This window comes from Salvelinus namaycush, chromosome 37, assembly GCF_016432855.1.
Source record: "Salvelinus namaycush isolate Seneca chromosome 37, SaNama_1.0, whole genome shotgun sequence".
NCBI lineage: Eukaryota > Metazoa > Chordata > Actinopteri > Salmoniformes > Salmonidae > Salvelinus > Salvelinus namaycush.
In genome coordinates this window covers 23990454-24062542 of record NC_052343.1, presented here as the reverse complement: position 1 = coordinate 24062542, position 72089 = coordinate 23990454, and the positions used below count along the sequence as shown (strand labels likewise).

The 72089-nt window shown below is 43.2% G+C and overlaps 1 protein-coding gene across 1 annotated transcript; it reads right to left on the bottom strand.

Moving 5' to 3' along the window:
• Positions 1-42642: 42642 nt before the first annotated feature.
• Positions 42643-52193, bottom strand: LOC120031699 (B-cell receptor CD22-like). The gene is made up of 9 exons (XM_038977498.1): positions 52118-52193; positions 50932-51294; positions 50449-50739; positions 44440-44691; positions 44040-44309; positions 43831-43927; positions 43640-43726; positions 43420-43495; positions 42643-43306 (listed from the first exon to the last, which is right to left on the bottom strand). Exons 1-9 carry the CDS (start codon positions 52170-52172, stop codon positions 43241-43243), a joined length of 1557 nt encoding a protein of 518 aa, XP_038833426.1. The 5' UTR covers positions 52173-52193; the 3' UTR covers positions 42643-43240.
• Between the last annotated feature and the right edge of the window lie 19896 nt (positions 52194-72089).

The following is a 72089-nucleotide window of genomic DNA, read 5'->3' as shown; positions in this document are numbered from 1 at the left end:
GCAAGGATGGAGTAACACAGTGTTAGAGACACACAGAGTCTGCAATAGTTACCTTTGATCGAACTATCAAAGAACCGTCAGACCTAGAGCTCTGAAACTTTAGAACCCTGTTCTAGAGCTCAAGTCGATAGTGCACGGTGAGTTATGTGGCTCTAGACCGTTCTCAGACTGAGAAACAGCCTCGTACAGTTGCAATAACTTCAATTCATTTTGACCATCACGAAAATGACGACATTTAGAAAAGTCCCAGAGTCACAAGACTAGGTGCATTGAAACCACCTTGGTCCATAGAGACGGACCCTAACGTTTCTGTCCGATAGCTCATTCAAGGACCCCGTAGCAAAGCCAAGAAAATGTGAATTATCAGCACCAATTATGGTCGCTGCTCGAGCTCCAAATGACCTATCGAGCCGAAACTTGGGTTTCGGGGTCGCATCAGCTAGGCCTACACATAATGTCAGAACTGAGCCCGCAGCTAGAACGTAACTATGTGTTTTATGTTTTAATTATGGTTTAACTTCTTAGCGCTAGGGTTTAAAAAAAAATAACGTGCCCAACGTAAACTGACATTTTCTCTGGCCCAGATCGTAGAATATGCATATAATTTACAGATTAGGATAGAAAACACTCCAAAGTTTCCAAAACGGTCAAAATATTGTCTGTGAGTATAACAATACTTATTCTGCAAGCGAAAACCTGAGAAAATGTAACCCGGAAGTGATATTAAAAAAATCTGTGTTCCCTGGCCCGTCTAACCTCCATTTAAAGTAGTATCAACCATTTTCCAGGCTTTAGACATAGTTTCAGGCTTTTATTTTGAAAAATTAGCGAGATTTTTCAAAAGTAGTCAGGTGTCCTCTGAATATTTTCTGCGCGCGACAGAGGGGCTCCCCATTTTCCGTTTCTCTCTTAAAGAATAGGTTATGGTCCGTTTGAAATATTATCGATTATGTTTGTTAAAAACAACCTGAGGATTGATTATAAAAAACATTTGACATGTTTCTACGACCATTACGGATACTTTTTGGAATTTGTCGAATGGAACACGGCTTTTGTTTTCGCAACATAATGCGCAACCCAAATGGCGTTTTCTTGTGATAAAAGTAATATTAATCGAACAAAAAAAGAATTGTTGTGTAACTGGGAGTCTCGTGAGTGGAAACATCCGAAGATTATCTTTGATTGCTTTTTTGACTTTCGTGACCAAGCTAACCAAGCTAATATAAGGCTAGCTGTTGTAGCATTGAAAGCTACACTCACAAAAGCTTGGATTTCTTTCGCTGTAAAATATATTTTCAAAATCTGACACGATAGGTGGATTAACAACAAGCTAAGCTGTGTTTTGGTATATTTCACTTGTGATTGCATGATTATAAATATTTTTTGTAATATTTTTTAATCTGATACGTTTGGAAATTTTCATCTTCCTTTCAGGACCGGAACGAGGCTGTAGTTTTCTCAACATAACGCGGACCCAAATGGCGCTTTTTTTGTGATAAAAGTAATGTTTACTGAACAAAAATAACATTTATTGTGTAACTGGGAGACTCGTGAGTGCAAACATCCGAAGATTATCTAAGGTAAGCGATTCATTTTATTACTTTTCTGACTTTCGTGACCGTGCTAATTTGGGGCTAGCTGTTGTAGCATTGAAAGCTACACTCACAAAAGCTTGGATTTCTTTCGCTGTAAAATATATTTTCAAAATCTGACACGATAGGTGGATTAACAACAAGCTAAGCTGTGTTTTGGTATATTTCACTTGGCATGATTATAAATATTTTTTGTAATATTTATGCATTTGGCGCCCTGCAATTCTAGCGGTTGTTTAGGAAAGTGTTCCCGTAAAAGGGATCCGTAGCGCAGAGAAGTTAAGAACAAATGTGTATTTACAATGGCGGGCTACCAAAAGGAAATAGGCTTCCTGCAGGGATGGGGTCTGGTATTTTTTATTTTTTATTATGAAATAAGAATAATGGACAAAACAAGCATCATGACAAGAGAGACAACACAACATTACATAAAGAGAGACCTAAGATGACAACATAGCATGGCAGCAACACTTGACAACACAGCATGGTAGCAACACAACATGACAACAACATGGTAGCAACACAACATGGCAGCAGCACAACATGGCAGCAGCACAACATGGTAGCACAAAACAGTGTAAAACCAGTGTTGGGCACAGACAACAGCACAAAGGGCAAGAAGGTAGAGACAACAATACATCACGCAAAGCAGGCACAACTGTCAGTAAGAATGTCCATGATTGAGTCTTTGAATGGAGAGATTGAGATAAAACTTTCCAGTTTGAGTGTTAGATGCAGCTCGTTCCAGTCGCTTGCTGCAGCGAACTGAAAAGACGAACAACCCAGGGATGTGTGTGCTTTGGGGACCTTTAACAGAATGTGACTGGCAGAATGGGTGTTGTATGTGGAGGATGAGGGCTACAGTAGATATCTCAGATAGGGGGGAGTGAGGCCTATGAGGGTTTTATAAATAAGCAACAACCAGTGGGTCTTGCGACAGGTATACAGAGATGACCAGTTTACAGAAGAGTATAGAGTGCAGTGTTCTATAAGGAGCATTGGTGGCAATCTGATGGCCGAATGGTAAAGCATATCTAGTTGCTCGAGAGCACCCTTACCTGCCGATCTATAAATGACGTCTCCATAATCTAGAATGGGTCGGATGGTCATCTGAATCAGGGTTAGTTTGGCAGCTGGGGTGAAAGAGAAGCGATTACGATAGAGGAAACCAAGTCTAGATTTAACTTGAGCCTGCAGCTTTGATATGTGCTGAGAGAAGGACAGTGTACTGTCTAGCCATACTCCCAAGTATTTGTATGAGGTGACTACCTCAAACTCTAAACCCTCAGAGGTAGTAATCACACCTGTGGGGGTGGAGGGGTTGAGTTAATCCTACACAATGTGACGCCCCAAGTGAGCGTCTAATGAAAGGGTGGGATGGAGTTTTTGTCCCACAGCATGACATCAGAATCTGATCTGGTTATGCTGACCAATTACCAGTCTTTTAATTGCAAATAACAAGAATAAAGAAACACATTTTATTATTTAAAAAAAAACTGGTTCAGTATGCTTAGTGTGACCGGTTGGACACACACATACACACACACTCTGTCTGTCTCGCCCGGGGTCTTAGTAATTGACTAGGAACAAGAAGCACCAGGTGGGAGAGAGAAAGGGCACGCTAATGTGTCCAACCGGTAACACTAAGCATACTGAACCTTATTTTTTTTGAAAATAAAATAATTTTGTTTGTTGCTGTTATTGCCTTTTATGTGTTATAAAAAAGTGCAGATTGCAACACTTGATTGGTAAAATAACTGTTGTAAGACAGAATTAAATATTTCACATTTATCATATAGTATCATAGTACAGAATCAACTCCATCACCAGTTGATTTCAAAGGGCATAGCAACACAACAAATGATAGTCTAATTATGGAAGCGTTATTTCCTTGAATGCAAAATATCTTGAAGAACAATAATGTTTGGAGGACGAATATGCAAATCGAAAGTTAGGACAAAAAGTAGGTTTCCAACCAAATAAAGGTTAGTTAGCAAGTATAATTTGGGAAATATTGTTGTAATGTTCCGATATTGCTTGAAGTCTTAATATAATATTCTTGAAAGTGTACCTTACAGTAATATGCATGACTGGTTTTCAAATGTTGTGTTTAAAGATTAACCCTGAGCTGTGTGTGTGTGTGTGTGTGTGTGTGTGTGTGTGTGTGTGTGTGTGTGTGTGTGTGTGTGTGTGTGTGTGTGTGTGTGTGTGTGTGTGGACGTGTTTAACTATTCTTGTGGGGACCAGAAGTCCCTACAAGAAGAGTAAACGAACAAAAAGTTGACCAGCTGGGGACATTTTGTTAGTCCCCACAAGGTCAAATGCTATTTCTAGCGGGTTTAGGGTTAAGGTTAGAATTAGTGTTAAATATTAAGGTTAGGAGCTAGGGTTAGTTGTAGGGTTAGGAGCTAGGGTTAGGTTTAGGGTTAGGATAAAGTTTAGGTTTTTTGGGTTAGGGTTAGGGTTAGGGTTAAGGTTAGGGTTAGGGGTTAGGGAAAATAGGATTTTGAATGGGACTCAATTGTATGTCCCCACAAGGTTAGCTGTACAAGACTGTGTGTGTGTGTGTGTGTGTGTGTGTGTGTGTGTGTGTGTGTGTGTGTGTGTGTGTGTGTGTGTGTGTGTGTGTGTGTGTGTGTGGACGTGTTTAACTATTCTTGTGGGGACCAGAAGTCCCTACAAGAAGAGTAAACAAACAAAAATTTGACCAGCTGGGGACATTTTGTTAGTCCCCACAAGGTCAAATGCTATTTCTAGCGGGTTTAGGGTTAAGGTTAGAATTAGTGTTAAATATTAAGGTTAGGAGCTAGGGTTAGTTGTAGGGTTAGGAGCTAGGGTTAGGTTTAGGGTTAGGATAAAGTTTAGGTTTTTTGGGTTAGGGTTAGGGTTAGGGTTAAGGTTAGGGTTAGGGGTTAGGGAAAATAGGATTTTGAATGGGACTCAATTGTATGTCCCCACAAGGTTAGCTGTACAAGACTGTGTGTGTGTGTGTGTGTGTGTGTGTGTGTGTGTGTGTGTGTGTGTGTGTGTGTGTGTGTGTGTGTGTGTGTGTGTGTGTGTGTGTGTGTGTGTGTGTGTGTGTGTGTGTGTGTGTCAGTTAAAAAAACCTGCCTCTGTCGATGGACAACAAAGACTATTGTATGTTTGGCCCAACATCAGTGAGAATGATGTTGAGTTAGTAAGACTTATTGTAGAAGCACTGGAGAATGAGAACTTGACCTCAGCTGCAGGCAAGATTCAAAAGTACTTAGAGAAGTTGAGTCATGTGCGGCTGAATATTGCAGTCACAGGGGAGTCTGGCTCCGGTAAATCCACCTTTATCAATGTGGTCAGAGGCCTGAGGGATGAAGAAGGGTCTGCTGACACTGGTGCAACTCAGACCACTCTGAAAGCAACACCTTACCCACAGTATCCAAAGGTCAAAATGTGAGATCTCCCTGGTGTAGGCACTCAAAATTTCAAATCCAGGGGATTACCTTTAACAAGTTGGATTTGAGCGCTATAATTTTTGTATCATAATTTCATCAGAGCATTTCAGAGTCAATGATGTTACACTGGCAAAGGAGATCCAGACAATGAAGAAGTTCTACTTTGTTCGCTCTAAGATCGATGACACCATAGATGCAGAAATTTCAACCAGGATGAGAGACTTGAAAAAGTCTTGAGTATGCACTGCAAATTTACATTACTCCCAAATAAACAACATTTCACCGCAACTATCTGGTGTATGTGACAATAAAACATACATTTTTTAAATGTACAAGAGAAATGGTCATTTCATATTGCAAAGCCACATTCTGGAGTCTGTATAGCCAATTCAAATGTTTTTTTGTTTTTTTAAACCAATGTCTGCCTATCTAAAAACCCTGAAACACATAGTTACGGTTTAAAAACATTTTTGGGTGGGGTAATTTTCCCAGGACCTTTTCTTCGTATCATTTGGACTACAGTAAGTAGAAAATTGCTGTTTTTACATACAGTACACTGAGTGTACAAAACATTAGGAACATCTTCCTCATATTGCGTTGCACCCCCTTTTGCCCTCAGAACAGCCTCACTTCGTCGGGCATGGACTACAAAGTGTTGAAAGCGTTCCACAGATATGCCCATGTTGACTCCAATGCTTCCCACAGTTGTGTCAAACCCAGCAGCATTGCAGGTCTTGACACACTCAAACTGCACCTGGCACCTACTACCATACCCCCTTCAAAGACATTTAAATATTTCGTCTTGCCCATTGAACCTCTGAATGCACACACACACACACACACACACACACACACACACACACACACACACACACACACACACACACACACACACACACACACACACACACACACACACACACACACACACACACACAATCCATGTCTCAGGGCTTAAGAATCTTTATCTAGCTCGTCTCCTCCCCTTCAGTAGAAGTTAAGATATAAACTTAACGTTTTAATAGCTTGTTTAGGTTAAATTGAAAGACTCATCCATTCTAAATAATAGCGGGGCGATTTTGATGGAATACGTTGTCTTGCCTAAATAGTCCGCTGGAATAACGTATTGTGAATGGAGTCGTATTTAAAATGCTGAATCTTGGAAGAGACAGTTACCTAAATCTAATGAATTCTAAATAATAACGGAGAGATACTTACAATAGAGTTGTGCCCACCGAAATGTTCTTCATTCTTATGGATTGACTGACATACGTTATAAATTTAGCCAAGTACATGGTACTTTTACATTTTGGAGTAGAGAAATTTGGAAAGTTTGGTTTTACTCTTACGATAGAATTAAAGCAGAACTCAGTTTGAGTAGGGGGTATATTTTTGCCTAGAGGCAGGAAGAAGAGAGTTGGTTGCAGTATTGCCAACTAATTTTCAGGGTAAGTTGCTGGAGGAAGATTGATTTGTTGCTAAATGACGTTGTGATATCATTGCGTGATAACGTGAAACTGCGTCATTACGTAGAATACACAATAGCGTTACTCAAATTGATTTGACAGTTGTTCAGGTACAGACTTCTGGCAGTACAATTTTGATTGAGAGATGTTGATTGATGTTGTAAGTTCTGTTCAAGATCAAACATTTGTGACCAACTGTATTCCTTGGGTTTGGCTTGTCACACCCGTACTACTGCTGCTGCAGTCAGTCAACAATGATTTGCAATTCGCTGAAATTGCTGCTGCCTGGACACGGGCTGAGCGCCTGCTGCTGACATCACTCACAATGCACTTTTGCAGCCAGGCAATGATGTTGTGACAGAGAAAATTGTTTGTGTCATTTAGAGGAAAAATGTGTGCATTATGGCTTTGAGTCACTTTCAAAAGTTGCTAAAAGTTCCAAATACATTTTTTTTAAAGTAGCTAAATTTGTCAGGGTAGTCTGAAAATAAGCTAAATCTAGCAACAAAATTGGTAGGTGGGCATCACTGGTTGGTGGCGCTCACTGGGCTATATTTGGCTGTAAGAGAAGGAGGTCTGAATAGTTGAATTGTAAAAGTTTTGTGATAGTTCCCGGTTGTTGATTTTTGGTTTGATTGTTTAGGTAACACCAGTGAATTTGAACAGGAAGTTAATGTATTCTAAACATTATAATCTGTTTCCATTACGTGGAACCATGTCCGGTCGGTAAAGGGGATTGCAGGTTGAGGTAACTTTATTTTGTGTCTAATGGCAGGATATTCCTATTAAGCATTTTGGGAGACTGTTTGCAGACAGACTGAATGGGATTTAATGTTACAACACAAGCTTGGAGCGCACGTTCAATTAAGCATCATGAACCATTGAGGAAATTTAAAACTAATGATTGGAGTGAGTACAACGGAATTAAAATGCTGACAAAGTGGTTTTTCTGGGAAAAGGAGGCTTCATTGTCTCTCTCTGGAAATGTTTTCTTTGGAAATGTTTTCTGGGGCTGTAATCTTGAAGGGAGCGATTGAGATAGAGGCATGTTTCTACCAAATTGAAAAAGCCGGGAAATGTAATGTTTTGTTTGTTTTTAGCCTTTGGGTTTGAGGAGATTTCTTGTTTCGTAGAGACAATATCTTAAAGGGGTACACACATATGAAATATTAGAAGGTTTATTTTCTGAGTTTTAATTAAACACGTGAATTCTTTTGATAAAGGGAATGTACTGGGAACCTGGGATACAACATGTAGAAAATGTTTGATGGTTTTTCTTTAATTTGTCTAATATAGTATGGAACATGACTATAAAAGGGTGGTATGACTTTTATCATGGCTTTCCTTTGTGGTCTGATCAGCCCCATTGGAGTGCCATTTGGATAATGAATTTAAGGTCATTTGTGATACTGAGTTTAAGGTAAATTGAATAATTGATAATTATGAACGAGTTTATAGTTCTTTGACATAGTTGTAATTTGAACCAATGAGAAGAAAGAAATTGCATAGCCTTGGATTAATGGTAGACTTATGTTAAGTATTTAGAACCTAATCCAGGCCAACAGGACAGGGATATATGACATCTGTGGTGATTCAGGATTATTGATAGGATCGAGATAACCTTAATCAACCTATGTAAGTACTTTAGAGATTGCCACCATAGACATGTTTTTTCTAAAATCCATGAGTTCAGATAATGCCAAACAGTGAGACACTTAGTCAACTGACTGTTATGAGAAAGAGCGAAAGACAGATAGGAGGAAGTGCAGACGGATGAGCCCTCCCCGCACTGCTGAGACCTTGAAGGTTTGGGAGCAGAGAGGAGAAGGTGGGGAAGGGGGGCCAGGAAATGAGCAAGATAGAGAGAGAGCAGAAGGAATTTGAGGCAAAACACAACAAGCCGAAATAGTAGCATTAACAGAGAATTGTTACAGGATAGCCATGAACAAACACCCCGGGGAGAATTGGACATGTGGAAAATGAAAGGGGCGATCCTACAAGATAATGCCAGACATAAGGATATGTCATTGTTTAGATATGCAGCAAGATTGATACATCGGCGGAGCCAGGTATCAACCGGAGGGATGATGGCCTAGTGGCCTATTGATGGCCTAGGCAGGTTAGGGAAGACGCCGTGGCCTAGTGGCCTATGTGATAATGAACTACTAATTTAAAAAAAAAATGTAATAGATAAGCTAAAATATTAGGTCAAGGTATTATCCCTAGAGTTGGTTTACTAGGATCTATTTTTTTAAATAATGGATGACATTCTAGCTAATCAGATAGAACAAATAGAATGACAGTGTTAGGGACCAGAACAAGTAGGCATAGAAGTTGAAGATATACTAGCAGAACAAATGAGAAGACTGTTTGTTAACTAAACCCGTATGTCCAAGATTTTATGCACTACAGGTGAATTACAGGAGAAGGGGATTCACTCAATCCAGTCCCTGAGGAGAATAGACGGGAAGCAGCCCCGTTGGGAGGGGCCATACCAAGTATTCCTGGTGACAGCCTTCGCGGTGAGAATAGCTGAAAGAGCTACCGGGGTTCATATCACACATTGCAAGAGTGTAAGACACACTGACACTGTCGAAAAATCACAGAGTTAGGAGAAGAACCAAATACCAATAGGGTTTGGGGGTTACCTCTCTAATGAAGATTCTCTGACCCCGCCCTATCCTCCCTGTGTGCGTTCATAGAAGTGAAAGTGTGGGCTGGCCTCTGGCTGAGGATATGTTCTCCGGGAAAGGGTGGGACTTTACAGGAGTGCTGATTGGTCTGAGCTGTCTTATTGTGGGAGCCATCGTCCTAATACATGACCCATCCGAGATGCAAGAAGGTGGAGTATAGTGAAGGTGAGGGTTTTGGACTGTAATCCGGAGCGAGAGAAATATTGCGTAAAGGTACGAATTACCATTTAAAACGTAAAGGAAGAAGATCTCGGGTTATGGTATGTTGGATTTGATCAGGTTTCAGTTGATACTATATTACCATTCCGGGTAGAAGAGGTTAGGACCAGTGATAGTTCTACAGCCAGTCAGAATACAAGCAGAGCCCCTGACAAAACAACTACTGGCCATGGAGTCATCCAGAGCCAAGGACCGGTGCGGATAGTTCAGACAAAAGATCTTGAAAATCCTTCTTTAACCTGTCTCCTCCACTTCATCTACACTGATTGAAGTGTATTTTACAAGTGACATCAATAAGGTATCATAGCTTTCACCATAGCTTTCATGGAAAGAGCAGGTGTTCCTAATGTTTGTTCACTCAGTGTATATAATATATGCCATTTAGCAGACACTTTTATCCAAAGCAACTAACAGTCATTCATGCATGCATACATAAATGTCAAATATTTATTTAATCAAGCCAAAGGTTCTATATAAATCCAATCCACTGTTGTTGTTATTAACTAACTGTTAGGGCATGTAAGGACTTTGTTGTTCCATGTTCTGATTGGGAGCTAATCCATGAGAAGATGCACCTGACAATCTTAATCCTCTCCCTCCACTTCTTCTAGCCTAAACTAAGTCCTGTTTCAGAAGTGCCAATGTGCAATGCCCATTTATTTATCTTTAAAATAAGAAAATCTGCACATGGCATATTCTGCTCCCAACTGTTTCAATTTGACCTGCACCTGGTTCAATGTGCTCCTCCCAAATGTTATTCATATAATTTATTGTTGGCAGCAGGGTGTGCCTATCACTCACACAGACTTCTTGTATTGGTACATGACGCAACAGTCCCTGCTGACTAACGTGTACTGGTCTTGTAAGTGCCCTTCATACTTTTCAATAAATGACACTAAAAATGTGGTCTCCATATTCCCAAGACATATAGCTAAAAGTCTTGAACTTGTCTCAAATATATCTGTTCTGACACAAACCTGTCTTCTTAAATGGGGGAAGGTTTCTGCAGTTTCACAATAAATTGAGTTTTCCCTTCTGTTCTCGATTCAACAGGGATCATTGAGGTTTAGAATATTCTAATAATATTTCTCCCAGAGATGGTATGAGGACTCAGGAAAAATCTGACCACCCATGTAATCAAATAACAATAATGTTATTTTTCTGGACAAAAAGTAAAGTGAATTTAAACACTTAACCCTAGTTGTTCCTGTAAGTCACTCTGTATAAGAATGTCAGCTAAATGACTGAAATGTAAATGTAATTTGCCCAATAGAACAGAATTGAACAGACTTATGATACAATGTTTTTCCTATGATTGCATTTCCAATGATTGCATTGGAATTTCATTGAAGTGTCTGTGCAGAGCATACGTCGAATATACACAGAATATGCACAGTATTGCATCCTAATGAGTGATGAGTGGACAAAGACACAGCACAGGAAACCAAGTAACACAAACACAAATAACACTTTGCCCTTGAACTGAAGGTAATATGTAAAAGATTTACAAATGATTTACATTTGATTTGGTTGGTGGTATTAGTTTGTCACGCTCCTATTTTTTACTTTAATTTCCTCTGCAAATGAGTCCTTAGGTTTCTATTCCTTTAGTTATATTTTCAGTCATAACCTCAAACTTCATGTGATAGGCCCTACTTTTGAATTGATAAACCAAGACCACTTTAATTTCCTCCATTAAGTGGTCTATAATCCACATATTTTTAAGATTCTGTTTCTCTCAGTTATGTTTTGTGTCATGAGCCTGTTTCACAACTTCTCACAATAAATAGCAGTCTTTGTCTGTGTTGCTCCTATTCGTTATTGTTTGAATCTGGGAAACGATCTGGACCCGAGTCAGAGGAACTCACCTCTGATGCCTGAGGGCGTTTAACAGTTTTTTTCCTCCTGTAAAAGGGAAATTGGCTGCTCTGTGGTTGGGTGAGAATGAAAGGCTTTTTCAAAGCCCATTGCCCTGGCAGTGCCAACGTCACCTTTTCAACCTTTCATAATCATTCCAAGTTCATTAACCTACATTGTATACTGCCCTGTCATTATTACAGCGTATGTAAATTGACCCAAAAAGCAGATAGACTAGGGATCTGGTTCTTGAATAGAAATTAATGATGAAAGTAAAAAATATTGACTGAACAATAAATAAAATTTTATTGGTCACATACATATGGTTAGCAGATGTTATTGCGAGTGTATTGAAATGCTTGTGCTTCTAGTTCCGACAGTGCAATAATATCTAACAAGTAATCTAACAATTCCACAACAACTACCTAATACACACAAATATAAGTAAAGGGATGGAATAAGAATATATACATACAAATATATGGATGTACAGTATATACATATGAGATTGTCACTTCTGCTCTCGCTCTTCCCTTCCCCTGGCGCTTGAGGGCGCCAGATTACCCTGCATCACACACTCCTGCCCTCCCTCGTCACTCGCATCAGCGTTATTGGACTCACCTGGACTAACTTATCACATGTTCTTTTCCTCCCCTATATTTGTCTGTTCCCCAGCTCTGTTCCCCGCTACTGCATTGTATTGTTTTTGTCTTTTGAGTTTGTTTCTGACGCTGTTTCTGTCTCGTCTCTGTCCGTTATAATTAAATGTTTTACCGCCCGTACCTGCTTCGTCTCAACAGCGTGTCAGAGATGAGTAATGCAAGATGTGTAAACATTATTAAAGTGGCATTATTAAAGTGACTAGTGATCTATTTATTAATGTGGCCAATGATTTGATTTCAAGTCTGTATGTAGGCAGCAGACTCTCTGTGTTAGTGATGGCTGTTTAACAGTCTGATGGCCTTGAGATAGATGAGATAGATGTTAACAATACTGTTATGAAGGTTAGAAATAACCTCTGAAATGATTGTGGTCTTATGTCCATAGCTGCAGGAAGTAGGGCACCCCCTGAAAAATTGAAGAAAAAATTATAATAATCTGAAAAGTAGTGCACTGGGCCTTTAGTAGTCCTGTATTAGCGGACCGATATAGCCGTCTGCAGCACGGGCAAAACTTTTATTCCAGGACTTCCAGAAAATTCAAATTAAAGGTACACCAAATTTAAATGAATGGCTTTAGATAAATGCATTAAAAACCCATTTGAATGTAAACTCCATGAGAAACTCTGATGGCCAGCAAGTGGGAGGGTTTTCAGCTGTTTAATTACATTTATTCAGTACACGCAAGGGAACCACACCTGCAAAGCTCGTTATGCATAAGTTAAGTCAACTACTGTCAACTACTGAGAAGTGCATAGGAAAGGTGTATTTTCCTAAATATTAACTGTTTTTAAACCCTTTTGGTAAATATATTTTGGTTGATATTGTTGTGAATGCAGATATACTTTACCCCTCTTATGTCCCACCTACCTTGTTGGTGATTGTGAATAGTGTTGGCGAATCACCAGTCAGCAACACATTCAAGTTCTGTGTAACTGTCATTTTGGGGCAGTTGACTTGATGTTTGGCCCCTGCATAGAACCCAGATTGTTCTGTGCTGGAGCTAGTCATTCCTTAAAAGTGTGTGTTGTTCACGGAAAGAATGTTGGTTGTGGTCCTTCCACCCACATTAGCTGTACAGTGAGTTACTAGTTAACTACTGTAGATTCATAGCACTAGCCTGGGTAAGGTTAGATGATTAGGTGATTGAACATTATTTAACATTAGCTCACACTCAGTGAAGATCTCAAAACACAACACCGGTGTCAGAAGTGTTTTTATGTTTTTTATTATATTTTCTGTGGACTTACAGATGTTTGTACGTTTTTGGGCATTCTCACTGATCTTGACATTGCTAGCTAGCTTGTTACCTAGATTCAGTTGTTAGCTAGCTACGGGTCTCCACTCACAGGCCCTCCCTGTGAGCTGTGCAAGCCCTGAACATGTTACTATGGCAACCAAAGGGCAGCTAGCACAATGAGAACAAGGCCTATTTTGGATTATTGTGACTTATTTTTTATTTTTTTGGTTGGACTTTTAGTACGTATAGCATTTCAGCACGTAGGGCGCACAGATTGGTGTCACCCCGTCAGTCATTATGTGTTACAACTGTGCTCGTTGCCATCTCGTTAGTAGGAAGCTGTTTCACCTGTGTTGGCCCAGGTGCTGTTTAGGAGTGGCTGGCCCAGTGCTTCAGTTGAGTTTAAGAGGGCTACACTTCACATCAGCTGAGGTGTGATTGCAAGCTCAACCTATGTAAGTTTGAAAGAAGCCTGACTTTTGGTTTCCCCCATTTTGTTTTGCTCCACATTCTTTCAGTGGGCACCCATGTGCCGCTCAGAACCCCTTTCTGTTTTGTTTGGTTGTCAGTGATTTTCTTTGTAAGTTCCATTTATTGTGAATGACATTTTGAGTTTGTCTTGTGGGAACGTAACAATATATATTTCACCTAATTTTAACATTCTGTCATAAAGAGCACATGTTCAACTTCATAAAAACACATTTTCCCATAAATAAGTTACATTTATCAAAATTATACTACAGTAAGTGCCATCTAAAGTAACAGGTTTGACTGTGAAACAGGGAGGACTGTTTGACTGTGAAACAGGGAGGGGCAGTTTTTGTTTTATTGCTAAAACCTTTCAAGTCTATCTATGGGTAACAAGGTTGACGTGTTATGCTCAACCCATTCAGTTTCCACCACAAAACACTAGAAAATGGCCAAAAAAAGAACCAGCTCACCTGCTTTTACACAATGATTTGACAATTAGATGTGTGTGCGACTCTCTTTGTTTTTCTAGCTTACAATGTTTATTTTCAGGCAAAAACATGAATTTCCTTTTTTTAATGATATTTCCACACTATGAGATTGAATTAACACTCAAATTGTGAAAATTATGATATTGCCCTTTTTGTGTAAGAATAAGATTTAGAACCTTTGTGCTCTGCCGTCGATTCTGCACGCACCAATTGTGCTCAGTATAAGACTCTGCGGCAAGCCCCTTCAGGCCTCCTTCAGCCATTACCTGTCCACCATCATCCCTGGTCCCATATTTCCCTGGACTTTGTCACTGGGCTCCCTCCGTCTGATGGCAACACCGTCATTCTGACGGTAGTGGATCAGTTTTCCAAGGCCGCCCATTTCATCCCTCTCCCATCCCTCTCCCCATCCCTCTCCCCATAAACCTGTTTTCACAAAGTGAAAACAGGTTTATAGTATTTTTGGGAAATGTATGAAAAATTCTAAAAAGGAATAACTTATTTACATAAGAATTCAGACCCTTTACGATGAGACTCAAAATTGAGCTCAGGTGCATCCTGTTTCTTCATCTTGATTGGAGTCCATCTGTGGTAAATTCAACTGATTGGACATGATTTGGAAAGACACACACCTATCTATATAAGGTCCCATAGTTGACAGTGCATGTCAGAGCAAAAACCAATCCATGAGGTCGAAAGAATTGTCTATAGAGCTCCGAGACAGGATTGTGTCGAGGCACAGATCTGGGGATGGGTACCAAAAAATGTCTGCAGCTTTGAAGTTCCCCAAGAACACAGTGGCCTCCATCATTCTTAAATGGAAGAAGTTTGGAACCACCAAGGCTCTTCCTTGAGCTGGCCGCCCTGCCAAACTGAACATTTGGGGGAAAAGGGCCTTGGTCAGGGAGGTGACCAAGAACCCGATGGTCACTCTGACAGAGCTCCAGAGTTCCTCTGTGGAGACGGGAGAACCTTCCAGAAGTACAACCATCTCTACAGCACTCCATCAATTAGGCATTTATAGTAGAGTGTCCAGACTGAAGCCACTCCTCAGTAAAAGGCACTGAAAAGACTCTCAGACCATGGGAGAAACTCCCCAAATACAGGTGTGCCAAGCTTGTAGCGTCATACACAAGAAGACTCGAGGCTGTAATCACTGTCAAAGGTGCTTCAACAAAGTACTGAGTAAAGGGTCTAAATACTTATGTAAATATGATATTTAATTAAAAATATTGTCACGTTCCTGACCTTATTTTCCTTTGTTTAACTTTGTTTAGTTGGTCAGGATGTGAGCTGGGTGGGTAGTCTATGTTATGTGTTTCTATGTGGGGTTAAATGTGTTGCCTGATATGGTTCTCAATTAGAGGCAGGTGTTTGACGTTTCCTCTGATTGAGAACCATATTAAGGTAGGCTGTTCTCACTGTTTGTTTGTGGGTGATTGTTCCTGTGTCTGTGTCTGTTGCACCACACGGGACTGTTTCGTGTTTTTGTTCGTTTGGCTAGTCTTACCTGTTCGTGCGTTCTTCGTGTCTATGTAAGTTCTTATGTTCAGGTCGGTCTACGTCGTTTGTTGTTTTGTAATTTTCCAAGTGTTTTTCGTGTTCGTCTTGTCTTTAATAAATCTTCATTATGTCATCATACAACGCTGCGTATTGGTCATCCGAGGAGGAGGCCTTAGACAGCCGTTACAAATATATATATACACAGTGGGGAGAACAAGTATTTGATACACTGCCGATTTTGCAGGTTTTCCTACTTACAAAGCATGTAGAGGTCTGTAATTTGTATCATAGGTACACTTCAACTGTGAGAGAAAATCAAAGAAAATTACATTGTATGATTTTTAAGTAATTAATTAGCATTTTATTGCATGACATAAGTATTTGATACATCAGAAAAGCAGAACTTAATATTTGGTACTGAAACCTTTGTTTGTAATTACAGAGATCATACGTTTCCTGTAGTTCTTAACCAGGTTTGCACACACTGCAGCAGGGATTTCGGCCCACTCCTCCATACAGACCTTCTCCAGATCCCTCAGGTTTCGGGGCTGTCACTGGGCAATACGGACTTTCAGCTCCCTCCAAAGATTTTCTAATGGCTTGCTGGAGGTCATTTTGCAGGGCTCTGGCAGTGCACCTCCTTGTACAAAGGCGGAGATAGCGGTCCTGCTGCTGGGTTGTTGCCCTCCTACGGCCTCCTCCACGTCTCCTGATGTACTAACCCTGTCTCCTGGTAGCGCTTCCATGCTCTGGACACTACGCTGACAGACACAGCAAACCTTTTTGCCACAGCTCGCATTGATGTGCCATCCTGGATGAGCTGCTCTACCTGAGCCACTTGTGTGGGTTGTAGACTCCGTCTCATGCTACCACTAGAGTGAGAGCACCGCCAGCATTCAAAAGTGACCAAAACGTCAGCCAGGAAGCATAGGAACTGAGAAGTGGTCTGTGGTCACCACCTGCAGAATCACTCCTTTTTTGGGGGTGTCTTGCTAATTGCCTATAATTTCCACCTTTTGTCTATTCCATTTGCACAACAGCATGTGAAATTTATTGTCAATCAGTGTTGTTTCCAAAGTGGACAGTTTGATTTCACAGAAGTGTGATTGACTTGGAGTTACATTGTGTTGTTTCAGTGTTCCCTTTATTTTTTTGAGCAGTGTAGTTTTTGGTATCTTTTAGTTTGTTTTTAGTGTATTAAACGATTGCCTTTATAATTTGTTGATGTTTAAATATTTTCATTGAAATGGTGCTGGAATAGCGGAGCCAGTGCTCCTTTTCTTTGTGCTCACTTGCAGGAACTCTGTGGTTCTAAGTCAGTAGTTATTGAAAACGTTAACTTCCTTGACCATGCTCTATGGTTTTGTGATGAAACAGACATGTGTAGTTGAATTTATTCTCGCACTGTGTGACTGTTGTCATTTTGTTGTCACGCCGTTATTGTATATCACGGTGGCGTATGAACGAATGGGTTATAGTGCAAACAACGCAATTATCACAACAGGTTGTAATATGTCTTTTTTACTGGCTTGGCTTCCCCACTGATTTTACCCATGCATCGTTACTGACCTGTGCATCACTAGTGTCTGCTAATCCAAAAATCTCACTCCACCCATGTGCATTCATGCAGGTAGATCAATGAAGTGGAGCCTGTCGTAACATTTAGGGGTTAACAGATTACAAGCAAAGAACATGCTGAACACATGCTGTAACAGTTTTATTGTATTCCTGAGTGTAGCCTGCCCCTTAGATGCTATCACTATCAAAACCCCTATGGGTGTCCTATTTCTGTGTCTTCATTATTCTATGTATTCTTAGGGAGTTGGTTTTCACACCACCCCTTGCTCCCTTTCATGGTCTGTCTATGTAACATATCTGATATATTCATATTCTGGGTAGTGTAGTCATATAGTCAACAGGAACGATTGACTTCCATGTGCAAAGTGGAGATGTTCAGGATATTCCAACTCCAACGAATGAGGTGAAAAAATTGCCAGTGTGTACATATTAACCAAAATATAATTTTAATTTTGCAAATTTCCTTTTTCCTTCAATTCTGCAAATGTAACATGATTAAATAGAGTAAACACAAGTCTATAGTAAGTCTTGACCTAAAGACATTTGCTGTCTCGACTTTCAATGTCCAACAGACTCAGAAATGATTTAGTTAGATTCCTCCAGAGACGCATATTCACATATTATTGGAGTCAGATTGATGAATGTAGTTTATTATTATATTCAACATCATTTCTACATAATGGATGATTTCTACACCTAACATTTGTGCATTAGGATTGTTCACATTTTAGTCCTCTACTCCTCTTGCTCATCATACTATTTCACATAAACATATGATGTAATACCTTCTACAAACCAACAGGAGGAGATGATGATTTACAGAGGCCACCACAGATTGGGAAAAACACAGCCAAAACGTGAAAATAGTCTACCATAAAAAATGTATGAGAATAAATAATTGACTTTTTGGTCTTCATTTAAGGTTAGGGTTAGGCACAAGGTTATGGTTAAGGATAGGTTTAAAATCTGAAGAAGAGAAATTGTAGAAATAGGAGGGGTTTATGACTTTGTTGCTATGTTAACTAGTGACGACAACTGAGAAGAGGTAGACAAGTGGAGACAGTAGCTCATTGGTGACTAATTGTTACTGCTACTTGGCCTTTACATTCTTTGAGTACTTGAAGTTGATTTATGAAGACATTAGATGTTTGTTTTTCCTCACACAGCAAATCAATGAGAAGCAGAGTGTCCCAGTAAGAACATAAACTGTGGTAGTAAAAGGATGAAAAATAACTCAGTAGTAGATTGGGAGATTCAGGAACAAACGTTACAGACTATATTAAAATGCAAGGAAACACGTGTTATATTAATGATCCAAGATGGCGTAGCAGTGTAGGCGTGTTTTGTCCGTCCTCCCGTGTACTTTTGTATTTTTCGTATTTTTTGTATATATATATATATATATATTTTTTTTTTTTCTATCTCTTTTCGATTTTTAATTCGATTATACCTTCCGGTAATCTGCCTCACCCAACGTGATACGGAATCGCTATTATTTTTAACTTTGGAACACATTCAAGAACCTCCAGTAGCTAACCAGCTAATCAGCTACAAGCTATTTAGTCACTTTTACCTTCTGCACAGACACCAGCCCTGTTCTTAGCCTGGATATTACTCGCCAATCTACCAGCATCGGACTGTCTCTCCACAACAACGCCGGATTCCTGCCGTAATCCCTGAGCCACTACTTCTGATCCTCACAGCTAGCTTGCAGCTAGCTAGCACCCTCCGTTGCACCCAGTACCGAAGCTATCCCCTAACGCCACTGCCACGAAGCTGTCACCAGTTAGCAAACAAAATTCTACAATACCTCTTTCGCCATCTGGCTTGGATTCTCTGTCGACACGGCGCCCCGCCGCACCACCACGTCTGGTCTGCCGACGAATACTCCATCCGCTGTGCCCTCAACCGGCCTCCGTCTGAGCAGATCACCCCCGGGCTACTAACTTTAAACGCTGTGTGCTAGCGTGGTGACGGCTTCCCTGCTCCATCCACTGCTCCTCCCTGGACACTATGATCACTTGGCTACATAGCTGATGCCTGCTGGACTGTCCATTAATCACGGTACCCCATTCTGTTTATTTGTGTTTATCTGTCGGCCCCAGCCGCGAACTCAGGCTCTGTGTGTAGTTAATCCAAACCCTCTCTGCCTAGTCATCGGCATTTTTACCTGCTGTTGTTGTGTTAGATGACTAGCTGCTGTTGTCTCACCTGTTGTTTTAGCTAGCTCTCCCAATCAAGACCTGCGATTACTTTATGCCTTACTGTATGTCTCTCTCAAATATCAATATGCCTTGTATACTGTTGTTCAGGCTAGTTATCATTGTTTCAGTTCACAATGGAGCCCGTAGTTCCACTCCTAATACCTCTGATACCTCCTTTGTCCCACCTCCCACACATGCGGTGACCTCACCCATTATAACCAGCATGTCCAGAGATACAACCTCTCTTATCATCACCCAGTGCCTGGGCTTACCTCCGCTGTACCCGCACCCCACCATACCCCTGTCTGCACATTATGCCCTGAATATATTCTACCACGCCCATAAATCTGCTCCTTTTATTCCTTGTCCCCAACGCTCTAGGCGACCAGTTTTGATAGCCTTTAGCCGCACCCTCATCCTACTACTCCTCTGTTCCTCGGGTGATGTGGAGGTAAACCCAGGCCCTGCATGTCCCCAGGCACCCTCATTTGTTGACTTCTGTGATCGAAAAAGCCTTGGTTTCATGCATGTCAACATCAGAAGCCTCCTCCCTAAGATTGTTTTACTCACTGCTTTAGCACACTCTGCCAACCCTGATGTCCTTGCCGTGTCTGAATCCTGGCTTAGGAAGGCCACCAAAAATTCTGAGATTTCCATACCCAACTATAACACTTTCCGTCAAGATAGAACTGCCAAAGGGGGAGGAGTTGCAATCTACTGCAGAGATAGCCTGCAAAGTTCTGTCATACTTTCCAGGTCTATGCCCAAACAGTTAGAACTTCTAATTTTAGAAATTAATCTCTCCAGAAATAAGTCTCTCACTGTTGCCGCCTGCTACCGACCCCCCTCAGCTCCCAGCTGTGCCCTGGACACCATCTGTGAATTGATCGCCCCCCATCTAGCTTCAGAGTTTGTTCTGTTAGGTGACCTAAACTGGGATATGCTTAACACCCCGGCAGTCCTACAATCTAAGCTAGATGCCCTCAATCTCACACAAATCATCAAGGAACCCACCAGGTACAACCCTAAATCCGTAAACATGGGCACCCTAATAGACATTATCCTGACCAACTTGCCCTCCAAATACACCTCTGCTGTCTTCAATCAGAATCTCAGCGATCACTGCCTCATTGCCTGTCTCCGTTACGGGTCCGCGGTCAAACGACCACCCATCATCACTGTCAAACGCTCCCTAAAACACTTCTGCGAGCAAGCCTTTCTAATCGACCTGGCCCGGGTATCCTGGAAGGATATTGACCTCATCCCGTCAGTTGAGGATGCCTGGTCATTCTTTAAAAGTAACTTCCTCACCATCTTAGACAAGCATGCTCCGTTCAAAAAATGCAGAACTAAGAACAGATATAGCCCTTGGTTCACTCCAGACCTGACTGCCCTCGACCAGCACAAAAATATCCTGTGGCGAACTGCAATAGCATCGAATAGTCCCCGCGATATGCAACTGTTCAGGGAAGTCAGGAACCAATACACGCAGTCAGTCAGGAAAGCAAAGGCCAGCTTTTTCAAGCAGAAATTTGCATCCTGTAGCTCTAACTCAAAAAAGTTCTGGGACACTGTAAAGTCCATGGAGAACAAGAGCACCTCCTCCCAGCTGCCCACCGCACTTAGGCTAGGTAACACGGTCACCACCGATAAATCCGTGATAATCGAAGACTTCAACAAGCATTTCTCAAAGGCTGGCCATGCCTTCCTCCTGGCTACTCCAACCCTGGCCAACAGCTCCGCCGCCCCCGCTGCTACTCGCCCAAGCCTCCCCAGCTTCTCCTTTACCCAAATCCAGATAGCAGATGTTCTGAAAGAGCTGCAAAACCTGGACCTCTTCAAAGGGCGAGACACCCTGGACCCAAACTGTTACAGACCTATATCCATCCTGCCCTGCCTATCTAAAGTCTTTGAAAGCCAAGTTAATAAACAGATCACTGACCATCTCGAATCCCACCGTACCTTCTCCGCTGTGCAATCCGGTTTCCGAGCCGGTCGCGGGTGCACCTCCGCCACGCTCAAGGTACTAAATGATATCATAACCGCCATCGATAAAAGACAGTACTGTGCAGCCGTCTTCATCGACCTGGCCAAGGCTTTTGACTCTGTCAATCACCATATTCTTATCGGCAGACTCAGTAGCCTCGGTTTTTCTAATGACTGCCTTGCCTGGTTCACCAACTACTTCTCAGATAGAGTTCAGTGTGTCAAATTGGAGGGCTTGTTGTCCGGACCTCTGGCAGTCTCTATGGGGATACCACAGGGTTCAATTCTCGGGCCGTCTCTTTGCTCTGTATATATCAACGATGTCGCTCTTGCTGCGGGTGATTACTTGATCCACCTCTACGCAGACGACACCATTCTGTATACATCTGGCCCTTCTTTGGGCACTGTGTAAACAAACCTCCAAACGAGCTTCAATGCCATGCAACACTCCTTCCGTGGCCTCCAACTGCTCTTAAATGCTAGTAAAACTAAATGCATGCTCTTCAACTGATCGCTGCCCTCACCCGCCCAACTAGCATCACTACTCTGGACGTTTTTGACTTAGAATATGTGGACAACTACAAATACCTAGGTGTCTGGATAGACTGTAAACTCTCCTTCCAGACTCATATTAAGCATCTACAATCCAAAATCAAATCGAGAATCGGCTTCCTATTTTGAAACAAAGCCTCCTTCACTCATGCTGCCAAACATATCCTCGTAAAACTGACTACTCTACCGATCCTCGAATTCGGCAATGTCATTTACAAAATAGCGTCCAACAGTCTACTCAGAAAACTGGATGCAGTCTATCACAGTGCCATCCGTTTTGTCACCAAAGCCCCATATACCACCCACCACTGCGACCTGTATGCTCTCGTTGGCTGGCCCTCGCTGCATATTCGTCGCCAGACCCACTGGCTCCAGGTCATCTACAAGTCTATGCTAGGTGAAGCTCTGCCTTATCTCAGCTCACTGGTCACCATAAAAACACTCACCCATAGCACATGCTCCAGCAGGTATATCTTACTGGTCATCCCCAAAGCCAACACCCACTTTGGCCGCCTTTCCTTCCAGTTTTCTGCTGCCAATGACTGGAACGAATTGCAAAAATCGCTGAAGTTGGAGACTTATATCTCCCTCACTAACTTTAAACATCAGCTATCTGAGCAGCTTACCGATCGCTGCAGCTGTACATAGCCCATCTGCAAATAGCCCACCCAACTACCTACCTCATCCCCATATTGTTTTTATTAACTTTTTTACTCTTAACCACAACAGTATTTCTACTTGCACATTACCATCTGTACTTCCATCACTTCAGTGTTAATTTGCTAAATTGTAATTGCTTCGCTACTATGGCCTATTTATTGCCTTACTTCCTTTCTCCATTTGCACACACTGTATATAGATTTTTCTATTGTGTTATTGACTGTACTTTTGTTTATCCTATGTGTAATTCTGTGTTGTTTTTTGTCGCACTGCTTTGCTTTATTTTGGCCAGGTTGCAGTTGTAAATGAGTACTTGTTCTCAACTGGCCTACCTGGTTAAATAAAGGTGAAATAAAATAAATAAAAAAATTGCATGGCGTAAGTTCAAACGGCATGTGTAGCTTATGTTCATGGGTCCTCTGAAGGAAAGAGGAGATGAGGAAAAGAGCAGCTACCTGCTCCTGTGGATTGGTGAAAAAGGGAGAGATATTTACAACACATGGACACTTACCGAGGCTGAATCAAATGTACTGAAAACATACTACGATCATTTTGAAGCATATGTTGTGCCAAAAACCAATTCGATTTTTGCTAGGTACAAATTCCATGAGAATGTACAGGGAGCTAGCGAATCATTTGAAGAGCTTGTGACTGAGCTGCTTGTGAAAGACTAATTATGCAAACAAGGATGAGATGGTCAGGGATCATATTCTATTTGGAATTTTTGAATGTTTGGTCTGAGCTAATGCTGGAAAAAGCTATCGACATAGCCAGATGTCACAAGTTAGCACAGGTACAGATTAAAACAATTTCGGGCAGTACACTCGGTCAGGCAGACATCAAAGCACACCTCCAAAACAGTACTCCAAAACAGAGCGACACAGACTCAAAACACCCCAAAACATGTGGATATTGTGGATACAAAGTGCATGGCGAACAGGGAAATTGTCCAGCTCAACGCAAACAGTGTACTAAATGTGGGAAATTGAATCACCTTACAAAAGTGTGCAGAGCTTACCTAGGAAAACAGTACACACAGTGAGTGAAGATGAAAGTCAATCATAGTCATATGTTGATGAACTATTTACTGATTCAGTGACACAGAAAAGTCAAATATCAGAGACAGAGCAAGCCTTTGTTGACATTGAGATAGGAACACAAGACACAGAGCTAAAGTTCAAACTAGACACTGATGCACAAGTAAACATTATTCCTCTGAATAAGTACTGCAGCTTGATATCTGAGTGCGAGTTAAAACCCAGCACGCACAAACCGACTGGTTATGGTGGTGGACAGCTCCCAGTAAAAGGCACATGCACTTCCAAATGCAAACACAAGGAAAGTGACATGATGTTGGACTTTTATGTTGTTGTCACTCGAGCACCTGCATTGCTAGGTCTTAAAGCATGTTTAGACATGGACCTCATCAAGCTATTTTTTCATCAGTGACAGCACCAGTAGAGACAAAGATTGTAGTGGAAGAGTTTGCTGACGTTTTTACAGGAATAGGACTATATTCCCAGGAGAATGTACCGTTCACCTTGACCCAGACAGGACCCCTGTGGTCTACCCACAAGAAAGATTCCCCTTGCTCCTGTGACATAGGGGGTTGTAGGTGTTATGGCGGGCAGGTAGTTTGCCCCCAGTGATGCATTGTGCAGACCGCACCACCCTCTGGAGAGCCTTTATTTATTTTATTTTATTTTACCGGGTAAGTTGACTGAGAACACGTTCTCATTTGCAGCAACGACCTGGGGAATAGTTACAGGGGAGAGGAGGGGGATGAATGAGCCAATTGTAAACTGGGGATTATTAGGTGACCATGATGGTTTGAGGGCCAGATTGGGAATTTAGCCAGGACACCGGGGTTAACACCCCTACTCTTACAATAAGTGCCATGGGATCTTTAATGACCTCAGAGAGTCAGTACACCCGTTTAACGTCCCATCCGAAAGACGGCACCCTACACAGGCCAGTGTCCCCAATCACTGCCCTGGGGCATTGGGATATTTTATTAGACCAGAGGAAAGAGTGCCTCCTACTGGCCCTCCAATACCACTTCCAGCAGCATCTGGTCTCCCATCCAGGGACTGACCAGGACCAACCCTGCTTAGCTTCAGAAGCAAGCCAGCAGTGGTATGCAGGGTGGTATGCTGCTGGCATGCTGCTGGCCTTGCGGTTGTGGCCGTTGCAGTTGCCGTACCAGGCTGTGATACAGCCCGACAGGATGCTCTCAATTGTGCATCTGTAAAAGTTTCAGGGTTTTGTGTGACAAGTCACATTTCTTCAGCCTCCTGAGGTTGAAGAGGCGCTGTTGCACCTTCTTTACCACACTGCCTGTGTGGGTGGTCATTTTCTGTTTGTCTGTGATATGTACGCCAAGGAACTTAACTTTCTACCTTCTCCACTACTGTCCCTTTAATGTGGATAAGGGGGTGCTCCCTCTGCTATTTCCTGAAGTCCACGATCATCTCCTTTGTTTTGTTGTCGTTGAGTGAGCGGTTGTTTTACTGACGTGAGATTGGAGGGTACTATGCTATTGAATGCTGAGCTGTAGTCAATGAACAGCATTCTTACATAGGTATTCCTTTTGTCCAGATTAGAGGTTGACCGATCACGATTTTTCAACGCCGATACCGATACCGATTATTGGAGGACCAAAAAAAATCCGATACCGATTAATCGGCCGATTTTTATATATATATTTGTAATAATGATAATTACAACAATACTGAATGAACACTTTTATTTTAACTTAATATAATACATCAATAAAATCAATGTAGTCTCAAATAAATTTGAGTTCAATTTGGTTTAAATAATGCAAAAACAAAGTGTTGGAGAAGAAAGTAAAAGTGAAATATTTGCAATGTAAAAAAGCTAACGTTTAAGTTCCTTGCTCAGAACCTAAGAACATATGAAAGCTGGTGGTTCCTTTTAACATGAGTCTTCAATATTCTCAGGTAAGAAGTTTAAGGTTGTAGCTATTATAGGAATTATAGGACTATTTCTCTCTATACCATTTGTATTTCATATACCTTTGACTATTGGATGTTCTTATAGGTGTAACGGATGTGAAATGGCTAGCTAGTTAGCGGGTACGCGCTACTAGTATTTCAATCAGTTACGTCACTTGCTCTGAAACCTAGAAGTAGTGTTGCCCCTTGCTCTGCAAGGGCCGTGGCCTTTGTGGAGCGATGGGTAACGACGCTTCGTGGGTGACTGTTGTTGATGTGTGCAGAGGGTCCCTGGTTCGCGCCTGAGGTCGGGGCTAGGGGAAGGTCTAAAGTTATACTGTTACATAGGCACTATAGTATTGTCAGCCTAATCTCGGGAGTTGATAGGCTTAAAGTCATGAACAGCACAGTGCTTGAAGCACAGCGAAGAGCTGCTGGCAAATTCAGGAAAGTGCTGTTTGAATGAATGCTTACGAGCGTGCTGCTGCCCACCACCACTCAGTCAGACTGCTCTATCAAATATCAAATCATAGACTTAATTATAATATAATAACACACAGAAATACACAACCTTCAATGTTATGTCACAATTATGTACAATTCTGGCAAATTAATTACGGTCTTTGTTTGGAAGAAATGGTCTTCACACAGTTCGCAACGAGCCAGGCAGCCCAAACTGCTGCATATACCCTGACTCTGCTTGCACTAAAGGCAAGAGAAGTGACACAATTTCCCTAGTTAAAAGAAATTCATGTTAGCAGGCAATATTAACTAAATATGCATGTTTAAAAATATATACTTGTGTATTGATTTTAAGAAAGGAATTGATGTTTATGGTTAGGTACACATTGGTGCAAAGACAGTGCTTTTTTCGCGAATGCGCTTGTTAAATCGTCACCCGTTTGGTGAAGTAGGCTGTGATTTGATGATAAATTAACAGGCACCGCATCGATTTATATGCAACTCAAGACAAGCTAGATAAACTAGTAATATCATTAACCATGTGTAGTCAACTAGTGATTATGTTAAGATTGATTGTTTTTTATAAGTGTAATGCTAGCTAGCAACTTACCTTGGCTCCTTGGGGCACTCGCGTAACAGGTAGTCAGCCTGACACGCAGTCTCCTCGTGGAGTGCAATGTAATTGGCCATAATCGGTGTCCAAAAATGCTGATTACCGATTGTTATGAAAATTTGAAATCGGCCCTAATTAATCAGCCATTCCGATTAATCGGTCGACCTCTAGTCCAGATGGGATAGGGCAGTGTGATGGCGATTGTGTCATCTGTGGACCTGTTGCGGCGGTATGCAAACTGAAGTGGGTCTAGGGTGGCCGGTAAGGTGGAGGTGATCCTTGACTAGTCTCTCAAAGCACTTCATGATGACAGAAGTGAGTGCTACGGGGCAGTAGTCATTTAGTTATCTTTGCCGTCTTGGGTACAGGAACAATGGTAGCCATCTTGAAGCATGTGGGGACAACAGACTGGGATAGGGAGAAATTGAATATGTCCGGAAACACACCAGCCAGCTGGTCTGCGCATGCTCTGAGGACGTGGCTATGGATGCCGTCTGGGCCAGCAGCCTTGCGAGGATTAACATGTTTAAATGTTTTAATCACGTCGGCCTTGGAGAAGGAGAGGGGTGGGGGGGCAGTCCTTGTTAGCGGGTCGCAACGGTGGAACTGTATTATCTTCAAAGAGGACAAAGAAGGTGCTTAACAGCTTTACACACCTGGATTGTTCAATATTAGCCCTTTATTATTTTCATAATTGTTCATGCTCTGTCAAGATGTTGGTGCTCATGCGTACACAGCAATTTTCAAATCCTGCCATAGATTTTCAGGCAGATTTAAGTCAAAACTCTGACATGGCCACTCAGTAACAGTTACTGTCATCTTGGTTAACAACTCCAGTGTAGATTTGGCCTTGTGTTGTAGGTTGTTGTCCTGCTGAAGTGTGAATTCCTCTCCCAGTATCTGCTGTAAAGCAGACTGAAGCAGGTTTTTCTGCTGAGCCGCATCCCGTTTCTTTTTGCCCCAAACATAAGGCTTTGCATTTAGGACAAAACATTATTTTGCAGTATTACTTCAGTGCCTTGTTGCATACAATATGTTTATTTGCATAATTATTTTCACTGTCATTTAAATCATTATTGTGGGGTCACTACAATGTTGTTTATCCATCCTCAGTTTTCTCCCATCACAGCCATTGAACTCTGTAACTGTTTTACAATCACCAATAGCCTAATGGTAACATCCCTGAGCAGTTTTATTCCTGTCCTGCAGCTCAGTTCAGAAGGACAACTGTATCTTTGATGTGTCTAGGTGGTTTAATACATAATCCACAGCAGAATTATTAATTTAACAATGCTTAAATTATTTCATTGCATCAAGAAGTTCCTGCAATTTGTACCTCACACATGTCTTTCTGTACAGCTGTTAATTGTATACTATTATTAGGCATACAATCATTACAGTTAATTTAATTTAGTGGAAATGGACGAGACTGAAAAGAGAACATATACTTTAAGTACTTAGCTTCCTCTTTCAAAATATCATTTTGTGAATCATGGTTTATGTCAATTATTTTTGGTAACATTTCTATGTTGAAGATACAAAATATCAATTTTTCACCCATTTCCATCCAATTCGCTTTTTTTTAAATAATACTTTATACTTGATTGTTGCCGAATAAGTTCCTAAATGTTTTGTTTTTTTCCTCGAACAAATTCTGTGCCTCTATGGCACAGTCGTTATTGCTATCCATTAGTATGGTTTATTCTTCAGCTTCCTTTGTTAATAAGAACTCTTTGACCATTTTTTGGGGTTTGTTTTAAAGATGAATATTGAATTGCATGCAGGAAAAAGTCAGTTATAAAATCCTTTGTCTTAGTTAAAAACAGGTTGTCATCCTTTAGGCTTTAATTAACTTTAGAATATCCTCGCCCACGTGGAAATTCTGTAAGAGTAATGTGGATGATTGTAATGGTGTTGGGGGGTTATGGTACACTGGCTCACACATGACTAGAGTCATATTACTCAACCATATACATTACATTACATGTACATTACATCAGATCCTATAGCTCCTCTTACTGTGGTATATCATAGACTTAAAAAGCATGCCACAGACACTTTCCAGCTTGAAATGCTACAGCAGTGTCACAGGACACATCAAATATTAATTTGTTAACTGTTCTGTGATGGTAAATGACTTATTGATCATGTAAAGAGTCATGTTACTCTACCATCAACATTATATATAAGATCCTATAGCTCCTCTTACTGTGGCATGCCACACAGGATAAAAGAGACCCCCCTTTTAATACTGCAAGCTCTACAGTAGTGACCAAGGACACTAGTAATATAAATTATGTTCTGTGATGATAAATGACTGATATGATTGACAGACTGATAGTGTAAAGAATCAGGTAAATAAAGTGTTCTTAGCATTCTGTAGCTCCCCTACAGTGTTTGGCTGTAAGAACTCTTCAAAGCTCCCATGTGTTCAGCTTGGTTTCATAGATTAGACATAACAGAGTAAATTTAAAGCCGTGAACCTCAAATGAGTATGTTATGATTGGTATTGTTACATAAGACCGATGGTTACTTAACGCAAAAACAAAAGGAGGGTGGTTGCTCAGGGCGGATGGGTTGGTGTTTAACCCGAAGGTTCAGCAACCCAAAGGTTGTGAGTTTGAATCTCATCAGGGACAACTTTAGCATTTGAGCTAATTAGCAACTTTTCAACTACTTAATACTTTTTAGTTACTTTGCAACTACTTTTTTTTTTTTTTATTATAATTTTTTATAATTTTTTATTTTTTTAAATTTTCTCCCCTTTTCTCCCCAATTTTCGTGGTATCCAATCGCTAGTAATTACTATCTTGTCTCATCGCTACAACTCCCGTACGGGCTCGGGAGAGACGAAGGTCGAAAGCCATGCGTCCTCTGAGGCACAACCCAACCAAGCCGCACTGCTTCTTTAACACAGCGCGCCTCCAACCCGGAAGCCAGCCGCACCAATGCGTCGGAGGAAACACCGTGCACCTGGCCCCCTCGGTTAGCGCGCACTGCGCCCAGCCCGCCACAGGAGTCGCTGGAGCACGATGAGACAAGGAAACGCCCTACCGGCCAAACCCTCCCTAACCCAGACGACGCTAGCCCAATTGTGCGTCGAACCCAGAGACTCTGGTGGCGCAGTTAGCACTGCGATGCAGTGCCCTAGACCACTGCGCCACCCGGGAGGCTACTTTGCAACTACTTAGCATGTTAGCTAACCCTTCCCTTAACCGTATTCCTAACCCTAACCTCCTTAGCTAACCCTTCCCTTAATCGTATTCCTAACCTTAACCCTTTAACCTAATTCCTAAACTTAACCCTAACCTTAACCCTAAGCCCTAGCCTAGCTAACTTTAGTCAGCTAGCTAACATTAGCCAACTGGCTAGAATTCGCAACTTAGTGTACGTTTCCAAATTTGTAACCTTTCCATCAAAAAATCAAAAAATGTACACATAACATACGTAACGTAGGGTTAGGGAGGGTTTGTCCGGTAGGGATATCCTTGTCTCAGTATGTAAAAAAGGTAATGAAATGTAAAATGTAATGAAATGTAAAATGTAATAAAATGTATGCACTCTACTGTAAGTCGCTCTGGATAAGAGCGTCTGCTAAATGACTAAAATGTAAATGTAAATGTAACACTGGAGTGATAGATGTGCAGATGATGATTTGCAAGTAGAGATACTGGTGTGCAAAAGAGCAAGAGGATAAGAAACAATATGGGGATGAGGTAGTTGGGTGTGCTATTTACAGATTGGCTGTGTACAGGTACAGTGATGGGTAAGCTGCTCTGACAGCTGATGCTTAAAGTTAGAGAGGGAGATATGACTCCAGCTTCAGCGATTTTTTTTTTTGTGTGCAATTCGTTCCTAGCATTGGCAGCAGAGAACTGGAAGGAAAGGCGGCCAGATGAAGTGTTGGCTTTGGGGATGACCAGTGAAATATACCTGTTGGAGCGCGTGCTACGGGTGGGTGTTGCTATGGTGACGAGTGAGCTGAGATAAGGCGGGGCTTTACCTAGCATAGACTTATAGATGACCTGGAGCCAGTGGGTTTGGCGACGAATATGTAGTGAGGGCCAGCCAACGAGCGCGTACAGGTTGCAGTGGTGGATAGTATATGGGGCTTTGGTGACAAAACGGATGGCACTGTGATAGACTGCACCCAGTTTGCTGAATAGAGTATTGGAGGATATTTTGTAAATGACATCGCCGAAGTCGAGGATCAGTAGTCAGTTTTATGAGGGTATGTTTGGCAGCATGAGTGAAGGAGGCTTTGTTTCAAAATAGGAAGCCGATTCTCGATTTGATTTTGGATTGTAGATGCTTAATATGAGTCTGGAAGGAGAGTTTACAGTCTATCCAGACACCTAGGTATTTGTAGTTGTCCACATATTCTAAGTAAGAAACGTCAAGACTAGTGATGCTAGTCGGGCGGGCGGGAGGGTGCGGGCAGCAATTGGTTGAAGAGCCTGCACTTAGTTTTACTTGCATTTAAAAGCAGTTGGAGGCCACGGAAGGAGTGTTGTTCGTCATTGAAGCTTATTTGGAGGTTTGTTAGCTCAGTGTCCAAAGAAGGGCCAGATGTATACAGAATGGTGTCGTCTGCGTAGAGGTGCATCAGAGAATCACTAGCAGCAAGAACGACATCATTGATATATACAGAGAAAAGAGTCGGCCCGAGAATTGAACCCCCATAGAGACTGCCAGAGGTCCGGACAACAGGCCCTCCGAATTTGACACACTGAACTCAATCTGAGAAGTAGTTGGTGAACTAGGCGAGGCAGTCATTTGAGAAGTCAAGGCTATTGAGTCTGCCCGATAAGAATGCAGTGATTGACAGTGTCGAAAGCCTTGGCCAGGTCGATGAAGACGGCTGCACAGTACTGACTTTTATCGATGGCGGTTATGATATCGTTTAGGACCTTGAGCGTGGCTGAGGTGCACCCATGACCAGCTCGGAATCCAGATTGCATAGTGGAGAAAGTACGGTGGGATTTGAAATGGTTGGTGATCTATTTGTTAACTTGGATTTCGAAGATTTTAGAAAGGCTGTGTAAAGGCAGTCATTGTTGTTCTCCTCCTCAAACGAGGAGGAGCATGGATAGGACCAAGATGCGGATTGAGGGAAATAAGCCATCTTTTAATGAACACAGCAAACAAGACACTACAAAACTACAAAACAACAAACGTGACTAACCTTCAACCGTCCTGTGTGGACACAGGAACAAACACCCACAAAACACCAGTGAAACCCTGGCTGCCTTTGTATGACTCTCAATTAGAGACAAACAATACACACCTGTCTCTAATTGAGAATCATACCAGGCCGAACACAAAACCCCACATAGAAATACAAACATAGACAAACCCACCCAACTCACGCCCTGACCAACTAAAATGAATACAAAACAAAGGAAAACAGGTCAGGAACGTGACAGAACCCCCCCCTTAAGGTGCGAACTCCGGGCGCACCAGCACAAAGTCTAGGGGAGGGTCTGGGTGGGCGTCTGTCCACGGTGGCGGCTCTGGCGCTGGTCGTGGTCCCCACCCCACCATAATCAATCCCCGCTTCTTTATCCCCCTCCCAATGACCACCCTCCCACTAACACCACCTAAATGAGCGACCAGCACCGGGACAAGGGGCAGCACCGGGACAAGGGGCAGCACCGGGACAAGGGGCAGCACCGGGACAAGGGGCAGCACCGGGACAAGGGGCAGCACCGGGACAAGGGGCAGCACCGGGACAAGGGGCAGCACCGGGACAAGGGGCAGCACCGGGACAAGGGGCAACACCGGGATAAGGGGCGGCAGGTCCTGGCTGAGGGACTCCGGCAGGTCCTGGCTGAGGGACTCCGGCAGGTCCGGGCTGAGTGGCAGCTCCGGACTGTAGGGCAGCTCCGGACTGTAGGGCAGCTCCGGACTGTAGGGCAGCTCCGGACTGTAGGGCAGCTCCGGACTGTAGGGCAGCTCCGGACTGTAGGGCAGCTCCTGACTGGCGGGCGTCTCTGGCAGCTCCTGACTGGCGGGCGTCTCTGGCAGCTCCTGACTGGCGGGCGTCTCTGGCAGCTCCTGACTGGCGGGCGTCTCTGGCAGCTCCTGACTGGCGGGCGTCTCTGGCAGCTCCTGACTGGCGGGCGTCTCTGGCAGCTCCTGACTGGCGGGCGTCTCTGGCGGCTCCTGACTGACGGACGGCTCTAGCGGCTCCTGACTGACGGACGGCTCTACTGGCTCGGGACAGACGGGCGGCTCTACTGGCTCGTGGCAGACGGCTGACTCAGATGGCGCTGGGCAGACAGATGGCTCAGACGGCGCTGGGCAGACAGATGGCTCAGACGGCGCTGGGCAGACAGATGGCTCAGACGGCGCTGGGCAGACAGATGGCTCAGACGGCGCTGGGCAGACAGATGGCTCAGACGGCGCTGGGCAGACAGATGGCTCAGACGGAGCTGGGCAGACGGGCCGTTCAGGCACCGCTGGGCAGACGGCAGACTCTGGCCGGCTGAGACGCACTATAGGCCTGGTGCGTGGTACCGGAACTGGAGGTACCGGGCTGAGGGCACGCACCTCAGGGCGAGTGCGGGGAACAGGAACAGGGCACACTGGACTCTCGTGGCGCACTCTAGGCCTGGTGCGTGGTACCGGAACTGGAGGTACCGGGCTGAGGGCACGCACCTCAGGGCGAGTGCGGGGAGAAGGAACAGTGCGTCCAGGGCTCTGGAGACGCACAGGAGGCTTGGTGCGTGGTGCCGGAACTGGAGGCACCGGGCTGGAGACACGCACCATAGGGAGAGTACGTGGAAGAGGAACAGGGCTCTGGAGATGCACTGGAAGCCTGGTGCGTGGTGTAGGCACTGGTGGTACTGAGCTGGGGTGGGAAGGTGGCGCCGGATATACCGGACCGTGAAGGAGGACACGTGCTCTTGAGCACCGAGCCTCCCCAACCTTACCAGGTTGAATGGACCCCGTAGCCCTGCCAGTGCGGCGAGGTGGAATAGCCCGCACTGGGCTATGCAGGCGAACCGGGGACACCACCTGTAAGGCTGGTGCCATGTACGCCGGCCCGAGGAGACGTACTGGAGGCCAGATACGTTGGGCCGGCTTCATGGCATCCGGCTCGATGCCCAACCTAGCCCTCCCAGTGCGGCAAGGTGGAATAGCCCGCACTGGGCTAAGCACGCGTACTGGGGACACCGTGCGCTTTACCGCATAACACGGTGTCTGACCAGTATGACGCCCTCTTACTCCACGGCAAGCCCGGGGAGTTGGCTCAGGTATCCAACCCGGCTTCGCCACACTCCCCTTTAGCCCCCCCCCAAGACATTTTTGGGTGAGCCTCTCGGGCTTCCAGCCTCTCATACGTGCTGCCTCCTCATACCAGCGCTCCTGGGCTGTGGCTGCCTTCTTCTCCTCCCGAGAGCGGCGATTCTCTCCAACCCTTCCCCAGGGTCCCTTTCCGTCCATGATCTCCCAAGACCATTCCTCCTGTGTCCAGTGCCTTAGTTCCTTTTCTCTCTCCTCAATCCGCTTGGTCCTGTTGTGGTGGGTGTTTCTGTAAAGGCAGTCATTGTTGTTCTCCTCCTCAAACGAGGAGGAGCATGGATAGGACCAAGATGCGGATTGAGGGAAATAAGCCATCTTTTAATGAACACAGCAAACAAGACACTACAAAACTACAAAACAACAAACGTGACTAACCTTCAACCGTCCTGTGTGGACACAGGAACAAACACCCACAAAACACCAGTGAAACCCTGGCTGCCTTTGTATGACTCTCAATTAGAGACAAACAATACACACCTGTCTCTAATTGAGAATCATACCAGGCCGAACACAAAACCCCACATAGAAATACAAACATAGACAAACCCACCCAACTCACGCCCTGACCAACTAAAATGAATACAAAACAAAGGAAAACAGGTCAGGAACGTGACAGGCTGGATATAGACAGTTTGGGTCTAGAGTGTCTGACCGCGGCAGCTTTCCAATCTTTGGGGTTCTCAGACGGTATAAAAGAGAGGTTGAACAGGCTAGTAATAGAGGTTGCAACAATTTCAGCAGATAATTTTAGAAAGAGAGGGTCCAGATTGTCTAGCCCATCTGATTTGTAGGGATCCAGATTTTGCAACTCTTTCAGAACATCAGCTGTCTGGATGTGGGTGAAGGAGAAGCGGGGTGGGGGGAGGCTTGGGCAAGTTACTGCAGGGGGTGCTGAGATGTTGGCCGGGGTACGGGTAGCCAGGTGGAAAGCATGGCCAGCCGTAGAAAAATGATTATTGAAATTATTGATTTTCGTAGATTTATTGGTGGTGGCAATGTTTCCTATCCTCAGTGCAGTGGGCAGCTGGGAGGAGGTGCTCTTATTCTCCATGGACTTTACAGTGTCCCAAAACTTTTTGGAATTAGTGCTACAGGATGCACATTTCTGTTTGAAAAAGCTAGCCTTAGCTTTCCTAACTGACTGAGTATATTGGTTCCTGACTTCCCTGGAAAGTTGCATATCGCGGGGGCTAATCTTTGCTAATGCAGAACGCCACAGGATGTTTTTGTGCTTGCAGTCAAGTCTGTGGTGAACCAAGGGCTATATCTGTTCTTAGTTCTACTTTTTTTGATTGGGGCATGCTTATTTAAGACTGTGAGGAAAACACTTTTAAAGAGCAACCAGGCATCCCCTACTGACCGGATGAGGCCAATATCCTTCCAGGATACCCGGGCCAGGTCGATTAGAAAGGCGTGCTCGCTGAAGTGTTTTAGGGAGCGTTTGGCAGTGATGAGGGGTGGTCGTTTGACCGCGGACCCATTACGCACGCAGGCAATGAGGCAATGATTGCTGAGATCCTGGTTGAAGACAGCAGAGGTGTATTTAGAGGTCAAGTTGGTCAGGATGATATCTAAGAGGGTGCCCATGGTTGTGGATTTGGGGTTATACCTGGTAGGTTCCTTGATAATTTGTGTTAGATTGAGGGCATCTAACTTAGATTGTAGGACGGCCGGGGTGTTAAGCATGTCCCAGTTTAGGTCACCTAACAGTACGAACTCTGAAGATGGATGGGGGCAATCAATTCACATATGGTGTCCAGGGCACAACTGGGGGCTGAAGGGGGTCTATAACAAGCGGCAACAGTGAGAGACTTGTTTCTGGAAAGGTGGATTTTTAAAAGTAGAAGCTCTAATTATTTGGACACAGACCTGGATAGTATGACAGAACTCTGCAGACTATCTCTGCAGTAGAACTCCCTTTGGCAGTTCTATCTTGTTGGAAAATGTTATATTTAGGGATGGAAATTTCTGGATTTTTGGTGGCCTTCCTAAGCCGGGATTCAGACACGGCTAGGACATCAATGTTGGCGGAGTATGCTAAAGCAGTGAATAAAACAAACTTAGGGAGGAGGCTTCTAATGTTAACATGCATGAAACCAAGGCTTTTACAGTTACAGAAGTCAACAAATGAGAGCGCCTGGCGATTGGGAGTGGAGCTAGGGGCTGCAGGGCCTGGGTTAACCTCTACATCACCAGCGGAGGAGTAGGATAAGGGTACAGCTAAAGGCTATAAGAACAGGTCGCCCAGTGCGTTCGGGACAGAGAGTTAAACGAGCAGATTTTATGGGCGCGGAAGAATAAATTCAAGGCATAATGTACAGACAAGGGTATGCTAGGATGTGAATACAGTGGAGGTAAGCCTAGGCATTGAGTGACAATGATAGAGGTTTTGTCTCTAGAGGCACCATTTAAGCCAGGTGAGGTCACCGTGTTTGTGGGGGGTGGAACAAAAGGGCATATTGAGCAGGGCTGGAGGCTCTACAGTGAAATAAGACAATAATCACTAACCAAAACAGCAATAGACAAGGCAGATTGACATTAGGGAGAGGCATGTGTAGCCAAGTGATCGTAGGGTCCAGTGAGTAGCTAGGCGAGCTGGAGACATGGCAATTCAGACAGCTATCGGGCCAGGGTTAGCAGGCTAGCAGATGGGCCTTCTGGGGATGTCGCAACGGAAGAGCCTGTTGAAACCCCCTCGGACAGTTAAGTCAACAGACCAGTCATGATGGATCGGCGGGGCTCCGTGTTGGTAGTAAAAGGGTCCAGGCCAGTTGGAAAAATAGGTATTGTAGCCCAAGAATTGGATGATGAACCTTTTCAGCTAGCCGGGAGAGGGGCCTAGCTCGAGGCTAGCACCAGGCTAACTGGTGCTTGCTTCGGGATAGAGACGTTAGCCAGGAGTAGCCACTCGGATAGCAGCTACAGTGGGGCAAAAAAGTATTTAGTCAGCCACCAATTGTGCAAGTTCTCCCACTTAAAAAGATGAGAGAGGCCTGTAATTTTCATCATAGGTACACTTCAACTATGACATACAAAATGAGAGAAAAAAAAGAAAATCACATTGTAGGATTTTTAATGAATTTATTTGCAAATTATGGTGGAAAATAAGGAATTTGGTCACCTACAAACAAGCAAGATTTCTGGCTCTCACAGACCTTTAACGTCTTTAAGAGGCTCCTCTGTCCTCCACTCGTTACCTGTATTAATGGCACCTGTTTGAACTTGTTATCAGTATAAAAGACACCTGTCCACAACCTCAAACAGTCACACTCCAAACTCCACTATGGCCAAGACCAAAGAGCCGTCAAAGGACACCAGAAACAAAATTATAGACCTGCACCAGGCTGGGAAGACTGAATCTGCAATAGGTAAGCAGCTTGGTTTGAAGAAATCAACTGTGGGAGCAATTATTAGGAAATGGAAGACATACAAACCACTGATAATCTCCCTCGATCTGGGGCTCCACGCAAGATCTCACCCCGTGGGGTCAAAATGATCACAAGAACGGTGAGCAAAAATCCCAGAACCACACGGGGGGACCTAGTGAATGACCTGCAGAGAGCTGGGACCAAAGTAACAAAGCCTACCATCAGTAACACACTACGCCGCCAGGGACTCAAATCCTGCAGTGCCAGACGTGTCCCCCTGCTTAAGCCAGTACATGTCCAGGCCCGTCTGAAGTTTGCTACAGAGCATTTGGATGACCCAGAAGAAGATTGGGAGAATGTCATATGGTCAGATGAAACCAAAATATAACTTTTTGGTAAAAACTCAACTCGTCGTGTTTGGAGGACAAAGAATGCTGAGTTGCATCCAAAGAACACCACACCTACTGTGAAGCATGGGGGGGGAAACATCATGCTTTGGTGGCTGTTTTTCTGCAAAGGGAACAGGACGACTGATCCGTGTAAAGGAAAGAATGAATAGGGCCATGTATCGTGAGATTTTGAGTGAAAACCTCCTTCCATCAGCAAGGGCATTGAAGATGAAACATGGCTGGGTCTTTCAGCATGACAATGATCCCAAACACACCGCCCGGGCAATGAAGGAGTGGCTTCATAAGAAGAATTTCAAGGTCCTGGAGTGGCCTAGCCAGTCTCCAGATCTCAACCCCATAGAAAATCTTTGGAGGGAGTTGAAAGTCCGTGTTACCCAGCAACAGCCCCAAAACATCACTGCTCTAGAGGAGATCTGCATGGAGGAATGGGCCAAAATACCAGCAACAGTGTGTGAAAACCTTGTGAAGACTTACAGAAAATGTTTGACCTCTGTCATTGCCAACAAAGGGTATATAACAAAGTATTGAGATAAACTTTTGTTATTGACCAAATACTTATTTTCCACCATAATTTGCTAATAAATTCATTAAAAATCCTACAATGTGATTTTCTGGATTTTTTTTCTCATTTTGTCTGTCATAGTTGAAGTGTACCTATGATGAAAATTACAGGCCTCTCTCATCTTTTTAAGTGGGAGAACTTGCAAAATTGGTGGCTGACTAAATACTTTTTTGCCCCACTGTAGCTAGCTGCGATGATCCGGTGTAAAGCTTACAGGTAGGAATCCGGACATCTGGTCGAGAAAAAGCAGTCCGATATGCTCTGGGTTGATATCGCGCTGTGCAAACAGACAGGAATTGACCGGGCTGAGGCTGGCTGATGTCCGAGTTAACGGTGATGAATGCTAGCAGTGGCTAACTGACTACTAGCTAGTAGCTGATGGGGGTTCCGGTTCTATAGTGTAAAAAATAGCAGATCTTTACTACATTGGGTGAGGCGGGTTGCAGGAGAGTATGTTCAGTCCGTAGATGGAAATTGAAAAAATATATATGAAGAAAAATATATATACATGGGACGGGACAAGACAAACAGACGTTCTACTGCTACGCCATCTTGGCTCTGAGACCATGTCGATGTGTTTGGCATTCATGATCAGTTACCAATAAGCCATAATGTGTCAATATACAGTGCATTCGGAAAGTATTCAGACCCCTTGACTTTTTCCACATGTTGTTAAGTTTCAGCCTTATTCTAAAATGTATTAAATAAAATGTTTTCCTTATCAATATACACAATACCACATAATGACAAAGTGAAAACAGGTTTATAGTATTTTTGGGAAATGTATGAAAAATTCTAAAAAGGAATAACTTATTTACATAAGAATTCAGACCCTTTGCGATGAGACTCAAAATTGAGCTCAGGTGCATCCTGTTTCTTCATCTTGATTGGAGTCCATCTGTGGTAAATTCAACTGATTGGACATGATTTGGAAAGACACACACCTATCTATATAAGGTCCCATAGTTGACAGTGCATGTCAGAGCAAAAACCAATCCATGAGGTCGAAAGAATTGTCTATAGAGCTCCGAGACAGGATTGTGTCGAGGCACAGATCTGGGGATGGGTACCAAAAAATGTCTGCAGCTTTGAAGTTCCCCAAGAACACAGTGGCCTCCATCATTCTTAAATGGAAGAAGTTTGGAACCACCAAAGCTCTTCCTGGAGCTGGCCGCCCTGCCAAACTGAACATTTGGGGGAAAAGGGCCTTGGTCAGGGAGGTGACCAAGAACCCGATGGTCACTCTGACAGAGCTCCAGAGTTCCTCTGTGGAGACGGGAGAACCTTTCAGAAGTACAACCATCTCTGCAGCACTCCATCAATTAGGCATTTATAGTAGAGTGTCCAGACTGAAGCCACTCCTCAGTAAAAGGCACTGAAAAGACTCCCCAAATACAGGTGTGCCAAGCTTGTAGCGTCATACACAAGACGACTCGAGGCTGTAATCACTGTCAAAGGTGCTTCAACAAAGTACTGAGTAAAGGGTCTAAATACTTATGTAAATATGATATTTAATTAAAAATATTGTCACGTTCCTGACCTTATTTTCCTTTGTTTAACTTTGTTTAGTTGGTCAGGACGTGAGCTGGGTGGGTAGTCTATGTTATGTGTTTCTATGTGGGGTTAAATGTGTTGCCTGATATGGTTCTCAATTAGAGGCAGGTGTTTGACGTTTCCTCTGATTGAGAACCATATTAAGGTAGGCTGTTCTCACTGTTTGTTTGTGGGTGATTGTTCCTGTGTCTGTGTCTGTTGCACCACACGGGACTGTTTCGTGTTTTCGTTCGGTTGGCTAGTCTTACCTGTTCGTGCGTTCTTCGTGTCTATGTAAGTTCTTATGTTCAGGTCGGTCTACGTCGTTTGTTGTTTTGTAATTTTCCAAGTGTTTTTCGTGTTCGTCTTGTCTTTAATAAATCTTCATTATGTCATCATACAACGCTGCGTATTGGTCATCCGAGGAGGAGGCCTTAGACAGCCGTTACAAATATATATATACACAGTGGGGAGAACAAGTATTTGATACACTGCCGATTTTGCAGGTTTTCCTACTTACAAAGCATGTAGAGGTCTGTAATTTGTATCATAGGTACACTTCAACTGTGAGAGAAAATCAAAGAAAATTACATTGTATGATTTTTAAGTAGTTAATTAGCATTTTATTGCATGACATAAGTATTTGATACATCAGAAAAGCAGAACTTAATATTTGGTACTGAAACCTTTGTTTGCAATTACAGAGATCATACGTTTCCTGTAGTTCTTGACCAGGTTTGCACACACTGCAGCAGGGATTTCGGCACACTACTCCATACAGACCTTCTCCAGATCCCTCAGGTTTCGGGGCTGTCACTGGGCAATACGGACTTTCAGCTCCCTCCAAAGATTTTCTAATGGGTCCAGGTCTGGAGACTGGCTAGGCCACTCCAGGACCTTGAGATGCTTCTTACGGAGCCACTCCTTAGTTGCCCTGGCTGTGTGTTTCAGGTCGTTGTCATGCTGGAAGACCCAGCCACGACCCATATTCAATGCTATTACTGAGGGAAGGAGGTTGTTGGCCAAGATCTCGCGATACATGGCCCCATCCATCCTCCCCTCAATACGGTGCAGTTGTCCTGTCCCCTTTGCAGAAAAGCATCCCCAAAGAATGATGTTTCCACCTCCATGCTTCACGGTTGGGATGGTGTTCTCGGGGTTGTATTCATCCTTCTTCTTCCTCCAAACACGGCGAGTGGAGTTAAGACCAAAAATCTCTATTTTTGTCTCATCAGACCACATGACCTTATCCCATTCCTCCTCTGGATCATCCAGATGGTCATTGGCAAACTTCCGACAGGCCTGGACATGCGCTGGCTTGAGCAGGGGGACCTTGCGTGCGCTGCAGGATTTTAATCCATGACGGTGTAGTGTGTTACTAATGGTTTTCTTTGAGACTGTGGTCCCAGCTCTCTTCAGGTCATTGACCAGGTCCTGCCGTGTAGTTCTGGGATGATCCCTCACCTTCCTCATGATCATTTTGACCCAAGTTAAACAATTTAAAGGCAATGCTACCAAGTACTAATTGAGTGTATGTAAACTTCTGACCCACTGGGAATGTTATGAAAGAAATAAAAGTTGAAATAAATAATTTTCTCTAATATTATTCTGACATTTCACATTCTTAAAATAAAGTGGTGTTCCTAACTGACCTAAGACAGGATATTTTTACTAGGATTAAATGTCAGGAATTGTGAAAAACTGAGTTTAAATGTATTTGGCTAAGGTGTATGTAAACTTCCGACTTCAACTGTACATACTATATACATTTTATGGACACAGTCTATTTTACAATAGTTATCTTGTTTGTTTTTAATCTTGTCATTCCTCTACCCTCAACCTCTCCCATATAACTATGTCATTCCTATACCCGCAACCTCTCCCATATAACTATGTCATTCCTATACCCGCAACCTCTCCCATATAACTATGTCATTCCTATACCCGCAACCTCTCCCATATAACTATGTCATTCCTATACCCGCAACCTCTCACATATATCTATGATGTTCATGCGGTTTGATTTCTAATTGCCATATCTTCAAACTGTACTCTTTCAAAAAAGATCTTAACCTATGTACGTTTAGATTAGACCATTTAAACAGAACTGGTGGTGCACTGGGTTTGTTCAAATTTTAGTCCTCTACTTCTCTTGCTCATCATTCCTATTTCACATAAACATATGATGTAATACCTTCTACAAACCAACAGGAGGAGAAGTGGTGATTTACAGAGGCCACAGCGACCTGAGAAGAGGTAGACAAGTGGAGACAGCATTTCATTGGTGACTAATATTTACTTCTGCTTCACATTTACATTCTTTGTGTACATGAAATGTATTTATGACAATAGATGTTTGTTTTTTCCCCACACAGCAGATCACTGTGAAGCAGAGTTTCCCAGTAAGAACATCTTCATTGTGTCCCGCCACCCGCCAACCGCCAACCCCTCTTTTACGCTACTGCTACTCTCTGTTCATCATATATGCATAGAAACTTTAACCATATCTACATGTACATACTACCTCAATCAGCCTGACTAACCGGTGTCTGTATGTAGCCTCGCTACTTTTATAGCCTCGCTACTGTACATAGCCTGTCTTTTTACTGTTGTTTTATTTCTTTACTTACCTATTGTTCACCTAACACTTTTTTTGCACTATTGGTTAGAGCCTGTAAGTAAGCAATTCACTGTAATTGAATACCTGTTGTATTCAGCGCACGTGACAAATACATTTTGATTTGATTTGAAACTGTGGTAGAAAAAGATTAAAAAATAACTCAGGAGCAGATTGGGAGATTCAGGAACAAACATTACAAGCATTTTAAACATATTTAAAATGCAATGAGAAACATATTTTTTATTTAATCACTGTTGTTGTTGAACATTTACACATGTTCATATTCAATCTGATCTGGAGATGATTTTCAAGGTACTTTACTTTACAATCGTTGTATTCTCCATCTCAAGTATATACAGTATATCTCAATATGGCCTGTTTTGACAAATGACACTTTACTGTATCTGTCTGTATATTCAAAGGGACAACAGAAGCACTGTGCTGACCTGAGTGTCAGTTACACATAAGTGGATTACAGTTGAAAGGTGCAACAAAAAACTATAATATACTGCATATACACTTCTCAACTATTATAACTGTATAGCCATTCATATCAGGTTTATTCTAAATCACCCAAGCCATAGATAAAAACAAACGCTTCCTAAAAGCCATACAACTAAAGGCAGAACCCAAATAAGACTGCACCATTTTCTTTCGCCATTAGAACCATAAAGCTACATAAAGCTAACAAATGTAAGCAGTCACCATCTCTGCTACATTGGGTTAAAATTATAATATTTTACTGGAACCTTTGACAGACTTAGTACCATGGCCTCTGAGTCAGCTGACTTCCACATGCTTCCTGTTGTGTTCACACGTTACCATAGACTGAATCATCTCCACCCTCACACTCGTATGGGTCACCATCCTTTTCAGTCTACAGGAAACCAGATCAGAGGTATCATCAACACCTCTACTGTTTTTTATATCCTTTGATATTTACAGCTCTACAGCAGCTGTAAATGTATGCAGTAGAACCACAGTACATACCACCATGTTGCCATATAGGTGATCGTTGGTGTAGTAGTTTGTGTGGATTTCATTGCTGGCGTCTTTCTGCTCTTTCCTGTGGATAGAGTTAGGGCCACTCTCAGATGCATTCCCGTCATTTGATAAGACACAACAAGAGTAAATGTAGGCTAATGGGCTTTAACAACTCAGAAGGATGTATACATTATAATCACAGACAGAACAGCCTGTAGAAAAATACCTTGATGTTGAGGGATCTGAAGAAGCACACTTGGCTGTATCCACTTCCTGCTTGCAGGTTACTGGCGAGTCCCTATGACTCCTCCCACTTATGAGAAAACTTATGCCAATTTATACAAACAGAACAAAACAGCTAAAAACAAACACAAATCTATATAACTCCTTCCAAAAAGAAATAAAATAGTAACTTACCCCTTCTTGTTCAATAGGCAAGCTGACATGGGAATTAGTATTACTACCACCACTAATGCTGCAATACCAATTGAAACGTACAGCATCAACTTCTTATCTGTCCAAAAACAATACATTTGTTTCATTAATGTACCAATAATATCCTTTATTATGTTAATGCTGTATGTAATAGTTCATTTATGATACACTTGCCCCACTGTTTCCTTTACCATTTGTGGACACAGTGAAGGACAAGGTGGCATTGCCCTGTGTGTTTCTGGCATGGCAGTGGAAGGTCTCGGAGAAGCCTAGTGCCCTCTGTAGGGTCACCATGGTAACTGACCCATGCCTCTCCACTCTGGTACTGGGCCGGTTGGGCAGGGGTCCATCTGGAAGAGACCACTCCACGGTGGCGGGGGGCTCCGAATCCACAATGCACAGACAGGTTACCATGGAGATGTCTGAAGTGCAGGCGGAGCCCACTTTGATCTCAGGGGGGTCTGGGATGAGAATGATACACAGTTTGGTTTTAACTGAACATGTAGTGCTACATCCTGGAGAGATTTGTCTCAATATTATATACACAGAAAGGACATGCTCCTTATTGACAGAATTGTGGCATCTACTTACACTCTACATTGAGCTTCAGTGAGCTGGAGTGGCCTTGTCCCTCTGAGTTGATGGCAGTGCAGTAGAGGGCTTCAGTGAGTCTGGTCACATTCTCCAGTGTGATGGTAGGTCCCGTGGTGGGCAGAGGTCCTCTGCTGTTCTGCCATCTGTAGCTGTGGGCTGCAGGGTTACTGTCACTGGAGCATCTCAGCTCTACAGAGTCTCCTTCCTTCACACTGGACACTTCCTCAACCTTCACATCCACTGGGGCATCTATGATTAACATCATTAGTAAGAATGATATTACTATGTAATAAACATCTTAGGACAGATTCAGTGGATCAACCACATGCTTTCAATCTATTTAGATTTCAAGAGGGAAGTTTTCCAAATCCAGACTGTGGAAAAAGTTCATGTTTCCTTTTAAAAGAAGTTTAAGTCTAGTAGAAAAACAAGTAGGAATGGAAGCGCTGCTAAGGTACACATTGGTAGATTTTGCTATATATCTCTGTTCAAATACTCATACTAACCACACTAACCATACTATTGTAAATTGAGTATGTAGTAAATTGAGTACTATATGTAAATTGAGTATGTAGTATGCTTATTGGTCATAGTTTCGATTTAGTTAGTATTCCAAAAGTTCCCGGATGTCATAATACATTCGCCAAAATATTAAGTACACCCAGTGGACACTATTTTCATACTTTTAGGGGCCATAATGCAATTCTTCAGAAAATGGGCGTGGCTTCACAACGTTTTCAGATTTTTAGAAAATCCAGAAAATATGCAGCCAAAGTCCAACGAGAACGGATACAAATTCATTGCTTTAACTAATTATGACAAATCTTAAGAAATTGTTGAGCAATGTAATAAAGTAATGACTCAAATAAGTTACGCTACACGTTATGTTGGCTGACAATGTGTGGGCTTCGCTATTCTTACGAACCACATAGCATATCATTACAGCAGTAAGTACTACCGGTATGTTAGCTAGCTAACGTAAACTCACCCCATTCCATACAAATGTGCGTAACCGCGACATTCAAACGAGGCTACAAAGAAAACTAATGGGACTGTAGCGACTGTGTTGACTTCAAAATCGGGGGTGTGAACTAGGTTTCTATTCAAGCGTTGATCAACATGGTAATGGCTCTATAGTATTGGAGAAAAGTTGAAAAAAACTGACCCTCCGTTACATCTTGACGTGTCATGTCGTAACGTACAGCACACATAAAGCAACTATTTCTGTCTTACAATCTCTCTCCACCAAGTGTAGCACTCCTCTCATCGTTTAAAAACAAGAAATGGACAGTGACGGGGGTAAGGGGGGATACCTAGTCATTTTTTTCGTCATCATTGCATGAGATCATCATTCTCAAAGCCGCTGTTTACTTCTAAGATCACTTTAGCACCGCCCTAAAAACCTGATTAAAATTTGACACAAACCTTCAAATAGGTATGTAATGACACATTATATAACTCTTTATAGTGTTTTATTTACATTTTAGAGGCGATAGGGTGGTAAGTTGGACAGATCGAGTGAAAAAATCTATTTTCCCACACGACATCTGTCCTTCTCACTATCACGCATTAGTTTCGCTTCCCCACCAGCCATTTTTAAAACGACCCGACGGGGCTCATTGCCTGCTTGAATTATGCCGAAACGGGCAGTGTTTAGGTCATGTAATTGATTTTGTTGGAAAGGGGAGAAATTGTGCTTTACAATGGTATTGACATTACAGTTGATCTGGAAGTATTACGTTTTTGGGGCGCTAAAATAAGGGCAATTGTACGGACCAAGGCGATGTACGAGTTTACGTGAGTTTACGTTACCTCGTGAGTTTGCTACTAATACATGGAACTTGCCAGTATATTAACTACATTCTATCTAACTAACTATCCAATGTTTATAGACTTGATTATTTGCATCATTCTTAGCTAAGTGATATAGTTGTTGTGCGTTCTCAACAGACAGAAATTCACTCTTGCTATCTTCTCCGATTTCAGAGCACTCTTGTCTGAGTGTGCCAGAGTGCAGAATAACTGATGAATTTAGGAACGCTTAACACCTGTTTCATATGGCCGGTGTCAGTAAATGTCGGCAAAAAAGCATAATTACATTTTAGCCAGCAACAGTTACAGTCAACAACGCTCTGGATAACATGAAAACAGCCTAACCAGCTCTGCTATGGCGACTAAAATGGTCATAGTGAGATGTTCTCTCATTTGTGTCTGGAAGTAGCTAGCCAGTTAGCTTGTATGCTTGACTGCCATTGTTATGGTCAGAACGCTCGGCTCAACCCTACTCCTGGGCCAACGTGCGCTCTGTACACACCGAGATGGAAAACGCTCAGAATTTACGAATGGACAATCTGACAATGCTCTGAATTTAACAACGCCCAGAGCGCACTCTGGCACTCCAGATTGAATTTACGAACACAAAATGCCTAGCTAGTGATTTGTAATGCTAACAAGCTAGCAAGAGGTGTTAACTCAAAATGACACAACAAGTTTCCAGTTTAACAAAGTTTACTATACTGTATGAACACACTACAAGGTAGCCATTCCACTCAAGGCTAGGTTCATCAACAACTAAACTTCCCAAGCAGGCACACTCTTGACAGGGTGATAGCCTGTAATATCAGAAACATAGGGATACTTAAAACATGAACTTAACAATCTCTCTCTTTTCTTTAAAGACAAATAAAACATCAACAACATAATTAAATGTCCAAGTATTATTCAAGTTCCCCATTACAAATGGGTTGTGCGACAGTTTTTATTTGTATTACTCAAGCTGCCACTTTCCATTACTGAGACCCTGTCGGAGCACAAGACTGGATACTCCTTTTTAGTCAAGACAGTCAGCAAGCTGTTCCTTTGTGGTCGTCCGCTGGATTCTCTGTGCTTGAATAAGTTCCCTGATGCTGCTAATTTAAAGATGAAGTCTTTTCTCTGTGACAGACTTGGTTGACTTCACAGCATCAGCTAATGAGTAGCTGTCAGTGACACAAACTACAGGTAGAATGTGCCGTTTTGTCTCACCAGTGGTAAGCTCTGAGAACAGAGTTGCAAGAAAGATAGCATTGTTAACTCCATCCGCAAGAGCAAGTGTTTCTCCAACAAGTGTGCTTCGGACGACCCTTCTGATCCTTTTTGACTGCCAACAGATAGGTGAGAATCTTCCTCCTTCACCCATTAACACGATTAGATGTCCACCTTGTGTGCCTCCATCTGTAAGGTTCCCTAGCGAAGCATCACTGAAGACAACTCGTTTCAAAAAGTCATCTTTTCCAACATGCTGAAACTTTAAAGTCACTTGTTGTGATTTCAGTTTACGAACAACTTTGTTTGCCTCATGAATGGTTTGTACAGTGGCGTGTTTTGTGTTAGATGCCAAGTTGCAACCATCAAACATTACATCAGGTCTACTCTGCCTAGCAACCCATAGAATTTGACCTATCTTTGACCTCAATTGATCAGCTTCAATTCCACAGAGAGGGGAATTCCTTTGTATGGCTCTTGAAGAATCCATGTGGATGGGTTGAAGATTCTTGATATAGCTCTCCTGTTGCATCAGTATTGTTCCATCAACTGTAATAAACTCTATGCCAACATAACAAAAATGATCATGCTCCTCACGGCCGACCTGGAAAACAGCTTTGAGGTGTGGAATCACAGTTGTAGCAAAGGTCTGTGAGCCACCCCAGATAGAGTCATCAACATGACAGGCAAGTACTCCAGTCACATTGCAGTCTTGATCAAGTCAATAGAAGACTGCAGGATCCACTTGTGACATTTTTCCACCTGTACTCAGCATTGTTGCCTTGACTTTGTTGTACGAGTAGAGTGATGCATCTGCCAGTCCATACACACACTTTTTTAGTTTCCACAGTGTTCCTTCGCTCTTAGTTTCAGGCGGAGGTCGGATCTGAATGTCCCTTGACAGCTCTGTTCCCTGCAAAAACGCAGATTTGATGTCTATGGAATTAAGTTTCCATTTTTTCTGGCAGATCACTGACATCAGCAATCTGAGTGACTCTGAGGCGCATGTCGGTGAGTCTTTTGGGAGTTCTTTAGCAGCCAGCTCCTCAAAACCTCTAGCCACTAGATGTGCTTTAGGCACTATTCCAGTTAAGGATCCTTTAAGGGTACACACCCACCTTGTTTAGACACATTTCTGGCCAATGTCTTTGACTTCCTCAAACACTCAATTTCTCCTCCAATTACTGAGCTCATCTAGCTTAGCTGAGTCAAATGACACGTCCTTTGTTTCAAGTACATCATCATTTTGAATGTCATTCTGTTTTTCTCGATTTTCCATTGGTTCAATTCTGAGATTATCTACAAGTGACAGGTCAACTGACCCTGTTGTACCAGAAAGTGTAGCTGGTTCAGAGTACTGCAAGTTGTACCAGTTCTGGTGTTTTCCTTTGGCTTTTCCTGCTCGTCCAATGACGGTTGCTGTATGTGGAATACCACTTTCTCTGTCCACGTATTTAACAGTTTGTCCAGTTTTCAGATTGGAACAACCATGTTGTCTTAACACATGTGGCTGTTGTTGAATGTTTTCCTCATTTGAACGCTCAACAGTATTATCTGTGGCATGGTTGAAGGTCTCTGCTCCATTTCCTGTGTCAGTTTCAGTGTCCATATCATGGATGCGACATCTGGTAGGTTTGTGTCTTTTACTGTGTCGTTTTTGTCATTTTCATTAGGAGACTGATTCTCAGCAACTGCCCCTCTATCTTGTTGATCATTTACTTTCCGCAAACTTTAGTGATGCACCCTGACAGTGGTGCCTCCGTGCCTCACAAATATCACCACGCCATCTTGGCCAATGACTACTCCCGGTCCTTTCCACTCTTGACAGTCAACTCGTTTGTAGTACACTTTGTTTCCAGTTTTGTACTTCTCATCGGTGGGTCGTAGCTGTTCACGCAGAGCCCTGCGAATTCTCTCTGAGCACTCTGCTTCAGTGAATGCTTTTCTCGCTGCATGTAGTGCTGAAAAGTGCTTTGTTTTCATCAGAATCTAATTTTTACATGGACTGTGATGTCTTTGTCTAAAATGTTTACACAATAGTGGCCTGAGGTAGTAAGTTCAAGAGTCACTGGTTGTTTAAACATCACTGCCTTGTAATTTTTTATGTCTAGTACAGCCTCTGCCTTCTTGAGGGAAGCTTTGCTTAATAGTAAGGGTAGTATCTAGCAACTTGAAAGCTAACACTGCATCCGGGAGAACCATGTCGTACTTGAGCATCCCATTGTACCTCTGTTCGAAATCAATGATGTAGTCCGTCATTGCAACCGAAATATCTCTCGTAACACTGTCAAAGTTTGAATATGCCTCGTAGGCACGGTCTTTCTCTTCTTTAAGAAATACAGAATCCAGTGCTGTGATCAAAGTTCCCTTACCATCATCATCGTTGTTCAAATCCTCAACGGATATCTCCAGTGCTGTATCTCTCGCTCTTCCCTCGAGCGATAATACCACCGCAAGTGCTTGCTTTTTCACTCCAGATTAGTAACCCGTGTCCAGATTCCAAGTTCATTTTTCCCAATTTCGTACGACCTCTTCTCGTCGATGCGAGGGGGCACATTGTAGTTATTAGCCATCCTCTGCTACCAATGTTAACTCGAAATGACAAGGTTCCAGTTTAACAAAGTTTACTATACCGCATGAACACACTACAAGGTAGCCATTCCACTCAAGGCTAGGTCCATCAACAATTGGAACTTCCCGCGCAGCCACACTCCAGAAATAACAGAAATATAGGGATACTTAAAACATGACTTAACAGAGGTTGGATAGCAACATAATCAAAGTGCTAGTATGCTCAACTGAAAGGATACTGTTCGTTTACATTATACTAAAATTAACTAATAGTTTATAGTATGTAGTATATACTCATTAAGTATGTAGTATACAGTGTGTTAGTATAGGTATTTAAAACACAGCCTCTGTTTTCACAAGTGAATGTGTAAATCTTCCAGTATTATTAACACACAGGTGTGGTCCACTTACATTTGACATTGAGAGTTTTGGACCTTTTCACTGTCTTCCCTCCCCTGTGTTCTGCTGTGCAGACCAGAGACTGGTTGTGATCAGTGCTGCTGGGGCTAAAGGTCAGGGATGACGTCACTTGCCACTGGGCATTGGTCAGCTGCTGTGATTGGACACTGTGTCTTCCGGAGTGGCTCCAGGTGAGGAGAGGGGAATCAGATGGGCAGGAGTGAGACACAGAGCAGAAGGCAGAAACCACTTCCCCCACCTTCACCTCCTCCCTCACTGACAGAGAGAGGGGGTCTGGAGAGCCTGACATCAGCAAAGAGAAGAGAACAGTTATTGCAGTTCTTTTGAGGTGCGCCTCCACCAGTTCTTGGGTCTGTCCTTTCAGTAATATAATTTAAATCAACAAGAAGCTATAGCTATCATTAGAGTAAATAATGGGATACTATAATACAACATTTGAATTTCTCCTTGTCAATTCTTCCCCTGGGAACTTACTGCTCACTGCAATGGAGACCGTGTCCTCTTTGTATGAATACTTGTTATGGTCTTCCATTTCAATCCTGAAATGAAAGGGTCCTTTGTCACTGTGATGGAGGGGGTCGATTCTGAGAGAGCAGTTCTTCTGCCGGAGATCTCCCACCAGCTCTGTACGACCCCTGTAGTCTTTGATGATGTTGGTGCTGTCTGGGTGGTATATAACCTCATGTGTGTCTTTGAACCAGATGGCAGTTATTTTGGAGGACTTCTTCTCTGGTTCTGGGTAGTTGAATGAGCAGGGAATCACGATGCATGAGCCCTGTAGGCCGGAGACGGACTTGGGCACCTCAGCAGTCCACGATGAGGCATCAACTCCCATCACTCAAATAACAGTAGGAAAAAATTTAGTAAGAGCAGTTAGACATTCAACTGACCACACTGGTAAGTTTGAACAAATTCTATCAAATTCAAATGATTTACTACAGACAGTACATATTTGTTTTGACAAGGCAGCAGCTGCTCTTCCAGGGGTCCAGCAAAATAAAGGCAGTTTATACATAATATGTTGTGAAATATATATATGTTTTTTTTTAAGTGGGTGCGCTAAGGCCCCTACTCTACTACCACATATCTACAACACAAAATCCATGTGTATAGTGCGTATGTTATCGTGTGTTTGTGTGCATGCGTCTGTGTCTATGTTTTGTATTGGTTCACAGATTACGCTGTGTATTTGTAATTTTTTTAAAATATAATTTTACTGCTTGCATGAGTTACTTGATGTGGAATAGAGTTCCATATAGTCATAGCTCTAGATAGTACTGTGCGCTTCCCATAGTCTGTTCTGGACTTGGGGACTGTGAAGAGACCTCTGGTGACATGTCTTGTGAGGTATGCATGGGTGTCCAAGCTGTGTGCCAGTAGTTCAAACAGACAGCTCGGTGCATTCAACAACCTCTCAAAAATACAAGTAGTGATGAAGTCAATCTCTCCTCCACTTTGAGCCAGGCGAGATTGACATGCATATTATTAATGTTAGCGCTCTGTGTACATCCAAGGGCCAGCCGTGCTAAACTGTTCTGAGCCAATTGCAATTTTCCTAAGTCCCTCTTTGTGGCACCTGATGACACGATTGAACAGGTGTGACAAAACTATGGACTGTATGACCTGCCCTGTTGATAGTGCTGTTAAGTGACTGTCTTACCTCCAAGCCAAAAGCAGTGAGTAAGAAAATGCCATGGTAATTTTTCGATCCCCATCCCTTCCTCTTAGTGCTGGACCTGCAGGAAAAAGGAAATGTCAAAAAAATTCAATGTCTAAAATCCAATTACTTTCTTGCTTTTATATTTCTTGCTATAGTCTGATATCCACCCTCCTACAGAGACAAAGTGCATTGACATATAAAGCAAATATTACCATCCTGCTCACACTACCTGTTTCTTAATTTTTCTTTATTTTTGGACTTCCCGTATTTTGTCTCTGACTGACGTTAGCTCTTCCCTTGAGGGTTAACCCCCTAAAATGTAATGTCTTTGACAATATTTTTCACATTGCCAGACTGAAAGGTTTTCAGAAGCTAAAGGTGAAATCTCTTGAAATTAGTATAAAATCTTATAATATTGTTACTGTTCCTTTCCCCATGTTAACTTTAGTCAGGGCTATTACTCACACTCAGTACCACTAAAACCACATGATTAATACAATATTGTGTCATACAGTTGAAGTCGGAAGTTTACATAAACCTTTGTTGGAGTCATTAAAACTCGTTTATCAACCACTCCACAAATTTCTTGTTAACAAACTATAGTTTTGGTAAGTCGGTTAGGACATCTACTTTGTGCATGACACAACTAATTTTTTCAACAATTGTTTACAGACAGATTATTTCACTTATAATTCCCTGTATCACAATTCCAGTGGGTCAGAAGTTTGACTGTGCCTTTAAACAGCTTGGAAAATTCCAGAAAATTATGTCATGACTTTAGAAGCTTCTGATAGGCTAATTGACATAATTTGAGCAATTGGAGGTGTACCTGTGGATGTATTTCAAGGCCTACCTTCAAACTCAGTGCCTCTTTGCTTGACATCATGGAAAAATCAAAAGAAATCAGCCAAGACTTCAGAGAAGAAATTGTAGACCTCCACAAGTCTGGTTCATCCTTGGGAGGAATTTCCAAACGCCTGAAGGTACCATGTTCATCTGTACAAACAATAGTACGCTAGTATAAACACTATGGGACCACGCAGCTGTCATACCGCTCAGGGAGGAGACACGTTCTGTCTCCTAGAGATTAACTTACTTTGGTGTGAAAAGTGCAAATCAATCCCAGAACAACAGCAAAGGACCTTGTGAAGATGCTGGAGGAAACAGGTACAAAAGTATCTAGATCCACAGTAAAACGAGTCTTATATCGACCTGACCTGAAAGGCCACTCAACAAGGAAGAAGCCACTGCTCCAAAACCGCCATAAAAAAGCCAGACTACAGTTTGCAATGGCACATGGGGACAAAGATCGTTCTTTTTGGAGAAATGTCCTTGGTCTGATGAAATAAAAATAGAACTGTTTGGCCGTAATGACCATTGTTATGTTTGGAGGAAAAAGATAAGATAAGGGCAACCTCAGAGGGGACATACAATGGTTCCAAACACGGCCAAACTCCTTCCCCCTATGAGAAAAGTAGGGAGTGACTGGCGTACAGTCATTGTATGAGATAACTAACTGGTTCCCCATTTAATAACTCCATCCCTTCACATGGTTTAGGAATTACAAACAACATTCCCATAAGAAACCAACGTTCCACTCTGTCCTCCTCCCCTTCTGATATTCTACTTAGCACCACATGGTTTAACAGACACATTGACATATGAAGACAAGCCTGACCTCTCCCCTCTCTGGCCCCAAGTTACCAATCCCCAGCTCAGAAGATTCTAATGACAAGTATCTCACAAGCATATGATGAAAATAACATCTTATCTATCTGTTACTTAGCTAAATCTGATTCTGCCACGACACCGGGTACGCAGGTGCCAAATTAACTTGAGTTAATTTGTAGCATCTAATTGTATAACTAATAGGCTATGTGTTTGTAGATCGACTGAGGTGAATGCATTAGAGGGCTTCAGTGAGTCTGGTCACATTCTCCAGTGTGATGGTATGGTGGCCTGAGGTCCTCTCCTGTTGTGCCAGCGGTAGCTGTGGGCTGCAGGGTTACTGTCACTGGAGCATCTCAGCTCTACAGAGTCTCCTTCCTTCACACTGGACACTTCCTCAACCTTCACATCCACTGGGGCATCTATGATTAACATCATTAGTAAGAATGATATTACTATGTAATAAACATCTTAGGACAGATTCAGTGGATCAACCACATGCTTTCAATCTATTTAGATTTCAAGAGGGAAGTTTTCCAAATCCAGACTGTGGAAAAAGTTCATGTTTCCTTTTAAAAGAAGTTTAAATTCTAGTTTCACTTTTGTCATCTGCGCAGAAGCATTCTGTTTTCACAGAAATGAAAGTATAAATCTTCCAAACATTGTTGTTAACTCACAGGATTGTTCCACTTTACATTTAACATTGAGAGTTTTAGACCTGTTCACTGTCTTCCCTCCCCTGAATGCTGCTGTGCCGACCAGAGGCTGGTTGTTATCAGTGATGGTGGGGTTAAAGGTCAGGGATGATGTCACTTCCCACTAGCCGTTGGTCAGCTGCTGTGATTGGGCACTGCATGTTCCGGAGTGTTTCAAGGTGAGGAGAGGGGGATGGGCAGATGGGCAGGAGTGAGAGACCGAGCATGAGGCAGAGACCACTTCCCTCAACTTCACCTCTTCACTCACTGCCAGAAAGCTGGGGTCTGGAGAGAGGAGATCAGTTATTGCAGAGACTAAAAAAATGTGGTTCTATTTTTAGCTGATATGAGAATGAGTACACAAGCAGCCTATACTACCAAGGGGCCAGGGTTCCAGTCAAGAAACATGGTTTCAATGGTTCCTTTAGCTTTTCTTCGGTACTGCAGTTTAACTGATGCCCGGCCCAGAAAGACAGTTTCAATATATGGCCTCATAGAGAAGTCAGATTTGAACATTCCTAATAAGACACTAAGTCATCACCTTTGTGCACAAAACATCCATTGAATTATTCAAATAAATGTCGCTGAGGCAGATGTTTTTAAAATATTGCTCACAGCCGAAAATATTAAAATGTTATATTGATCCAATGTCTGCTATATTTTTGGATGACGTGATGACTTCATCACTGCTCTCTGTGGGCACCAGAGGAGGCTGGTGAGAGGAGCTATAGGGGGACGGGCTCATTGTAATGACTGGAATGGAATCAATGGTCTGCACTGATTGCTAGTGTGCATGTGATGTTGGTCCGTGTAAACCGGATGCAACCCGGATATAGACGGCGCATGAATCAGCGTATGCGTTCGTGAGTAGATTACCTTGAAAACAACGGACAGACATCTTGGACGCAGTCTCCAGTTCTTATTATACGTTAATGGCTCTAATATCAAGGGAAGGCGACTCTTCTTTGTTGTTTACAAAAATAAGAACTTTGAATGGGAGTGTGATCTGCGAGGATATCATGTTACCAAAGGGTGTCCGCCAGTGGTGCGCAGGTCAGCTGTTTGTTCACCCATCACAACCACCCGACTATATGTGATAAAGTGAAAATTTGAAACCGACACCCGACGCTAATCCATAAATATAGAACAGAGACGGCGTAACAATTTTTTTTACAGGGGGTGCAGGAATTTTTGGGGCCTGATTTAGATGTTTCTGCTTATAATTTTCAACATTTTGGTAGGCTATTTGTTAGTCAACTTGTCTATAATTAGATTTCAGTTCGGCTTGGATGCATATTTTATGTGGCTGAAATACTATCAGCTTTTATGACTCTGATAAAGATAGCACTTCTACAGTCGGTATCTAACTGCGCATTCGCATTCTCTCAAGATGCTGAAATAAATAATATTTCTCAACTCTTGTTCCAAAGTCAAAATTTTGCTTACATTTGGTGTATAATTTTACTGCAAGAAATGCTTAATTCTGCAGGAGTCAAAATTAAGGCTATGTGAAAGGTTATAGACCAGCAGTCAGTGTCCACATTTCAGTTAAACCCATTTGAACTGTAGGCTACAGTTCCTTTTACTTATCATAGGCCTATTTGAAGTCCCCGTCTTGTGACTGTCGGACTAATATAGCACCTCACAGTCATCACACATAAATCACATAACCGATACTGCTTTCATCCTCTTTTACCACTTCACCAAATCTTTCCCAAACATTACTCCCTTCTCTTTATTTTCAACTCTCCATTTCCCAGCTTTTCTCTTATTGAGTTAAACTTCGACATTGTAATTTTGCCTCTGTAGATCGACTTTAAATTTTTCTGCCCGATCCCAAAAGCATTTGGTGTGTTGGTTATTTGGCACGCATACAGTTAGGGCCTACATTTTAGGATTAAGAACTAATGCCAGATAGACTAAAATAATGAAAGAAAAACCTCAATATAGCCTATAAACATAAATTGCAAAATAATTATACATTTTTTAAGGTACTGTTTTCTCTTTATTCAATCTGCCCACACAGATATAACAGCGGGGACTGCGGGTTATGAGTCAACTCCTGCCAGTCATGTGTATTCATGGATGCCAAAGGAAGCCAGGCTTCCCCAAAAATGCAATAACAAAATTGACATAAGTGCACACGCAAACACACAAACAGTACCATGGATAGACACATGATATTTAGCAACATTGGACTAAATCATTTTTGGTATCTTTAAGTTTGTTTTTAATGTATTAAACTATAGCCTTGTTGATTTGTTGCAATGGTGCTGGAATAGCGGAGCCAGTGCTCCTTTTCTTTGTGCTCACTTGCAGGAACTCTGTGGTTCTAAGTCAGTAGTTATTGAAAACGTTAACTTCCTTGACCATGCTCTATGGTTTTGTGATGAAACAGACATGTGTAGTTGAATTTATTCTCGCACTGTGTGACTGTTGTCATTTTGTTGTCACACCGTTATTGTATATCACGGTGGCGTATGAACGAATGGGTTATAGTGCAAACAACGCAATTATCACAACAGGTTGTAATATGTCTTTTTTACTGGCTTGGCTTCCCCACTGATTTTACCCATGCATCGTTACTGACCTGTGCATCACTAGTGTCTGCTAATCCAAAAATCTCACTCCACCCATGTGCATTCATGCAGGTAGATCAATGAAGTGGAGCCTGTCGTAACATTTAGGGGTTAACAGATTACAAGCAAAGAACATGCTGAACACAAATGCTGTAACAGTTTTATTGTATTCCTGAGTGTAGCCTGCCCCTTAGATGCTATCACTATCAAAACCCCTATGGGTGTCCTATTTCTGTCTTTCAGTGGCTGTGTTGCATGTAGTAGCCTACCCAGGAAGTGTCTTCATTATTCTATGTGTTCTTGGGGAGTGAGAGAGAGAGAACAGTAGAGAATCAGACCAAAGGCCATGTGTAGGCCTACTCTTTTCACACCACCCCTTGCTCCCTTTCATGGTCTGTCTATGTAACATATCTGATATATTCATATTCTGGGTAGTGTAGTCATATGGTCAAGAGGAAAGCCTAACTTACATGTGCAAAGTGGGGTGGGAAATTCCATCTCCAACAAATGAGGTGAAAAAATATCCAGTGTCTACATATTAACCTAACTAACTTGAACATAATTAAATAGAGTAAAAACAAGTGTATAGTAAGTCTTGACCTAAAGGCATTGCTGTCTCGATTTTCAATGTCCCAACAGACTTAGAAATGATCTAGTTCTGGACCTCCCGGGTGGCGCAGTGGTCTAGGGCACTGCATCGCAGTGCTAACTGCGCCACCAGAGTCTCTGGGTTCGCCCCCAGGCTCTGTCGCAGCCGGCCGCGACCGGGAGGTCCGTGGGGCGACGCACAATTGGGCTAGCGTCGTCCGGGTTAGGGAGGGTTTGGCCGGTAGGGAATTCCTTGTCTCATCGCGCTCCAGCGACTCCTGTGGCGGGCTGGGCGCAGTGCGCGCTAACCAAGGGGGCCAGGTGCACGGTGTTTCCTCCGACACATTGGTGCGGCTGGCTTCCGGGTTGGAGGCGCGCTGTGTTAAAGAAGCAGTGCGGCTTGGTTGGGTTGTGCCTCGGAGGACGCATGGCTTTCGACCTTCGTCTCTCCCGAGCCCGTACGGGAGTTGTAGCGATGAGACAAGATAGTAATTACTAGCGATTGGATACCACGAAAATTGGGGAGAAAAGGGGATAAAAAAAAAAAATAATAATAAAAAAAAATAAAAAAAATAAAAAAAAAAAAAAAAAAATAAATAAAAAAAAAAAAAAATAAATAAAAATGATTTAGTTAAATTTGAAAGTTTGGCCCAATATTCTTCCAGTGTTCACTTCTTTACTGTATATCTGTCCATGGTAAACAGAAGTCAATGGTTCTTTCCTGGGTGACTCTGGTCTTCTACAAAGGCTGGGTTACACATCTCTCGCCTGTTGAGACAGAATTTGCTGGTCTGAGGGCATGGGATGGGCAGGTGGACGTAACAGATGCAGCTGCTCCTAGCGAGATGCTGCAGCTTGTTCCCGGCACAGCCATGCTTGGGGACCGCCAACAAATCCTTTTCCTGCTTGGCCAGGAAGTCCTCCAGCTTGGCCTTGTCCTCCTTGTGGTGGCCCCAGGACAGCTTCCCAAGAGGGTGGGACATGTGGCCGCTGGACACTCTGTTTCCAATGGGACAGGAGGAGATGACTGTAGACAGGTAGAAGGGTAGTGGCTCACAGAGCACATGAGCTATGGAATTTAAAAACACTGTAATCAGTGTCATGTGAGGAAAAAGGACACATACTGGTATAAACCAACTGAATGACTGGTGGTGCTAGTTGTGTAACCCACTTACAAATGCTGTCTGCCAACGATTGGATGAATGTTTTGAGGGTAAGAAGTCATAAAAACATAATTGAGCCATAAAAACTGCAGCAATGTTATTTCTTACCAGAGATGAGTTTGGAAGTGTCTTGCCTCTGCAGTCAACAACTGATGGAAAGGTGGATGATTTAGTCTGTTGATGGCAGAGGTTCTGCAGGCCAGGGAGGTGTGAATGGGCCTAGTCACCATCAAACAAAACGTTTCACTCAAATCCATTTAGACAAGATTAATGTATCAACGGAGGTGGAAAAAGTGTTAAAATATCATACTTGAGTAAAGGTAAAGATACCTTAATATAAAATGACTCAAGTGAAACTAACCCAGTAAAATTATACTTGAGTAAAAGTCTAAAAGTATCAGATTTTAAATGTACTTAAGTACCGTGGTGGAAAAAGTACTCAATTGTCATAGTTGAGTAAAAGTACAAATTAAAAGTAAATGCTACACATCAAATTCCTTATATTTAGCAAACCAGATGGCAGAATTTCCATTTCATAGCTTTTTTTGACAGCCATGGGCACACTCCAAGACACAGACATCATTTACAAAGGAAGCATTTATGTTTAGTGAGTCCACCAGATCAGAGGCAGTAGGGATGACTAGGGAAGTTCTCTCGACAAATGTGTGAATTGGACCTTTACTGCTAAGCATTCAAATTGTAACTAGTACTTTTAGGTGTCAGGGAAAATGTATAGAGTAAAAAGTACATAATTTTCTTTGGGAATGTAGTGAAGTAAAAGTAAAAGCTGTCACAAATATAAATTGTAAAGTACAGATACTCCCCAAAACAAGTACTTTACACCGCTGTGTATCAGTCAGGATTTCTGAAAGTTGAAACAATTCAACTTCACTACATCATTGCTGATGAATGCATTTGGCTCTCAATCAATTTAAGATTGGTGGTACCAAAGAATGGAGAAAAGCACAGGCATTTCAAAATGTCAAAATGTCAAATATTGGCATCAGTTGTTTTAGACTGTTTGTACTCAGGGTATATTTAAAAAAAAAAATACTGTCCCCAACACTATTAGGGATCACCTTCTATAATAAAGTCTAAAATGTTGTTTTTATGGAGGATCACAATGGGATGGATACTCTTCAAATCAAAATAAAATAAAATGTAGTGAAATGCTTGTGTTCCTTGCTCCAACAGTGCAGTAATATCTAGCAATTCACAACAATACACACAAATCTAAAGTAAAATAATGAAGTTGAGAAATATATAAATATTAGGACGAGCAATGTCGGAGTGGCATTGACTAAAATACAGTAGAAGAAAATAGAGTATGTTCATATGAAATGAGTAAAGCAGTATGTAAACATTATTAAAGTGACTAGTGTTCCATTATTAAAGTGGCCAGTGATTACATCTATTTATATAGGGCAGCAGCCTCTAAGGTGCAGGGTTGAGTAACCGCGTGGTAGCCGGGTAGTAATTTCTATTTAACAGTCAGATGGCCTTGAGATGAAAGCTGTTTTTCAGTCTCTCGGGCCCAGCTTTGATGCACCTGTACTGACCTCTCCTTCTGGATGGTAGTGGTTTGAACAGGCCGTGGCACAGGTGATTGATGTCTTTGATGATCTTTTTGGCCTTCCTGTGACATCGGGTGCTGTACGTGTCCTGGAGGGCAGGCAGTGTGCCCCGGTGATGCATTGGGCAGACTGCACCACCCTCTGGAGAGCCCTGCAGTTGCGGGCAGTGCAGTTGCCGTAACAGGCGGTGATACAGCCCTGTAAACATTTGTGGCCTACGTAAATACAGATTAGACCATTTAAACAGAACTGGTGGTGCACTGGGTTTGTTCAAATTTTAGTCCTCTACTCCTCTTGCTCATCATTCCTATTTCACATACACATATGATGTAATACCTTCTACAAACCAACAGGAGGAGAAGTGGTGATTTACAGAGGCCACCACGACCTGAGAATAGGTAGACAAGTGGAGACAGCAGCTCATTGGTGACTAATAATTACCTCTGCTTGACATTTCCATTCTTTGAGTACTTGAAGTTGATTCATGAAATTAATTTATGATAATAGATGTTTGTTTTTCCTCACACAGCAAATCAATGAGAAGCAGAGTGTCCCAGTAAGAACATAAACTGTTGTAGTAAAAGGATGAAAAATAACTCATTAGTAGATTGGGAGATTCCAGGAACAAACATGACAGACAATATTACAATACAATTAAACACATATATTTGTATTTGATCACTGTTGTTGTGGAACATTTACTCATGTTCATATTCCATCTGATCTGGGGATACTTTACTTTACAGTCATTGTATTCTCCATCTCAAGTACATACAGTATATCTCAATATGGCCTGTTTTGACAAATGACACTTTACTGTATTTGTCTGTACATTCAAGGTGACAACAGAAGCACAGTGCTGACCTGAGTGTCAGTTACACATCAGGGGATTACAGTTGAAAGGGGCAACACAAAAAAAATAATATACTGTATATACACTTCTCAATTATTATAACAGTACAACAGCAGGTAGCCTAGTGGTTAGAGTGTTTGACTAGTAAACGAAAGGTTGCATGTTCGAATCCCCGAGCTGACAAGGTAAAAATCTGTAGTTCTGCCCATGAACAAGGCACTGTTCATAGGCCATCATTGAAAACAAGAAATTGTTCTTAACTGAATTGCCTAGAGAAATAAAGGTTTAAAAAAATCATAGTAATAATTCAGAATCACCAAAGCTGTAGATAAAAACAAATCCCTAGTAAACCCCATAAAACTTAAGGTAGAACCCAAATAGTAATGTCCCATTTTCTTTAGCCTTTAGATCCATAAAGCTAACACATGTAAGCAGTCGCCAGCTCTCCTACATTGGGTTAAAATGATCATATTTTACTGGAACCTTTGACAGGATGAGTACCATGGCCTCTGAGACAGCTGACTCACACATGCATCCTGTTATGTTCACACATTCTGTAACGGCGATCCTCCTCCTCTCCCTCTTCGGAAAAGGAGGAGTATTGAGGGAACCAAGGCGCAGCGAATTGTGATGACATATTGATTTATTAAATAAACAAAACAAACTAAGACGAAAAACGAACACGAACTACACTTGAAATGATACAAAATAACAAACGACGTAGACTGACCTAAACATGAGAACTTACATAGACACGAAGAACGCACGAATAGGAAACAGACTACATAAACCGAACAAACCGTATACAGTTCCGTATGGTGCAAACATACCACAAACACGGAAGACAATCACCCACAACGAACACTGTGACAACGCCTACCTAAATATGACTCTTAATTAGAGGAACGCCAAACACCTGCCTCTAATTAAGAGCCATACCAGGCAACCCAAAACCAACACAGAAACAGAAAACATAGAATGCCCACCCAACCTCACGTCCTGACCAACTAACACACATAACAACTAACATAAATAGGTCAGGAACGTGACATTACCCCCCCCATAAGGTGCGAACTCCGGGCGCACCAGCACAAAGTCTAGGGGAGGGTCTGGGTGGGCATCTAACCACGGTGGTGGCTCAGGCTCCGGGCGAGGTCCCCACCCCACCATAATCCATCCTAGCTTCCATCTCCCTCTAAGAATGTCCACCCTCCTTTTACCCCCACAAAATCTTCTTAGTATCATCACTGGTAGGGACAGCACCGGGACAGAGAGACAGATCAAGACAGAGGGATAGATAAGAATATAGAGGTAGATCAAGATAGAGAGGGAGATCAGGATAGAGGGGCAACTCCGGACTGAAAGGCAGCTCCGGACAGAGAGACAGCTCTGGACTGATGGGCAGTTCTGGGTATCTAGCCGTTTCAGGCTGAAGGGCAGCTCATGGCTGACTGACGAATCTCGACGCTCATGGCTGGCTGACGGCTCTCGACGCTCATGGCTGGCTGACGGCTCTCGACGCTCATGGCAGGCTGACGGCTCTCGACGCTCATGGCAGGCTGACGGCTCTCGACGCTCATGGCTCTGACGGCTCTGGCAGATCCTGTCTGGTTGGCGGCTCTGGCAGATCCTGTCTGGTTGGCGGCTCTGGCAGATCCTGTCTGGTTGGCGGCTCTGGCAGATCCTGTCTGGCTGGCGGCTCTGGCAGATCCTGTCTGGCTGGCGGCTCTGGCGGCTCCTGTCTGGCGGATGGCTCTAGCGGCTCATGGCAGACGGGCGGCTTTGCAGGCTCATGGCAGACGGGCGGCTTTGCAGGCTCCTGGCAGACGGATGGCTCAGACGGCGCTGGGGAGACGGATGGCTCAGACGGCGCTGGGGAGACGGATGGCTCAGATGGCGCTGGGGAGACGGATGGCTCAGATGGCGCTGGGGAGACGGATGGCTCTGGCCAGATACGGCGCACTGTAGACCTGGTGCGTGGTGCCGGAACTGGAGGCACCGGGCTAAGGATAAGCACCTTCCTACTAGTGCGGGGAGCAGGGACAGGGCACACTGCATTCTCAAAGCCCACTCTATACCTGATGCGAGGTACCGGCACTGGTGACACCGGGCTGAGGACAAGCACATCAGGATTAGTAGGGGGAGAAGATACAGTGTGTTCAGGGCTCTGGAGACGCACAGGTGGCTTAGTGCGTGGTGCCGGAACTGGAGGCACCGGGCTAGATACAAGCACTACAGGGAGAGTGCGTGGAGGAGGAACAGGGCTCAGGATACGCACTGGTAGCCTAGTGCGTAGTGTAGACACTGTAAGTACTAGGCTGGGGCGGGGAGGTGGCGCCGGAAATACCGGACCGTGCAGGCGTACTGGCTCTCTTGAGCATTGAGCCTGCCCAACCTTACCTGGTTGAATGCTCCCGGTCGCCCGACCAGTGCGGGGAGGTGGAATAACCCGCACCGGGCTATGTAGGCGAACCGGGGAAACCATGCGTAAGGCAGGTGCCATGTATGCCGGCCCGAGGAGACGCACTGGAGACCAGACGCGTTGAGCCGGCCTCATGACACCTGGCTCAATACCCAATCTAGCCCTACCAGTGCGGGGAGGTGGAATAACCCGCACTGGGCTATGCACTCGTACAGGAGACACCGTGCGCTCTACTGCGTAACACGGCGCCTGCCCGTACTCCCGCTCTCCACGGTAAGCCTGGGAAGTGGGCGCAGGTCTCCTACCTGCCCTTGGCCCACTACCTCCTAGCCCCCCCCCAAGAAATTTTTGGGAATTACTTACGGGCTTTTTGGGCTTCCGTGCCAGACGCGTTCCCTCATAGCTCCGGTTCCTCTCTCCGGTAGCCTCTGCTCTCCTCAGTGCCTCCAGCTGTTCCCATGGGAGGCGATCCCTACCAGCCAGGATCTCCTCCCAAGTGTAGCAACCCTTTCCGTCCAATACATCGTCCCATGTCCATTGCTCCTTTTCCTGTCCCTTACTCCGTTGACTCCGCTGCTTGGCTCTGGTATGGTGGGTGATTCTGTAACGGCGATCCTCCTCCTCTCCCTCTTCGGAAAAGGAGGAGTATTGAGGGAACCAAGGCGCAGCGAATTGTGATGACATATTGATTTATTAAATAAACAAAACAAACTAAGACGAAAAACGAACACGAACTACACTTGAAATGATACAAAATAACAAACGACGTAGACTGACCTAAACATGAGAACTTACATAGACACGAAGAACGCACGAATAGGAAACAGACTACATAAACCGAACAAACCGTATACAGTTCCGTATGGTGCAAACATACCACAAACACGGAAGACAATCACCCACAACGAACACTGTGACAACGCCTACCTAAATATGACTCTTAATTAGAGGAACGCCAAACACCTGCCTCTAATTAAGAGCCATACCAGGCAACCCAAAACCAACACAGAAACAGAAAACATAGAATGCCCACCCAACCTCACGTCCTGACCAACTAACACACATAACAACTAACATAAATAGGTCAGGAACGTGACACATTCGTATTGGTCGCCATCCTCTTCAGCCTACAGGAAACCAGATAAGAGATACTATCATCAACAACACCTCTTTAGTATTTTATATCCTTTCGATTTAGGTTACAGTTCTTCTCATATCTTAGATATCTACTGTAAATATCTGCAGTAGGCCTACAGTACATACATCCATGTTGCCATATAGGTGATTGTTGGTGTAGTAGTTTGTGTGGATTTCACTGCTGGTGTCTGTTCCTGTGGATAGAGTTAGGGCCACTCTCAGAAGCAATCTCTTGATTTGGTAAGACACAACAAGATTGCATGTTGGCTAATGGGCTTTAACAACTCAGCAGGGGTTCTAGGTTATGATCACAGACATAACCACAGGGAGTAGGGGTGTTGATGGGTGCTGCAGCACCTCCGGATGAATCAGAATAAATAAAACTATTAACTAATAATATATACAATGACAAGGTAGGGTGGTATACAGAAGATTGCCCTATTTGATAAAAGACCAAGTCCATATTATGGCAAGAACAGCTCAAATAAGTAAAGACAAATGACAGTCCATCATTACTTTAAGACATGAAGGTCAGTCAATCTGGAACATTTCAAGAACTTTGTGCAGTCGCAATAACCAACAAGCGCTATGATGAACATGTCTCTCATGAGGACCGCCACAGGAAAGGAAGACCCAGAGTTACCTATGCTGCAGAGGGTTAGTTCATTAGAGTTACCAGCCTCAGAAATTGCTGCCCAAATAAATGCTTCACAGAGTTCAAGTGCAGTAGCAGACAACTCAACATCAACTGTTCAGAGGAGACTACGTGAATCAGGCCTTCATGGTTGAATTCCTGCGAAGAAACCACTACTAAAGGACACCAATAATAAGAAGAGACTTGCTTGGGCGGAGAAATACGAGCAATGGACATTTGACTGGTGGAAATCTGTCCTTTAGTCTGATGAGCCCAAATGTGAAATTTTTGTTTCCAGCTGCCGTGTCTTTCTGAGACGCATAGTTGGTGAACGGATGATCTCCACATGTGTGGTTCCCACAGTGAAGCATGGAAGAGAAGGTGTGATGGTGTGGGGGTGCTTTTCTGGTGACACTGTCAGTGATTTATTTTGAATTCAAGGCACACTTAACCAGTATGGCTACCACAGCATTCTGCAGCGATACACCATCCCATCTGGTTTGTGCTTAGTGGGACTATCATTTGTTTTTCAACAGGACAATGACCCAACACACCTCCAGGCTGTGCAAGGCCTATTTGACCAAGAAGGAGAGTGATGGAGTATTGCATCAGATGACCTGGCCTCCACAATCACCTGACCTCAACCCAATTGAGATGGTTTGGGATGAGTTGGACCGCAGAGTGAAGGAAAAACAGCCAATAAGTGCTCAGCATATGTGGGAACTCCTTCAAGACTGTTGGAAAAGCATTCCAGGTGAAGCTGGTTGAAAGACTGCCAAGAGTGTGAAAAACTGTCATCAAGACACAGGTTGGCTACTTTGAAGAATCTAACATATAAATATATATATTTATAGGATAGAATCTGTTCAAATCAAAATGAACACTTTTTTGGTTACTATATGATTCCATATGTGTTATTTCATAGTTTTGATGATTCCATATGTGTTATTTCATAATTTTGATCTACAATGAAATAGTAAAAATAAAGAAAAACCCTTGAATGTGTAGGTGTGTCCATACTTTTGACTGGTACTGCATATTTTTAATTGCCACAAAAGTAATGCACTGGGCCTTTATTACTCCTGTATGAGTGGACCAAAATAGCTGTTGACAACAAAAAAGTTCCCCTAAACATCTATTCTATTTGGCCATGATCGCAAATAGAATAGCCTTTAAAAAATGCAGTACCTTGATGGTGAGGGATCTGAGGAAGCACACTTGGATGCATCCTTGACCTGCATTCTGGTTACTGACTGGTCACTACGACTCCTGTCACTGATGAGAACAATAATACCAAGTTATCAAAAACAAAACAAAACAGCTAAAAACAAACAAAGGTCTACGTAACTCATGGGCACAGTGAAGGACAAGGTGGCATTGCCATGTGTCTTGCTGGCATGGCAGTGGATGGTCTCTGAGAAGCCTAGTGCCCTCTGTAGGGTCACCATGGTAACTGACACATGCCTCTCCACCCTGGTACTGGGCAGGGTCCAGCTGGAAGAGACCACTCCACGGTACCGGTGGGCTCCGATTCCACAATGCACAGACAAGTAAACATGGAAATGTCTGATGTGCAGAAAAAAGTCCACTTTGATCTCAGGAGCATCTGGAATGAGAATGATAAACAGGTGTTTCAGCTGAACATGTTGTGCTACCTACATCCTCAAGAGCATTGTCTTAATATTACATACACAGACAGAACATGCCCCTTAGTGACAACATGTGGATGGATCTACTAACACTGGATCTGCTTACACTCTAATCTGATCTTCAGTGGGCTGGAGTGGCCTTGTCCCTCTGTGTTGATTGCAGTGCAGTAGAGGGCTTAAGTGAGTATGGCCACCCTCTCCAGTGTGAGTGTGGGTCCCATGGTGGCCTGAGACCCTCTGCTGTGCTGCCAGTGGTAGATGTGGGCAGCAGGGTTACTGTCACTGGAGCATCTCAGCTCTACAGCAGTGGAGGCTCCATCCTCCTCAGTGAATTTCCTTCTTTTTTTAAAATAGTGAAACATTAAAAAGGTATCCTTTTTAGATAACACTACACAAAATATATTCACGTCACCAAATAATTGATTAAAACACACTGTTTTGCAGTGAAGGTCTACACTACCCTAAACAGCACTCTGTAGGGTAGCACCATGGTGTAACTGGAGGACAGCTAGTGTAACAGTATAACTTTAGTACGTCCCCTCGCCCCGACCTCGGGCACGAACCAGGGACCCTCTGCACACATCAACAACAGTCACCCACAAAGCATCGTTACCCATCGCTCCACAAAAGCCACGGCCCTTGCAGAGCAAGGGGAAACCCTACTTCAAGTCTCAGAGCAAGTGACGTAACCGATTTAAACGCTATTAGCGCGTACCCGCTAACTAGCTAGCCATTTCACATCCGTTACACTCACCCCCCTTTCGACCTCCTCCTTTTCCGCAGCAACCAGTGATCCGGGTCAACAGCATCAATGTAACAGTATAACTTTAGTACGTTCTCTCGCCCCGACCGCGAACCAGGAACCCTCTGCACACATCAACAACAGTCACCCACGAAGCATCGTTACCTATTCCTCCACCAAGCCCGCAGCCCCTGCAGAGCAAGGGGAATCCCTACTTCAAGTCTCAGAGCAAGTGACGTAACCGATTGAAATGCTATTAGCGCGTACCCGCTAACTAGCTAGCCATTTCACATCCATTACACTAGCTTCAGTCCTCCTCTGGGTACATTAACGTCAATACAAAACCTAGGAGGCTCATGGTTCTCACCCGTTTCCATAGACATACACAGTAATTATGACAACTTCCAGAGGGCATCCTCCAACCTATCAGAGCTCTTGCAGCATGAACTGACATGTTGTCCACCCAATCAAAGGATCAGCAAATGAATCTAGTACTGAAAGCATAAGCTACAGCTAGCTCGCACTGCAGTGCATACAATCTGGGGAGTAGTTGACTCAAAGAGAGAGAAAGACAATAGTTGAACAGTTTTGAACACATTCATTTCTTCCAAAAATAAGGAGAAGCAAGAGACAGAGAGATAGAGATTTTTGTAATATATTTTTTGTTCAGTTTTACTTACTTAGTTATCAAACGTAGCTAGCTGGTTTAGCCTACTCAAACACCTGGTTCAAACAGAGAGGGATGCTATGTTAGCCAGCTGGATATGGCTGTCCTACATTGGAACTCTTCCAAGTCAAGGTTAGCTTTTGGTTTTATTAATGTATTACCACCTGAGCCCCTCTGTGTAACTGACAAACTGATTGCTGCTGACTGTACACTGTACTGCATGATTGTAGCAGGTTTACTAACGCGTTAGTTCTTGCAGCTAGGTTGACTATGAAGTGGAAATTATTTAGAATGTGTGCAGTTAGCGGTCTTGATATGAAGGTTTGGCTTGGAAAGGTTTTTTCGCCTTGTCACAGACAGCTGATGTGTTGTGCACTGAAGTTCACAAGCGAAGGGAAAATGTGAGAGGAGAAGAGCGCGTAGATAGGTGCGAGAAGGAATTATACATACAACAAGCTATTTGTATGTTGCTGCTATGAATGTGGACTGTGTTTGCGTGTGATCAGGTGTGTATTCATTGCAACGATTCTGTTGATTAAAACTTGTCTTAAGCGAAAGCAAACAGAACGAAATGTGGATTAACATAAATGTATTTGTCCAATAGAAACTCTTGTTTGCAACTGTTGGACTAATGATTACACTCTAGCTCAGCTACTGTAGATGCAGGCAAGTGTGAGCAAGGTGGTATTGAATGTGTCACTGTCTGTGACCTTGATTACTCAAAATTATGTCCACCTGTGCACCTACATTGTAAATCTTAATTCATAGGCTAGGTTGTAGCAACCTCATGATGGGTACAGGGAAAATTTGAGCATCATGTAGTAGACTCAACCTATCAATGTTACATTGAGCTGGGTAAATGGAATTTCAATGACAGTCATCCAATATAATGTAATAGAAATAAGGCCATGTTCATAATTTTTTTATCATCCTCCCTCATCTTGAACAGCACCGACCATTACTGCTCTCATCACATTGTTTAGTATTTTATTGTGTGCAAACTAGTACATATATAATAAATACAATATATTTTACTGTAGATAATCAATTTTTGTAGCCTACCTCCAAGCCATAAGCAATGAATAAGAAAACGGTGGGGTGCTGGAACTGAAGGAATAAGGAAAACGTTATTATCACTAGAAAGTTAGCATTGCATATGATCCTTTTAATGTCTAAAAGCCAAATCACTTTCTTAGTTTGACAATTATTGTTCTTTCTTGTCAATTGTGCGCCGCCCTATGGGACTCCCAATCACGGCCGGTTGTGATACAGCCTGGAATCGAACCAGGTTCTGTAGTGACACCTCTGGCACTGAGATGCAGTGCCGCAGACCTTAGACACTGTCACTAGCCGGCTACCACCTGGTACTCTGCCCTGCACCTTAGAGACTGCCCTGTGTATAGCGCATTCAGAAAGTGTTCACATCCCATGTACTGTGGAATAAGTGAAGGGGTATGTATACTTTCTGAAGGTTTAGTCATTGAACACTGGTCACATTAATAATGTTTACATACTGTTTTACTCACTTTATATGTATATACTGTATTCTAGTCATGGCTCAACCTTTATAACTACTGCTGTACACACCCTTACTCTCTAAACACACCATTAACATACATAAATATTTTTATTCTGGACTCTGGTCCGGAAGCTAATTTCCTGCAATTCAATCCATTTTGCCACGGGGTGTTGTACTCTCAGATTAGCTCAATCTAATATTACTAATATTACTACTACTGTACATTGCATTTTAGTCAGGCTGTTTATACCACAGCACATTTAAATACTGGATTATTGACATAGCTTACTCTACTATATCTACTGCTGTACAAATCATTCTTAGTATATCTTGTGTTACATAATACGGTGTATATAAGTATAGATTGCATTTGGATTACTGGGACAGTGCTATTTGTGTTGTTAATTGGATTCTGACTATTCTTGATTATTTTTTATTTTTTTAACTTTTTGATGATTTGTGTATTTGTTTGACATTTTATTGTGTTGTTAGGAGCAAGTAACATAAGCATTTCACTGCACCCGCTAAAACATCTACTAAACTATGTACGTGTGTCAGGGTTGTGTGCAGCGAAGTAGCAGAGTCAAATACAGGACACAGGTGTTGAGCGAAACACAAAACGTTTACTCAAAATCACAGCAAAAATCCACAAAGGGAATAATAAGAAATAACAACAACCACTAATGTAACAAACAATCACGGACAAAACAGAAATGAAAGCCAGAGGGTTAAATAGGGAACATAATAGGGGAATTGAAACCAGGTGTGTAATTATGCAGACAAAACAAAACGAAACAGAAAAATGGATCGGTAGTGACTAGAAAGCCGGTGACGTCGACCGCCAAACACCACCCGAACAAGGAGAAGGGCCGACTTCGGCGGAAGTCGTGACAGTACCCCCCCCTTGACGCGCGGCTCCAGCAGCGCGACGACACCGGCCTCGAGGACGACCCGGAGGACGAGGTGCAGGGCGATCTGGGTGGAGACGGTGAAACTCTTGTAACATAGATGGATCTAGAATGTCCTCCACCGGTACCCAGCATCTCTCCTCCGGACCGTACCCCTCCCACTCCACGAGGTACTGAAGGCCCCTCGCCCGACGCCTAGAATCCATGATGGCTCTTACGCTATACGCCGGGACCCCCTCGATGTCAAGAGGGGGCGGAGGAACCTCCCGCACCTCAGACTGCTGGAGCGGACCAGCCACCACCGGCCTGAGGAGAGACACATGGAACGAGGGGTTAATACGGTAATCAGGGGGGAGTTGTAACCTATAACAAACCTCGTTCAATCTCCTCAGGACTTTAAATGGCCCCACAAACCGCGGACCCAGTTTCCGGCAGGGCAGGTGAAGGGGTAGGTTTCGGGTCGAGAGCCAGACCCGATCCCCCGGTGCATACACCGGGGCCTCACTGCGGTGGCGGTCGGCACTCGCTTTTTGTCTCCTGATGGCACGTTGTAGCCGTACGTGGGCAGCGTTCCAAGTCTCCTCTGAGTGCCGAAACCATTCATCCACCACAGGAGCGTCAATCTGGCTCTGATGCCATGGTGCCAGGACCGGCTGGTAACCTAGCACACACTGAAAAGGTGATAGGTTGGTAGAGGAGTGACGGAGGGAGTTTTGGGCCATCTCGGCCCAGGGGATGTAAGCTGCCCACTCCCCCGGCCGGTCCTGGCAATAGGACCTCAGAAACCTACCCACATCCTGGTTTACTCTTTCCACCTGCCCGTTGCTCTCGGGGTGGAAACCTGAGGTAAGACTGACCGAGATCCCCAGGCGTTCCATAAACGCCCTCCAGACTCTAGACGTAAATTGGGGACCCCGATCAGAAACTATATCCTCAGGCACCCCGTAGTGCCGGAATACATGGGTGAACAGAGCCTCCGCAGTTTGTAGAGCCGTAGGGAGACCAGAATGTTTAGAATGTCATCTATATACACCACTACCCCCTGCCCGTGCAGGTCCCTGAAGATCTCATCCACAAATGATTGGAAGACTGATGGAGCATTCATTAACCCGTACGGCATGACGAGGTACTCATAATGCCCAGAAGTGGTGCTAAATGCTGTCTTCCACTCATC

Coding starts and splice junctions, on each gene's coding strand:
- LOC120031699 (XM_038977498.1), bottom strand. CDS start 52,172: ATGGGGATCGAAAAATTACCATGGCATTTTCTTACTCACTGCTTTTGG. Junction 43,928..44,039: donor CTTCACTGTGTCCACAAATG/GTAAAGGAAACA, acceptor GTTTTTGGACAG/ATAAGAAGTTGATGCTGTAC. Junction 43,307..43,419: donor ACCTATATGGCAACATGGTG/GTATGTACTGTG, acceptor GGTTTCCTGTAG/ACTGAAAAGGATGGTGACCC.